The following is a 65,873-nucleotide window of genomic DNA, read 5'->3' on the forward strand; positions in this document are numbered from 1 at the left end:
ATACTACTCTTACTAAATAAGAAAAACGTCTTAAAATTAAATTTTATTAAAGTAATCATATAAACATAATATTTATCTAATAACCAGTGAATCATAAATTAACCATCTAAAATAGAAATTAACCATATAACAAATTATTAAAAACTTGATCACATAATTTGAATAAATGATAAATATAAACAAGTATCATTTTCGACACGAAGGATAAACATCATCTACTAACATAAACAACTTAATCACAATATATTTTAATGATTATAAGCATCTATCAATATTCAATTTGAGGGGTTTTAATATGGATCAAATAATAATATAATCAAATAAGTCTTATCTAAATTTCAAGAGATAACGTTAAATTTAATCTTAGAAAAAAATAATATTTTTTAATCACTAAGACCATTAAATAAATTAATTTAAATTTAACATCTTAGGTTTATTTTTTAAGTTATTTTCAATACAAATTTTCAATCAATGTAAATGTCTTTAGAATGATCGATTTCAATCACACATTTATGTATACACTTTTAGGTAAATTAACCTAAATGTCAATAAATTTTGAGATCTATATTGATTTTATTAATGAATTTTAAATTAAATTAATTTTAATATTGAATTTTAGTTTTAGATTCAATTAAAGTATTAATTTATTAAATCTTGTAGGATGACGTGGCAGTTTAATATTGACGCGGGTTTGATGTGAAAATTAAAAAATATTCTTTTATTTTATCTTACTCATCAAATTAAGATTTTTTTCATTTATTTTTAATAACAGTAAAAAATTGTCATCTATCAATGTTTTTTACAGTCACTTTGAACACCGACGAGATCATTTTATTTTCATCTATTACTTTTTTTTTGTTTAAATTTTTTTAATACAACTTTAAAAGTCATGAAATTAAATACAAGAAACCTATTTTTTTAGATTCGAGAGTTTTTTTTTTAATTTTAAGGATTTGAAGTGTTTATTTGAACATTTAAATGGTGAGAAACATTATTTTGATGAAAAATATACCTTAAAATTAGCATCACTAGATGACAATTGAAGGATTATTAGAACATCGAACTGTTTGATGGATTTTTCATCATTTTTTAGTGGATTTCGTAGAAAATCAATATGAGAAGAAGAAAGATGAGTGAAATATGAGGGTTTTGGTACTAATCTTGTCACGAATGGTAACTAGTGACATGTGGCAATTGACTCGCAACAATTATTGGAGGAGTTGACGATTTTTTACAAGGACTAAATTGATATGCAAATTACAGTTTAGGGTCTAAAATTAAAGTGTTTTAAATTCTCGTAATAAAATCAATACACAAACTAAAGTTCACAAAAACAAACACGTAATTACACCTTTAATGTTTTAATATCTAAATGTCCTAATTGAATTCGAAAATAAAATATTTTAAAGATTGATAACAAAATCGATACACAACGTAGAATTAATGATATTAGCTATAATTTATCCCTACTTTTATTATACGCATTGGCGTTTATATTTCATTTCAATCTTTTCCCTAAATATAAATATAGCTTAATACAAGAAGTTACCATCAAAATTAATTCGGCAAAGTAAATTTAATTGAGTAATTTTTTTCTTTTTAAAGATAGAAGCTATTAGATTTATTAAAAATATAAAATATTTAGAATTGCAATGAATGTTTACATTTATAATTGTAAACTAAACGTATAATAGGACATTTTATTATAATCATTAATATGAGAAACTAATTATTTAAGATCATACAAGACAGAGGTTAAAAAATCTAATCAAATAAATTAAAACGTAAAGTAGATACAAACATATCCAATCATACTAATAAACGAACCACAAAAGAGGATCAAACTATTAAAAGAATACCGATAAATCATTAATCAAAGTCTAGCGACGTAAGAAAATAATCCATGAACACAAATCATGTATCCAAATCTAATATGAGGGCCCAAAGAATGAAAAATCATCATAATAACAAATAAGTGTCATCTTGACCAGTCGTGACAATGTCAAATCTAATCATAATAAAAATGATAAAAAAATTGTCAAAAAATCCAAAACATACCAAAAGATATAGAAAAACGTGTCGTAAAAATAGAATTATTAAAAAATAAAAACAAATGATATAAAAATAAAGGAAAATAAGAAATACCAATAACGACAATCAACACTACGGTAAATATCACCGTCTATATTAATCAAAGATCAAAGAAAAATTAAAAGGTTATTAGTGTTTTAGAGAGAAAAGATTATTAGGATTTTTTTAAAGAACTAAGTGATTGGTGAACAATCTCTAGATGTTAAAGTTTCCTCTTTACTTGTGCTAAATCATGGCCTTATTTAACATTAAGATGATCCTTCAAGTGTACACGAGACATGCACTAAATTGCATGGGACATATCTATTTATTAAAATGTGGTGCTGAGAAAGAGATGCCCCAAAAGGTAGGTACATCATACCAAACTTATACGTGTCATAAGTTCCCGAATGACTATATTCATGTTTTTTTTTTATTGAGAAAGGGTTTTAAGTTTAACCAAATGATTATATGAAAGCTTCATGTTGACTGTTGCTGATATGTTCAACAGTAATTGATTTTTATGATATCAAGTTGTGATTCTTGCATTTCCTTTTCAAATTTAGACCCTCGTTCAGAGAATTAAATGATGGGTACTTAGGTTTGTTTGGTGGGGGAAACATGCACGCATGCATGCACTGATATATATAGTATTAACTATGTGTAAATGCAACATAAGAGGCTAAGGTGACCACGGTTCAATTTAGGAGAAAATGTACAGCTATCATACAATATTATGTTTTTTAATAGTTAAAATTAATTCTAATACTAAAGATAATTGAATTTAGTCAAATTTCATCATTTATGTTCATCAATTTTTAAATTTTTTGAAATTTAATATATAAAACACTTATCTTTTATATGATAAAAAAATTATAAATTACATAAAAGATAAATTCGTCGTGATAGGGCAATTGTATCATTTAACTTACAAAATAAAGCACAATAACGAATAAGGTTATGTTCGTATTTGTTTGTTTATTTTTTAAGATGTTCATGTTCGTTTAAATTTTTAATATTGTGTTTGTATTTGTTTATTTATTTTTTTAAGATGTTCGTTTATATGTTTACGAACATGTTCGTTTTTCGTTCGTTTATTGTTTGTTTATTTGTTCAATTTTTAGTTTTACTCTTTCATTTGCAAGCTAAAAATGGTAAAATTACGCCAGTATTGTTTAAACTTCTTAAAATTACATTTTAAACTTAACTTTTACCATGTGTTTAATTTACTCCACACCTTCACTAATATTTAAAATGTAAAAAAAAAGGAAAAGAAGAACCGGGTAAACGAGCTTGTTCATGAACATAAATGAACGAGTCGATAAACGAGCTTGTTCTTGAACATAAACGAATAGAACACACTTCTATTCATGTTCATTCGTTTAGTAAATGAACATAATATTTTTGTTCATACTCTATTTAACTTAACAAATGAACGTTATAAGAATAATTCACTAAACGCTTTGTTCATTTACACCCCTATATATTTTACATAATATTTGAATTAAAGCTTGAATTAATTATACTATATATCTTTAAATTATATCACCATTTTATTTCACTCAAACTCTCCGTCTATATCAATTAGGTCCGTTGATAACACCCTCAATAAGACTACTAAATGACACGTATGTGTTATTCAAATCGGTAAACTATTAAAATGATCATTTTCATTTATTTTTGTTCACTTTTGGTTACCAATAGCAGCCGGTAGTGATCGAAGACAATGGTGAGCGATCAACGATGAGGGGCAGCTAGCGACATGGAATTTTGATGATATTTAAGAATTAAATTAATATTTTATCTTAAATTTAAAGATTAAATTAATATTGTATCTAAAGTTGAAGGATCAAATTAAAAATTAACCACTTTTATTAACGTATCACACCATCAAATCAATAGTTTTAACGTCCCAATGACTAAAATATTATAAATTGATAACATAAATAATAAAAAAAATATTATTTTTTTAAATCAATAAGCAAAAATAAACAAAATTAGTCATTTTAGAAGTTCACCCAATTTAAATACTTAAAAAGTAAAAAAAAAAGTTAAAGTACACAAATGATCCCTCAACTACAGGGAGTTGTTTATTGAGTCTCATGACTATTAAAAGATATAAAATATTCCACTGATTATAGGACATTACTTTGTTAAGTCCTCTGACTATTAAAAGTTACAAAATTGTCACCCAACTATTCATATGTTCCAAACTCATCCATTTTCGTTAAAAAATTGACGATTGCATGAGCTGGACGTTAACATGCTTATTGAGATATGATAAAATCATATTTTAATGATGTCTACTGATACCGTCGTTACTTTCAAGCACTGGATTCGACAACATAATGTTTCAAGCAATGGCTCGACGACATAATATAAACAGAGACTTGGTCGACAAAATACAATTCAAACAGTTATAGGGTATCATATCCAAATGAGCAGGTTATCATCCAGCTTAGACGATCGTCAATTTCTTAACAGAAAATAATGAATTTAGAATATATGAATAATCAGATGACTATTTTGTAACTTTTAATAGTCAGAGGACTTAACAAAATAATGTCTTATAATTTGGGGACCATTTTGTAACTTTCAATAATCGGGAAATTCAACCAAACAATATTCTATAATCGAGAAATCATTTTTATACTTTGCCCCATAAACGAAAAAGTAAAAATAGATGATATTGCGAAGGAAATAGTCAAGATTGAAGAATAATGGTCACACTTCCTAGTAGAAACAAGTAGTTCTTTTTTTGCGGCAATCTAATTTAAGGTTATTTTAAGTTAATTTTTAACTTAAAATGTTATACATTAATCTAAAAGGTAATACAAATTTCTAACATTTTGTTTACAATCAAAAAGTAATATTGTGGGGTTTAAGGTTTACAACCAAACAAGTTATATAAAATTGTACCATTTTTCAACCTAAAATATTACTTTGTCCAATCTAAAAAAAATTAAGCTCTTTTGACAAAATTTTCTTATTGACATGTTTCTGTTAAAACAAATTTCTGTTATTTTTTAATCTTATATTGACATATTGTATTTTAGAATTTTTGAGTAGAAACAGTGAAGAGAGTGAAGTCGAAACTCGCCGTGTTTACATTCAATAATGGAAAACGAAGAAGTTTCCATCTCCCAAGCTGCTTCGTAGCCTGGTGTTGGTCCCATTTCTTTTTGCTCAACAAAGCACATAACCAACATGATGGTCACCTCTCCATCTCAATACAAACAATTATAAGTAGTGTTTATACGCAGTGACAGAGCAGGCATACGTCCATTAATGATTTGGGCTTAGAAACAATGAGCAGTAATGCATTAGTCGCTCTATCCGTACTCCATAGTACATCATGTTGATTTACTTTAGGGTTGTTATTGGACTTTGATCTGATTGAATCTAGGATTGGCTGATCTGGTTCAATTTAGACTATTATTAAAACAAAATTACAATTTAATTTAATTTTGAAATATAAGTGTCAATCTAAATATTTTGATCAATAAAACTAAATTTCAAGTTGGGTTCAACCGGATCTGAATAGTCAACTTTGGCCATGAAACCGGCTTCGTAGTAAATGGTAACGTATTAAATCACGGAGGAGACGTTAATTTGTTGGTATGTATTATAACTAATGAGTGAGTTTTATTGATTATACGTTTGAATTGTTGTTGCAGACGGAAGTGGAAAAGGCGATGGAATTATTTCTACTTCTTATCGCAAGATAGTAATAACTGTTCATTTATGTCTAAAACCAAAAATCGACATTCAAGATGTAAAGCTTAATTTTTCATTAACCAGCAATAAATTTTTATTTTCAATCCTTAGATATAAGGTGTTCTTTAGCGGAATAAAAAATTTGAAAGGGTGATGTTTTTATTTCTAAAGAGTAGTTATAGAAGTTTGATTTATTTTGTAGCAAGGGATTGACTGTCACACCCTTCAACTAAACCAATCCAATATACTTACAAAGTCTTCTGAATTAAAAGGTAGTACATCTGGGTTAGGTTTCTTTTCCTCTCATCCCTCATATTAACCATATTTAAAACATAAAGCCAAAGTTTATCACCACCTAATCCTACCCCTAAACATTTGATGCAACTCAAAGTTTCATATCTCACTGCAATTAATTGTATATAGATCGCATGTTAAATGGAAACTTTGTGAATGGTTTAACATAATATATTTCGGATTTAGACCATGTAAAATAGACGATCATAGGATACATGATGGTTATAACAATCCATCGATGGCTACTAGTGGCAACATCAAGAAAGGCGTGCTTTATTTTCTAGCAAATAATGCAATTATATGGCGTTTTATGATTAGTAGGCCAGTGGCAGGTGTGTCGACTGAAGACTAAGATGCTACTTTGATATTGTATAAGATTTTAATCAAGTGATTACATTTGCCCCCCTTCACTCCAGTGCTAAAACTAAAAGTCAAGATCATCTCTAATTACAACCTGGAATTTATCATTGATAGTTATAAAGGAATACGTACAAACTAAAGGCTTGTATGATTACAGGATGAAAAACAAAAACCCTGGTTTCATGATCGTCTGATTATTATCATAAAATTATATATGCATAAATATATTGGATGTATAAATATACATAGATTGTTGGGGGTAATTTATACATGAAGTAAAGCATGAGATGGATGCCATAGTTATCGACATTAACAGATGCAAACTCCAAGACTAGGAAATCTCATGCATGATATTGATAGAGTTGTCGAAATAGAGTTCAGGCCAGTAGGGAGAAGCGGCTCCATTGTTGCTAGAACTACTGCTTGCATTACAGAGTGATGTGTCGATAGCTGTTGGAGGAATGTTAGGGGATGGAAGAATCCAAGATGATGAGTTCTCGGTTTGGTTATCTCCTTGTCTGAGCATCGTAAAGCTGGAACAGTTTCCTATCTCACTGTTCACCGATGTTTGGAAACTGGAAGGGACTTGTGGGTCTAGTAAATGAGGTAAAGGAGTGGGATATTGGTGGAGTTGTTGAGAAGTAGCATCTCCAAGAGAAAATTGAGATGAATTTGGAACTGATGAACTTATTAAGTTGAGAGCTTCCATGTCTGCAATGCCATTTGGGGATTGGCCTAGTAATTGCAGGTATTGAAGCTTAGCCAACCGAGCAGCTTCAGCCTGTAATCTTAAAGCTTGGTCGTCTAATATTAGATGAGTAGTACTCTCCAAGAGGTCCTTTAGGCTAGCAAGGGCTATAAGCTGAGGCAAGCTTGCAAAGATATCAATTCGTGGCTGATGGGTCGTTGGATCAATACCCATTTGAATAAGCTTTTTCTTTAAATGTGTGTTCCAGAAGTTCTTGATTTCATTATCCGTGCGGCCTGGTAAATGTGTTGCAATGGCTGACCACCTGAATATATATAAGAATAAAAACATAGAAAAGAGAAGTGTTAACGTAAATTCACTAGTTTAGGAGCAGAGTTCAATTACTTGTTTCCAAGAATGGAATGCAAATGCAGAATTGTTGATTCTTCTTCTTGAGAGAATTTGCCCCTCTTGATATCAGGCCTTAAGTAGTTTGTCCACCTTAACCTACAGCTTTTTCCGCATCGGTTGAGATCTGAAACCATGGAAAAGTTTCTTTTTAACTTAGCAGTAATGAAGATGAAGAAAGGACAGGATCAAAATTAGAAGATAATTAACCTGCAAGCTTAGGGAGGGCTCTCCAACTACCATGGCCATGGCGTTCTATGTATTGAACCAGCTTTTGGTCTTCTTGGGGAGTCCAAGGTCCTTTCTTTAGGCCGTTCTCGTCACAACTAGCTGATCTCCCCATCATCCACCTTTATTTCTCTTTATTCGTTTCCCCTTCTTCACTACCAAAACTCTCCTCACCCATGCTTATATATACACGCACTTTCGTCTGTCAGATTGTTAATCACCAGTATTAAAAAAAGTTAGATTATTTACTACACAACATCTATATTTTAATTTTAAAATATTAATTTCTAAATCTTAAATCATAAAGGTTAAAATCCTAAATTTTACCCTTAAACCCTAAATATAAAACACAAAAATCTAAAATTATAAACTCCAAAACAACAGATAAAACATATGATATTAAAATATAGATATTATGTAAAATGAATTTTACACAATCTATGTATCAAAATATTTTCTTAAAAAGAATTATAATTTGATACACAACATTATATATATCATAATCTCAAATCTTAAAATCTAAAACTCTGAAACCTAAATTTAAAACCATAAACATTAACATTAAAAATCTAAAAAGTTAAATAGAATATACAACATCAAAAGAGACCAACCCATATAAATTAAAATGTATATAATATATATCAAATAATTTTACTATGATTCTACAAAATTGATGAGTTATTTTAATGCAGTGCAGGACTTTTTGCGGCGACGACAGTAACTCGTTGGAGCTAATTAGATAACAATTATTATTGAATTTATATGTTTATAGAAGGAGGGGGTTATTAAGGATAAAACCGAAGATCAATGTAAATCTTTTTTTTAATGACAAAATTTTCATTATATACATATTTAGTTTATATTTATTAGATTTATATTTGATACATAGGTGATGATTAAATCAATTAATAAAAGTAATAGTTTATCAATAAACTTTGGAAGTAAAAAGCAATAATTATTTTTATTTGATAAATTAAATTACATAATTTATAATTGTTAGTATGTAGAACAAATGTACAAGTCAATTAAAGTAGAATTGTGCTAGGTAATATCGAATATACAATTATGTAATACATTGGTGGTAGTTTTTCTTTCTCACCAAAAATGAATTTAATTTATTATCACATATATTTAATTAATATTTAAATAATAATAATAATAAAATATGAACCAAGCGATCTTAATGGTTAATGGATAGTTATTATCTTTGAAGGCCTTAGATTCAAACACGATACATGTAGGAATGTATGAGTGTTCATTGCCAAATAATTGAAAGATTTTTTTTAATAAACATCAATTTGTAATTATCTCTGACTAATAAAAAATAATAAATAACACATATTCTTAGTAGAAAAATACTCTATTGTTATTTATATTAAACTGAAAGTAGAGGTGGTATTCGGGTCGTTTGGATCATTTCAGGTCTAGATTACATTCGGTTTAGGTTCGGTTTGAATCAAATTGGATCTGGTTCGGATTTACTTCGGGTCTATGACAATTTAGTTTGGGCCGAGTATCGGATCAGGTCAAAATCAGATTGGTTGGTTTTCGGGTTGGATCAAAATCAAATCAGCTGGTTTTCAGGTCAGATTAATATAGGATCAATTAGCTTCAGGTCGGATCAATATTGGATTAGTTGGTTTCAGTTTGGATCAACCATTAGATTTTCAGGTCAATTCGAGTCGGTTTCAATTCATGTCAACATTTAGATTTTCAGGTCAACCGTTGTCACTCATTGTCATAATAATTTTCCATACTAGTCTTTATTACTTATACTTTAAGAATTTTATATGAATATATATTGTCACATCCAAAATTCAGAGCTAGAAGTTTTAGTTTAAATTAATCGAATCAATGGATCTTTAAAATCAAGAATTTTTGTAAATATTTATTGTCACAATCTAAATTCAGAGCTAGAAGTTATTGCATCAGATATAAATTTAATCTTTTAACTGATGAAAGATTATATTGTACCGTTAAACTATTACTAGAAGTGATGATTAAACTAGCAATATAATATAAAATGAGAATAAAAATACATCATTTTACTATTTAGCAATGCTAAAAATAGATAACAGTAATAATAAATAAATAAATTATTCATTCACTTAAACTCAATTATTGAGTTAAAGTCATGTCGAAGTTTGATTCGGATCGGATATAAATAAATTAAATTTGGGTTGCTTTCGGTTCGAGTTGCTTTTGGTTCGGGTTACTTTAATTCGAATTGCTTTTGGTTCGAGTTGATTTACCATCCGCTATGAACCACAAATATTCATTAAATATTAAACGTGTTTAACGGAGTTATTTAGTTTTGTTTTAGTTCTTAAGTTTTGTTTTCTAGGGATCGTTTTTCATAATTATAAAAAAATTTGGTTAAATGATTAAGAAAGTTTAATTTAAAAATATTTAATATTTTAATTTTATTAAAAATATTTCAAAGATATTTGTCGCAACCGTCTTTCAGTTGGGCCCGGAATTGGGCTTCGACTTGAAAAATGTGGATTAGAGTCGCCACCGACCATTTATTTTATTAAAAATGGGTTGATCGGATACCTTATTTCTTACCTGATCTGCGTTGTACCAGAAACATGTCGGGTTCGGGAGTCGGTTACGGTCAAGGAAGGATTAGCACCCTTGAACTACCCTTTCGGTACTACGTAATTTCCAGTTGTCTTTGGTTAAGAAAAATGTAACTTTAAATTAAAATGTAAAATAGCAATCTCAACTACTTACAATTGATTAATTTGAAAGCGTACCATTTAAAAGTCAAAATATGTGTTAGAAGAAATAAATGATAAAAAAAGTAAAACAAATGAAATAAGGAAAGTGATAGAAAATGAATAAAATACATAAAAAGTCGGTTACGGTCAAGGAAGGATTAGCACCCTTGAACTACCCTTTCGGTACTACGTAATTTCCAGTTGTCTTTGGTTAAGAAAAATGTAACTTTAAATTAAAATGTAAAATAGCAATCTCAACTACTTACAATTGATTAATTTGAAAGCGTACCATTTAAAAGTCAAAATATGTGTTAGAAGAAATAAATGATAAAAAAAGTAAAACAAATGAAATAAGGAAAGTGATAGAAAATGAATAAAATACATAAAATGAAGAAAAATAATAGCGCACATATATACATAGTAGACAACTAAATAAAAATAAAATGATAATGCAAATAAATGAATAAAACAAACAAAATGAAGATAAAAAGATAAAAATAAAGAATAAAAATAAAAAGAAGATAGATAAATAAAAAAGGTGCAAGTATATATATAAGTAATAATAAAAAAATAGAAAAAATATAATAGGAAATCATAAGTAAAATATATGTATATACATATAAGAATAAAATAGGAAATATATATATATATATATATATATATATATATATATATACAATATACTAATGATAATATATATATATATATAACTAATAAAACGTAATATGTATATATATATATAACAAAAATAATAAGAGAAAAAAAAGCAAATAATTAAAGAAAATTAAAATTGAATAGACAAATTGAGGTTAACAGGGGGCTAAATTGAAAAGAAAACAAATTAGGTGGCCAAAATTGAAGACATTTCGGGACAAAGGTCGATTCTTGGGGCAAATTGAGGCACACCAAAGGAAAGGGGACCGAAACTGAGATTATCCCCCACCCGTTTCAGAAACACGCGGACCCTGGGGATCCAAATGGGGTCCTCGGGTCGAGTATATAACCCATTTCCCACAAACACTTTCTATTATTTCCCCATTTGCCAACTTGAATCAAAAAGAAAGGTTTTAAAACCTCTGAAGTGTTCATGTGTGTTCATCAAGCAGATGAACACGCCGCCGTGCTTTCCAGAATCTGGCCGTAGCGCCGTCTCGTCGGCCGCCGTTGTACGGCGCCGGCCACCGTTCATCGGCGGTAAATTAAAAAAAAAATTCGCTTTTTCGAATGCTTTCTGAACTTCATTTCTAAAAACCAAAGTTATTTTTTAAAAAATCGATTTGAAAAAACGTAGATCTAAAAATATAATTTTGAAAAACAAAGGGCCTCCCTTTCGTTCCTCGGCCGAATGGGTTCCCGCTCGAACCAAGAGCAAACAAATGTGTCATGCAAGCCAAGAAAACCAAAAGCAAGGTAAAGATTTACCTATTATTTCACTCAGATTCTATACAAATTACTTCGAACGTTTGTTTGCTTTTTCGTGATTTTCTTGTGTGTAATCTCTGCTTGTATTTCGTATCAACCGTGTCCCCCATTACATTAGGGATTACATGCTATTGTCACGGGGCTAGACTGCTGCTAGCAAGCTCGTGCGGCCTTAGTCGTTTTTCGAGGTCGAAACTCGGCTAAGTAACCCAAACCTTCACTAAGCGAGAATGCTTAGAACGTTGCAAAAATAAAGGAAATGGGAAAAATAGAGAGATGGGCGCTCAAATGGAGAAGAGAGAGTTTAGAGTGAATGCTAACTTGTATTCCTCAATCTGAAGTGAGTAAATGAGGTGGGGGTGAGCCTCCTTTTATAGTTGGAGCCCCCTACAATCAACGGTTAAGATTAAATTACATCAACGGTCAGAAAAGAGCCCTACTCTATCTATAACTCTAAATTAAATAATAATTAGTGGGAATTATCTCTAAGATAATTTCAAATAATTATCATGCCTCTTCTCTCTCCAAGGTGGATGGGCCAGCTCTGCTGGGTCTTCTAGAAGGCCCAAAACGTGGCAAAGGTAGTCTCTGGCAGCCTTGAACGAACTGGGCTCGGTCTTGGGCTGGCGGTCTGTGACATTCTCCCCCACTAGTTCTAGCGACGCCCTCGTTGCGCGAACTAGAGTGAAACTGGTCAATCTTATCTCGGAATTGCCACAAGGCTTCGGAAGGTTCCCAACTTCCCTCACTCTCTGGAAGTCCCTTCCACTGAACAAGGTATTCATGCCTTGGTCGTTTTCCCACTCCATGAACGGCTCTCTCTGCGTGGATAGCTTCTACTTCTCTCTCGTATGAGACCTTTACCCCGACTGGCGCCCGGTGTGACTTGCCTCGATCTAGCTCCTCCATCCTGATGGTATGGCTTTAACAAACTCACATGGACACCGGATGAGCTTTGATGGTCGAAGGCAACTCCAATTTGTAGGCCATGGTGCCTACTCGCTTCAAAACTTTGAATGGCCCCTCGTATCTTCGCACAAGCCCTTTGTGATATGGGTTGCGCAAGATATCACTTAATTTGGCAAGGACTAGGTCACCAACCTCAAAGTTTACATCCCGACGCTTTCGATCTGCCCACTTCTTGGTTCGCTTCCCGGCCTTGTGCAAACAAGCTCGGCTAGTCATGTTGTTCTTGCCACTCCTTGGCAAATTGGTATGCTGTTGGATTTGGCCCTTGGTACCCAGTCACAACCGCATTTGGTGTAAGCGGCTGCTGCCGATAACAATCTCAAATGGACTCTGATTGGTCGCTTCACTCCTCTACAAATTGTAGGAAAACTGGGCTACATCCAACAATTTTGGCCAGTCACGTTGCGTGGCACTCACATAGTGCCTCAAGTAGGTCTCTACGAGTGCATTCACTCTCTCGGTTTTCCCATCCGTCTGGGGATGAACACTTGTCGAGAAGTTCAAGCTTGACCCCATCAACTTGAACAACTCCTTCCAGAACCTCCCAGTAAACCTTGTGTCCCGATCACTGATAATCGTCTTTGGAACACCCCAGTACTTCACCACGTACTTGAGGAAAAGACGAGTGGCCTCATCGGATGGACAAACTTTGGAAGCTGGAATAAAGGTCCCATACTTGGAAAATCTATCCACCACGACCATGATGCTAGAAAATCCATCGGAAACAGGCAAACCAACAATGAAATCCATGGAAAGACTTTCCCATGGTTTCTCGGGGATAGGCAGAGGCTGCAACAATCCAGCTGGTCTCATTTGCTCTATCTTGTCTTGCTGGCACACAAGACAGGTCTTCACATAGGCTTCGACATCATTGCCCATGTGCGGCCAATAATAGTGCTCCGCTATCAAGGCTAAAGTCCGGTGGATCCCCGGATGTCCCGCCCACTTAGAATCATGGCATTCCCTCATGAGCTCCTTTCGCAATCCTTCAAATTGTGGCACATAGAGGCGGTGTCCTCGAGCATACAACAAGCCTCCATCTAGCCAAAACTTTCTAGTCTTGCCCCCCTTGGCAAGCTCAATCAATGAAGGGGCTATCGGATCATACAACCCCTCTTTGATGCGCTCCCGCATCTGTCCGTCGGTAAACTCACAACTCCATGTCACACCTTCGGCTTAAGGTATCGGCCACGGAATTCACTTTCCCAGGTTTGCTCCAAGGACAGTCAAACTCGGCAAGGACTCTTGCCAACGAGCTTGCTTCGATGACAACTTCTTCTGGGTTAAGAAGTAACTGTTGGCAACATTGTCTGTAAACACCACGAACTTGGACCCAAGTAAGTAATGTCGCCATGTGCGTAAATAGTGCACAACTGCAGTCATCTCTTTCTCATGGACCGTGTATCTCCTCTCGGTCTCATTGAGCTTCGGCTTTCATAAGCAACCGGATGTCCCTCTTGCATCAGACCCCACCAATGGCAACGTCGGATGCATCGGTGAAAACTTCAAAGGGCTTGGTGTGATCTGGCAACACCAAAACTGGCTCACTTATCATAGCAAGCTTGATTTCATCAAAGGCACTTGACACTTTGGGCCCCATCCCACGCCTTGTCTTTCTTCAATAACTCGGTTAAGGGGGCTGCGATTTTGAGTAACCTTTGACAAACCTCCGGTAATAGTTGGCCAACCCCAGGAATGATCTCAGCTCCGTCACCTGGTTGGCACTTGCCATTCATCAATGGCTCGAACCTTGTCCCTATCCATCCAGATCTTGCCACCTCCAATAATGTGGCCAAGGAAAGGAACCTCCGTTTTGGCGAATGAGCACTTTTCCTCTTTGACAAAGCTCGTTCTCTCGCAACACCAGAAACACTTGCTTCAAGTGTTCAACATGCTCCTCCAACGTCTGCTGTAAAGACGATGTCGTCGAGGTAGACAACAACGAATCGATCCAGAAAAGGTTGCAACACCTTGTTCATCAGGGTGCAGAAAGTGGCTGGAGTATTCGTGAGGCCAAAGGGCATCACAAGGTATTCATACGAACCGTACCTAGTCATGCAGGCTGTCTTCGGTTCATCTCCCTCGGTTCATCTCCCTCGGCTCCTGACTTGGTAATAGCCCGATCGCAAATCCAACTTGGTGAACCACCTTGCACCACCAAGCTGATCGAACAAGTCAGCAATGAGAGGAATCGGGTACTTGTTCTTCACCGTGAGCTTATTCAAAGCCCGGTAATCGATGCACATCCGCAAAGAACCATCGTGCTTCTTTTGAAATAGCACTGGGGCACCATAGGGGGACTTGGATGGTCGGATGTACCCGACATCGAGTAGATCCTTCAACTGTCTGTGCATCTCCTCCAACTCGGGCGGAGCCATTCGGTAAGGAGCTCGAGCGGGTGGCTCCACATTCGGCACAAGCTCAATCTTGTGATCCACCTCCCTCTTTGGAGGCAACTTCTTAGGCAACTCGGCAGGCATCACATCTTGGAATTTTGCCAACACGTGGCTCACCACGTCATGAACTTTCTTGGTTGTGGCTGGCTCCTCACACACCAAGACAGCTAAGAAGGACGGTTCCTCCTTGCGCACCGCCTTCGAGAATTGAATTGCGGATAGAACTTTGGCCCTACTCCGGGCCCTCGGCTCACTGGAACAATGCACTGTTGCTTTAGATCCAGGATGCACAAACAATCGGCAAAAGGTACTGGGAAAGCATTGATTCGGTCCAAGAAACTTAACCCAAGCACGAAGTCGAAGTCATCAAGAGGAATCACCTTGATGGCTTCCGTTCCGGACCAACCTCCAACAGTTAACTCAATTCCCTTTGCGACCCCGCAATCGGAACCTCTTTGGCGTTGATGGTAATGTCAACGAACATCAACCCTTTTTCTTTCGACCCTTCTTGACCTCCATGGTGCTAAGGATGGATCCAAGCTTAGAGTCTCACTCTCCTCCCCATCTTTCTCCTTGATGGCCGAGAGTTTATTCTTCTGCGGACAGTCCCTCGCCAAATGCCCTTGGCCCTTGCAGTTGTAACACTGGATAATTTGCTTGTCTTTCTTATCCGAGTGCTTACCATTCGATGGCTTGCCATTGCCACTCGAATCTTTGTCGGATTTGGACGCCTTGTCCCTATCACCACTGCTACCTCGAAACTTTGGCTTTGGTTTGGAGTCCACCTTCTTGACGCCAAGCTCAATGATTGACTCGGCCATCGTCAAGGCAACCGAGAGCTCCTTAACTCCTCGTCGCCTTAGCTCGTTCTTCGCCCATGGTTTCAACCCATCCATGAAGGTGAAGAACCCGTCCTCTTCACTCAATTGGGACTTGGAGCATTAGTTCGACAAACTTTCGAACATGCTCCCTCAGTGACCCTTCTTGCTTGAGACGCCTCAACTTGGATCGCGCCTCATCCTCAGCATACTCTGGGTAGAACTGTTCCTTGAACTCAGCTTGGAATTCTACCCAGGTCTCGATGGCAGCGTTCCCACGCTTCACATCGTTGCATCTGCGTCGCCACCACATGAGGGGCAACCTCTGACAAGTAAACACTAGCGATGCTTACTTTCTTGGCATCCTCTGTGATGCCCGTGGCTGCAAAGTACTGGTCCAACCCCCAAAGGAAATTCTCAATCCTGGGCGGACCTGGTTCCTTTGAACTTCTCCCTTAGGGATGTCACCCAAGGCTTTGGGTGCAACCGTGGCTACGCTATTCCCGAACGCAGCTTTACACACCAATACCTCGGTCTTGAGCAACTCGACCTCCCTCTTTAGCTCGACCACCTCAGAATCGGAACCCTTACTCTTGAGTTCCTCAACTTCCTTCCTTAAAGCCACTACCATGGCTTCTAAGGAATCACCTCGATCAGTTGCCTTCGCATCCAAATCGTTGAGTGAATCCTGAACCTCCTCCCTGATACTCTCCAAGGACTCCAGCTTATCGAGATCCAACGACCCCAGCTTTTCAAGGTCTACGGACTCTAGCACATCCAACACTACCTTGGCTTCCGTCATGGAACCCTCGAGCCTGGTAACCTTCTCCTGGATGGACGTGAGAACATCTTTCGAGGGTGCTCTCTTCTTTCCAGCATTGCGGGTTTCATTCCATCAGAACCCGTCGCTTCACCATGTGGGCCATCTCGAACCAACGAAAATAAAAAAGAAATAGGCTCTGATACCACTTGTCACGGGGCTAGACTGCTGCTAGCAAGCTCGTGCGGCCTTATTCGTTTTCGAGGTCAAAACTCGGCTAAGTAACCCAAACCTTCACTAAGCGAGAATGCTTAGAACGTTGCAAAAATAAAGGAAATGGGAAAAATAGAGAGATGGGAGCTCAAATGGAGAAGAGAGAGTTTAGAGTGAATGCTAACTTGTATTCCACAATCTGAAGTGAGTAAATGAGGTGGGGGTGAGCCTCCTTTTATAGTTGGAGCCCCCTACAATCAACGGTTAAGATTAAATTACATCAACGGTCAGAAAAGAGCCCTACTCTATCTATAACTCTAAAATTAAATAATAATTAGTGGGAATTATCTCTAAGATAATTTCAAATAATTATCATGCCTCTTCGCTCTCCAAGGTGGATGGGCCAGCTCTGCTGGGTCTTCTAGAAGGCCCAAAACGTGGCAAATGTAGTCTCTGGCAGCCTTGAACGAACTGGGCTCGGTCTTGGGCTGGCGGTCTGTGACACTATTTATATTATTCAAGCCACCCTATTTTTGGGAGTTTGATTCCTAGTTAAAAACTAACATTTGCTATTGGTTTGCTGTTGAACCGAGATAATTGGTTGTGGGTTGTTATTGAAGGATCTTCATGCTTTCCTTGCGCCGAAAGAATCGGGATTGGTGGCGTGCAGCGTGGGGAACCTGGGTTACTTGGAGATGCGGCGCTGGTGAGAGAGAAACTACTAGGGTTTGGCTTGGAACGGGCCAACTTGTTTGGGCCGCTGTTGGGCCATTTTATTTGATTTTGGGGCCTGTCAAAAATGTAAATAATATAATTATACACTATGGTTTGTAATATTACATAATAATATAATAATATTAATAACAAAAGACGAAATTAAGTGTCTTCAGCTGCCCCTCTTTGCTCATTATCGTGTAACAAAAATAGAGCAAAGATTAAAAGACACGAATTTCGGTCATATCGAATGTCTTCCATCGTGGAGTTGAAATCCGATATTAGGACTGGTTTGTCAGTCTGGATTGAAATATAAAATGACTCCCTCGTTGTGAAGTCGAGTTAAACTAGAGGCTCCTGAGTACGAAATCCTTTCATCGTGAAGTTGAAATCGAACTCGAAGCTTCGGTATGGTTGTGCTACAGATGACCCCTTCGTCACGAAGTTGGATCAATCTGTTTGTGAAGTTGGTATTGTATATGGCTCATTCGTCGTGAATTTGAGCCTGAGGATTGGAAATTCTTCGTCGTGAAGTTGAAATCCAAGTATTGTTCCGAGTCCAATATCCTCCGCTGTGAAGTTGAAACTGGTTCTGGAACTGGGAAATTGTTTGTTGACAACCAGCAGTCCCTTCGTCGTGAAGTTGAACTTGTGTTGTCCGGAGTCCAATATCCTTCTTCCCGGACTCGTCATGTTGACCCAGGACACACCCCATGGAGCTCTCGAATATGGAGAGATACAAGAACAGAGGTTTTCCTGGGATAGGGGACATCAGGATAGGAGCGTGGGACAGGTACTCTTTTACCTTCTCAAATGCAATCTGACAGTTCTCATCCCATGTTCCAGGGCTGTTTTTTCGGAGAAGGCGAAAGATTGGATCACACTTGTCAGTTAACTGAGATATAAACCGGGCTATGTAATTCAATCTTCCTAAAAAACCTCGGACCTCCTTTTGTGTTCGTGGAGGAGGTAGACTCTGGATAACCTTAACCTTATCAAGATCAACCTCGATGCCTTTTCTGTTGAAATATAAAGCCTAATAGTTTCCCGGATATCACCCCGAAGGTACACTTGCTAGGGTTCAGTCGTAATTGGAATTTCCTCAATCTCTGGAAGAGCTTTCTCAGATTCTCGACATGTTCATTCTCTGTCTGTGCCTTGATAATCATGTCGTCGACATAAACCTCGATCTCTTTATGCATTATATCGTGGAACAAGGTCACCATAGCTCTCTGATATGTTGCCCCTGTATTCTTTAATCCGAAAGGCATCACTTTGTAACAGAAAGTTCCCCACATTGTGACGAAAGTGGTCTTTTCCATGTCTTCGGGATGCATCTTGATCTGATTGTACCCCGAAAATCCATCCATGAATGAAAAGTAGGCGTTCCCGGTCGTATTGTCCACCAGAGTGTCTATGTGTGGCAGAGGAAAGTTGTCCTTGGGACTTGCCTTGTTAAGGTCCCGGTAATCGACACACATGCGTACTTTCCCGTCCTTCTTCGGCACAGGCACTATGTTGGACACCCACTCCGGGTATTTGGCTACTTGGAGAAAACCGGCATCAAATTGCTTCTTGACTTCTTCCTTGATCTTAAGGAGCATTTCTGGTCGCATTTTTCTCAGTTTTTGCTGCACAGGTTTGAATTCTGGTTTGATTGGCAGTTTGTGAACTACCATATATGTGTCTAGTCCCGGCATGTCTTGATACGACCAAGCGAACACATCTCCGTACTCCTGAAGTAAGACTATCAGGTTTTTTCTTGCTTCAGTCGAAAGAGTTGTGCCGATTTTAACCTCCTTTCGATTTTCCTCAGTGCCCAAATTTAAGATTTCGATCGCCTCCTCATGTAGCAGTATTTGCTTTTCTTCTCTTTCTATCATTCTCAACAATTCGGTAGGCAAGTTGTACTCCTCTTCATTATCGCATTCATCAAATTCCCCAAGATAAATGGTTGATTCAAAATCCATCTCCGGATCAGGATTATCAGTGTCCATATTATCGTTATCTGGGAACCTGAAAGGAGGAAGATGTGCATGTGTGAGAGGATAATATCCCACACGGAACGGTCAAGAACTAACTTTGAGAATAACTGGAAATGAAATACTGGAATGAAGGAGATAGATAATGAATTCAAAAATTAAAGAAAAATTTGTTTGCCATGGAAAAGAAAATGCATCTTTTATTAAACTTAAACAAAATGTTTATTCACCCTTACAAAAGATCACCTATTGCCCCGGGTATAGGCAAATAGGGATAGTTCGAATATTACTCTGAAAGATTTTTGTAAACCACATGTAGTTCTTCCACCGACCAACTGCTAGGCACGGACCCATGTGGCAGAGGGCATATCATGGATCTATCTCCGTTGTCAACATCTTCTGTGGTCACGGCATTGATGTTCAGATCTTCCAGAGCCGTTTCTAACTCGGATATGGTGGTCTCAAACACATAACCACCTGACTTGAATATTCTAAAAAGCGGCGGGAATGTCATAAGCTTCCATTGGAGTTCGTTTCCAGTCAATCTGGCCAACCTTCTCTCCCGGTTCTTTTGGATCTCCTTTCTCTTTTCATGATAACTGGGCTGAAAACCTAGCCCAAATTGGTCTAATTTTGAGATAGGAAGGACAGGATTAATCATTCCTTGCAAATATTTCCCAAAACCTCTCCCAGTTCTGGCGCCTCGGCCCAGGGTTTGCTTGATCTCCATCCTTGTGCATTTGGAGAGTCGAGGTCTTGGGATTCTCTTTCATTCCGCCACGAATGTGGCATTCACAAACTCCAAGGAGCGGAACGAACATTCTACCGCTTCCTCGTTTACTTCGATGTATGGAGCCTCTGTGGTCACGCTTGCCACGATATCTTCCTCAGCGTTGATAATTACTAAGGCCCCGTCAATAACAAATTTAACTTTCTGGTGCAACGTGGAGGGTACTGCACCTGCTTGATGAATCCATGGCCTTCCCAAAAGACAGCTATAGGACGGCATGATATCCATCACAAGGAACTCAACATCATAGGTGGCTGGTCTGATGGTCAATGGTACCTCGATCTTTCCGATTACCTCTCTTTTGGTCCCATCAAATGCTCGGACCACATCCTGACAAGCTCTCATATGAGAGGTATCTATTGGTAGCCTCTTCAATGTAACCGAAGGTATCACGTTCAGAGCCGAACCATTATCGATTAAGACACTTGGTAAAGCGTGCCCCTTACTGTAGGTAGTAATGTGTAACGCCTTTGTTCGGCCTCTTCCTCCTGATGGAATCTCATCATCTGAAAACGAGATGAGATTATCAGCTTGAATATTGTTCACCAGTCGATCCATCTTGCTAACTGGTATGTCTTGTGGCACGAACGTTTGATTAAGGACATTCAACAGCGCTTCTCGGTGTGCTTCCGAGCTTAAAAATAGTGCTAGCATTGAAGTACGTGTAGGTAAGTTATGGAGCTGTTCTACAATGTTGTACTCGCTGTGCTTCAAGATCTTGAGGAACTCTTTAGCTTCTTCCTCCTTTATAGGTTCATTGACAACTAGCACATCTTCTTTGAATGGCTCAAGTGGTCTTTGCCCCACTTTACTATTACATCCTCCGGAAGTACTCACCTGACATTCGTACTTCCATGACACTTGCCGATTGTCCTTATATTGAAAAGGCCGAGGTGCTGAGATTACCACCTTGGCTGGTGTTGTTACTGTCATGCTTGCCTTAGGGGTAATTATCAGAGGACTACCCCTACCAAATCTTCTGTCTGATGATTCTCCAGTGGCACAAACATCTGCTTCCAAGGACTCTTTAATTTCTTCATAAAACTCCAGCTCTTTCTGGTCCATCATGAGCTGGACTAACGATCTGAACTCTGGGCAATCTTGCACTTTATGCCCTTCTTTGTTGTGGTAACAACAATGGTTACCATCTTCATTTTCTGTCGTATCTGGACATGGTGTAAGAAGCCCTGCATTCACCATTTGGCTCCATACCCAAGCCAAAGGAGGTTTGATCTCCGAAACACTCGATTTAATTTTCTTGCCCCCTTCGGTAGTAACGGCATTGATTCCTGTCTCCAGATGATTGGGCAAGGGATTCTGGGTGACATTTGGTGCTCCGGAGTTGAAAGTGATCCAATTCTTGTTACGCATTCGTTGCACAAGTCTCTTGAATGCGAGACAACTTTCAATCGAATGCCCCTGCACACCGCCATGGTATTCGCAGTGAGCGCTCTCGTCATACCATTTTGGGTAAGGGGGATTTATTGGATTCATAGGATAAGGCGACACTGCATGAGTGTCGAAGAGCTGTTGGTATAATTCTTTATATGTCATGGGAATGGGTTCGAACTGCTCCCTTTCCCTTTCCCTTCTTAGTTCTCTCTGGTTTTGTCTAGAAGTACCGGATGGCACAGCTGCTGTGGAATTTGAGCTTGAGATTGTAACCCCCTTGCTGACGTTGTAGGTGTTTACATTGTTGATATCTCGCTCTTTGTTTTTCACGGGAGGTTTTTTACTAGAGTCCCCTCCCTCAATCTTTCCTTGTTTAATGGCCAACTCGATCATTTCACCGGCCATGACTAAATCTGAGAAACTTCCCGACGTGATTGCTACCAAGTGCCCGAAGTAAGGTGCCTTCAAGGTCTGTACAAACAGCTTTCTAGTTTCCTTTTCATCTAAGGGTGGATGAACTTGCACAGATAAATCCCTCCATCTTTGTGCGTACTGTCGGAAACTCTCATTGTGTTTCTTCTCTAGGCTTTGTAACATGACCCGGTCTGGTCTCATATCGTTGATATACTTATACTGCTCCAAGAAAGACTTGGCTAAGTCTTTCCACGTCTTGATATGAGTTCGGCTAAGCTGGTTGTACCACCGAATAGCTGAACCGGACAAGCTCTCCTGAAAGCAATGGATCAGGAGTTGGTCATTCCCGCCATATCCTGTCATCTTTCGACAGAACATAGTGATATGGGCTGAAGGGCAACTGTTCCCGTCGAACTTCTCAAACTCAGGAACTTTAAACTTTGGTGGAAGCACTAAGTCTGGAACTAGGCTCAGCTCCATTGCGTCCACTCCATAATAATCATGGTCTCCCTGGACCATCTTTATTTGATCTTCTAATATTTTTATCTTTTCTTCCATCTTTTTGGCTTTATCTTCCTCATCAAAGTCTGGGACATGATAATCATCCGGATGATCATCAGGGATGATTGTAGAAGTTTGTATCTTCACAGCAGGTGCAACTTTCGCTTTGGTAACGAATGAGTCCCCGGGTAGTGCTGCTTTCCCTTTAGTAGCAGATGCGTCCCCGGGTAATATTCCGGGTGAGATAACCACTTGCGGAGTTGGTGGTATGGCCACCCCCTCGGAAGAAATGCCCCCTGATGCACTAGCTTGCTGTAGACCCGTCAACTTGGCTACAATTTGGTTGACCAAGGACTCCTGATTTCTCTTGATGGATTCCAGAGTACTTTCACTGTTCTGAGCCATCTTATCTTCTAGTTCCTTTTGAAGTCTTGCCATGTTCTCTTCGATCTTCTCCATTCTGGCTTCCATTTACCTCTTTTTTGCTCGAGTATTGTGCGGGTGATGTGTATCTATTGCTTGCGGTGGTAAGCTTGGTGTCTGAGACATGTTATGTTAGTTAATATGAATGTAAAAACATGGAAAATATAAAATAAACAGACATGAAATATAAAATGCAAGAAATGCAATGCACGATGTATGCAATTGGAGGCATTGATCCAGAAAAGTGTTCATTATTATAAATAACCCTTATTTAGACAAAAATGTTTTATCTTTTAAGAGACATAAAAACAAATTAAAGGTACATTCGAACTAAATCCTCTAGACCCCGAACAGCTTCCAGTAGGTTGACAAGTCTTCTGCCTTCATCTGTCACCGGTTGAATGCCTTGTCGAATCACTCCAGCTTCTCTTGCTAGGCCGTGCAGATGACGGGCTGCTTTTTGCACTTGATCCAGGAAATCTCGGATGGTTGCATCTCGGGCCCTCACCCTTCGCTGTGCTTGTTCCCAACGGAAACACCATTGTAATCCTCCGTCGAAGGGCACCATCTGAAGCTCGTTTGCTTGCCTCTTGAACCCATCTACAATAGCTTCCAACTCAGCTATTGTCTTGCCATCTTTCTCATGCTGTTTTTCTAAGTCAGCTACCCGAACTCTCAAGCGCTGGTTCTGATATTGACTATCTGCCAAGCATCTTTGGGCAGTCTTCATCTGTTCCTTCCAAGCTTTCTCATCAGGCCCCTCAAACTTCCTTTTCAGGCTATGAGCTTCGTCCTTCCAGTATTCAGAAGTTACCTTCAATTTGGCGTTATCCTTGACCTTATCTTGATATCCCTTTCTCAAGTCTTCGAACTCAAAACAAACTCTTTTCTGTTCTCTTTCCAGTTTATTTGCCCGATCTTTCTGAGAGTCAGCATCTAGCTTCCACTGATAGCGCTCGGCTTCAAGTTCCTTTATCCTTTGCTTCAGCTCACTATTCACGGCTTCAAACTCGGTATTGGCTATCTCGAGTTCAGAAGGGACATGCCTGAGATGTTCTTCCATGGTTCGGGTGTTATCACAGTCTGGCACAGGGATGTTGTCATTCTTTCTCAATCTTCGCCACTCCACATAATCCGGAGTGAGCATGCTTCTGGCAGCTACAACATCCATCCGGAATACTTTCCTCCACGAATCGGCTGCTTCTTTGATCATCTTCTTATAGCTGCCGCCGTGATACTCAAACTCTGACCTAGCCAACCCGCATGTTGCTGGGACAAACTGACGTGCTCCATACTGTCTAAGTGCTAATAACAGAGCATACCCGACTGCTCCCCAAAGTCCAAGTAAGGTCACAGTGTCAGAGTCACCACATCGGAAAAGAACGTCACTGAGAAATAGCCAGGGGGCTCTCCAGACAATATCCCGGTCCTGAAGATGCGTAAAGACCTTCATCCATTTTTCCTTCGAGGCGCCTTCATGCCATTTTAAGGTGATAAATTAACCTAGAGGTGAATAGGTGGTGCTGAAACGGCGGTAGGCAACCCCGTTAGTCTTTCAGAAGTGGCTGTGAATCCAGACCTGAAGGAGCTGAATGCACCCGGTGAGTCTTCCTCCGCCAGTTCTTCGGCAATGGTTGAGAGATCGAAAGGTCTCGGCCAAGATGGCTGGTGCTGGATTAACTCGTTTAGAAAGTTGCTCAAATAGTTCCACCACGGTAGCGTCAATGCACCCCAAAGCTTTCGGAAAGATGATCAAACCGTACAGACCCAGTGCAAAAAGGTCTATAGTCTTCCACTCATCAGGGTGGTTTTTCATTAGTTGCTTTATGTGGATCCATTCAATTCCTTCTCCACTGCCTCTACGCTGAGTCCGATCGATTATCCATTTCTCATCTACTCCTGCAACTTTGGCCAGTGCATTCTTGAAGGGCTGGCTTTTGATGTGTTTAATGTAGGCTCGCTCAAGCTTGATGCTTTCACAATGCAGCAGTGTAGTGTATTCTTCGATGGTAGGCACTATGTCCTATTGGTTAAAAGTGAAACAACTATATCCCGGGTTCCAGAATTGAACCATGGCTCTGATTAAGGGCTCATCAGTCTTAATATGAAGCAAGAGTGCAATGTCACCGTACCGTTGGCTGAACTTCTGTCTCCGATCATTCTTCCAACTGTCCCAGATGTCTCGAAGCTCTTGTACATTGTTCTGTTTTAGGCTGATAGGGGTGTAGCGAACCAACTCTGACACATAGCTTCCTTGAAGACTGTCTCCCTTTTCACTTTGAGCCTTCTCGGACCATAGTCGTGCCTCAGCGTTTTCAATCTCTTGTATTACAACACCTTTGTCCATGGATTTAGATTATTTGAGTTTTAATAAACACCTTTTTAGGGATCAATGGCCTCTTGTTATGATGCGAATGCTAAAAACAAACACAAAGGCAAAAAAAAGTTAGTAAAATGGAAATAAATAAAAAAAATAAATAAAAAAATGGTAAAGGAAAAACATAAGGACAAAAAGGTTAGGAAAGAAATGTCCTAGGTTTTGGAATGTGGTTTTGGGGTAGGCTCTATTTATTCAAAGTCTCCCGGTTTAGGTTCTAAAAACAGTACTCGAGTTCTCCTTGCTGGCGCCCCCTTGGGCCGACCAGACCCTCAGTCGGAAACCCATCACAGGTTTGTGTGGACTAAGTTAAACTCGAGAGGACACATTCCCTTATGCCCATACGGAGAATAAATTCACACGAAGGCATAAGGTATATGAATCCCGAAGGCTACTTGCTAGGCCCATACGGTGAATAAATTCACACGAAGGCGTCGCTTTCACCCCCACTTAAAACGGGTTCGGAGCTCGGGTTTAGAGCCTTAGATGAAAAATGTTTGGAAAGCTGAAATCATTAGAAAACGGTCAGTCCAACTATTTACTCGAAAAATATAATAAAAAATAAGTAATAAGGATCGAAATATTACCTTAAAATTTAAACTTACCCTTTTCGTTAAAAAGACAACTGGAAATTACCTTAGCCTGACTCACTTACCTGTGTCCCCAGTGGAGTCGCCAAGCTGTCGCAACCGTCTTTCAGTTGGGCCCAGAATTGGGCTTCGACTTGAAAAATGTGGATTGGAGTCGCCACCGACCATTTATTTTATTAAAAATGGGTTGATCGGATACATTATTTCTTACCTGATCTGCGTTGTACCAGAAACATGTCGGGTTCGGGAGTCGGTTACGGTCAAGGAAGGATTAGCACCCTTGAACCACCCTTTCGGTACTACGTAATTTCCAGTTGTCTTTGGTTAAGAAAAATGTAACTTTAAATTAAAATGTAAAAATAGCAATCTCAACTACTTACAATTGATTAATTTGAAAGCGTACCCTTTAAAAGTCAAAATATGTGTTAGAAAAAATAAATGATAAAGAAAGTAAAACAAATGAAATAAGGAAAGTGATAGAAAATGAATAAAATACATAAAATGAAGAAAAATAATAGCGCACATATATACATAGTAGACAACTAAATAAAAATAAAATGATAATGCAAATAAATGAATAAAACAAACAAAATGAAGATAAAAAGATAAAAATAAAGAATAAAAATAAAAAGAAGATAGATAAATAAAAAAGGTGCAAGTATATATATATAAGTAAAATAATAATAAAAAATAGAAAAAATATATAATAGGAAATCATAAGTAAAATATATGTATATATACATATAAGAAATAAAAATAGGAAATATATATATATATATATATATATATATATATACAATAATACTAATGATAAAATATATATATATATATAACTAATAAAACGTAATATGTATATATATAACAAAAATAATAAGAGAAAAAAAAACAAATAATTAAAGAAAATTAAAATTGAATAGACAAATTGAGGTTAACAGGGGGCTAAATTGAAAATAAAACAAATTAGGTGGCCAAAATTGAAGACATTTCGGGACAAAGGTCGATTCTTGGGGGCAAATTGAGGCACACCAAAGGAAAGGGGACCGAAACTGAGATTATCCCCCACCCGTTTCAGAAACACGCGGACCCTGGGGATCCAAATGGGGTCCTCGGGTCGAGTATATAACCCATTTCCCACAAACACTTTCTATTATTTCCCCATTTGCCAACTTGAATCAAAAAGAAAGGTTTTAAAACCTCTGAAGTGTTCATGTGTGTTCATCAAGCAGATGAACACGCCGCCGTGCTTTCCAGAATCTGGCCGTAGCGCCGTCTCGTCGGCCGCCGTTGTACGGCGCCGGCCACCGTTCATCGGCGGTAAATCAAAAAAAAATTTGCTTTTTCGAATGCTTTCTGAACTTCATTTCTAAAAACCAAAGTTATTTTTTAAAAAATTGATTTGAAAAAACGTAGATCTAAAAATATAATTTTGAAAAACAAAGGGCCTCCCTTTTGTTCCTCGGCCGAATGGGTTCCCGCTCGAACCAAGAGCAAACAAATGTGTCATGCAAGCCAAGAAAACCAAAAGCAAGGTAAAGATTTACCTATTATTTCACTCAGATTCTATACAAATTACTTCGAACGTTTGTTTGCTTTTTCGTGATTTTCTTGTGTGTAATCTCTACTTGTATTTCGTATCAACCGTGTCCCCCATTACATTAGGGATTACATGCTATTTATAATATTCAAGCCACCCTATTTTTGGGAGTTTGATTCCTAGTTAAAAACTAACATTTGCTATTGGTTTGCTGTTGAACCGAGATAATTGGTTGTGGGTTGTTATTGAAGGATCTTCGTGCTCTCCTTGCGCCGAAAGAATCGGGATTGGTGGCGTGCAGCGTGGGGAACCTGGGTTACTTGGAGATGCGGCGCTGGTGAGAGAGAAACTACTAGGGTTTGGCTTGGAACGGGCCAACTTGTTTGGGCCGCTGTTGGGCCATTTTATTTGATTTTGGGGCCTGTCAAAAATGTAAATAATATAATTATACACTATGGTTTGTAATATTACATAATAATATAATAATATTAATAACAAAAGACGAAATTGAGTGTCTTCAATATTATATAAATTATTTTCTGTTGTTTAATATCTTTTGGAAAATATTTATTATAAACATCAAGTAAAATAAATAACATTACTTATTATAAAAGTTAATAAGATTAGTTTTCAAAATATAATAATAAGTTAATTAATATTATTTATCATAAAAATAAAAAATATTATTTACTTATTTATATTGATATATAATAATTCTTTTAATATTTAATAAATATTATTATTTATAATAACAAGTATCTATAATATTTGATTTAGATTGATCATCAATAAAATTAATATAAATTAATAATTATTAAAAGAAATTGAATCAACTAATAGTTAAGTATTAATTATTGTTGTGATCATTTTAGACGGGCGGAACATAAGAGGGGCATGTGAGGGTCATAGCCCCAAAAAATTAAAAAATTATAGCTTAGTCTCTTAATTTTTTTTGAAAGTTTAATTTGGTCCCCATAATTTTTTTAAAAATTTAGATTAAGCTGTAAATTTTTAAATATTTTTAATTAAACCCTCCCATAATTTTTAAAAATTCTCATTAAGCCTCTCAAATTTCCAAAAAATTTAGTTATACCTTTTTTTTGTTGAAAAAAAGGTAAATTGAACCTTTAAAAAATGTTGAAAATTTTAATTTGAACCCCTAAATTTTTTAAAATTTTAACTTGACCCCCAAATTATATCATCAAGTTCCTCCACTGCTTTTAGATTAGAATAATCCATTGGTTTCTTACTTGTGCAAGGTTGAGAACATACCTTATTTCATAAGCTAAGCTCTTTCTAACCTAAACTCTTTCTTCATTACTTGTCAACGTGAATTGCCTACGGCCAAAAGTGAACACAGATTTGGCCATACCTTTTTCATTTCTTTCTACACAAACCTTACACTCGAAGTAAACACTAAATTCCATAAGTAAACCCTACATTTTCCATTATACGTTCATTCTTAAAAAAATGCATTTACTAGATCAATATTTTCTATTATTTTATTCCGAAACATAAATGATTATCTACTAAATATTATTTCAATGAACTTAAATGAATTAATATAAAAGATTATCTATTAAGTATTATTTCAATTAGGAATGAATTAACATAAATTTTCCCTTCTTTTAATTAAAAACATAAAGGATTATCTATTAAATTTATTTCAATTAACATTATTATTATTATTGTTGTAAGATCATGAATTCGAGTGTATATAAACACAACTATTTTCGGTTTAAAAGTTAAAAATATTATGAATAGTTAAAATATTAAGATTTGTGTTATTGTATTTTGTACTAATGGTGATGTTTTTTTATAAATAGGATTTTGATGCTGTCACATATTTTATTCAAGGACATTAAACACTAAATCCTACTCTCTCTTTTTTTAATTAATCACTGGTATCTGATCTATTGACCAACTAATTTAGATCAGGTACTGTAGAGGCGAGGACAACCTTCCCAACCCAGTTAACTCCATTTGCAAACGCCGGAATTCGAACCCCTGACATTGCTTAAGGGACCTAGTGCTCATCCCACTAGACCAATCAGTTGTTACTACTAAATCCTATTCTTTAATCTTTAAACTAAAATTATATATTTTAAATTCCGAATATAAATAATAAACCATAAATTTTAAAATTGTAACTCGTAAACTCTAAATAAGACATAATAACATTAAAACTTTAATTGTGAAAAAAAATCGTGTGAAATAAATTCTTATAAAAATTATGAAGAAAAACATAAACTACCCCAAATTCCTATTTTCTCTTCTCTCTCCATCAAAGTAGTTAGTAAACGTTGAGACTTTTTATAACCCAAAAATAAAGTAATACAAAAATTTGATCCTTAAACCAAGATTCCGTGTCGGGTGGCCCTGTGTATGAGTTGAATAAATAAAGTAATAGTATAATGTAGACCAGGTTTTCAAGTGTCGGCTAAACAAACTGATATGCTTGATTCACCACCCAATGCATCTAAAACCTCAATGGCTGACGCCCTTTGCCAATTGCCATCAACTTGTGGGTCCTAATTCTCGCGTTCACCGTCTTAATAACGGTCAAGTTGTATACAAAATTTTCCATATATTATGTGTTCTAATCAAATTCACTAGTGTTTCTAATTACAAATTTGATTATTTTCTATTTTTTAATCTTTCTTTTATGATCCACGTTTAAGATTTATAATTTACTTTTAAGTCATGGAATCAATTCCTTCTAAATGTGTATTTTAGCCATGAGATCAAATTCTTTCCATTATACAGTTAAAACTCTATAAATTAATAATGTCAGGACCAGAGAAATTTATTAATTTAGAGAGTTATTAATTTATCGATAAATTAATAATTATTAATTTAAAGAGTTTTTAAGTAATTATACTATACATATCAAACAAAAAGGCAAATTAGTCTATACCTCTTAGAATTACGTTGTAAGAGATAAGTTAAATTAATAATGAGCTCCAAATAGACTTAAACTTTAAAGGAAAACAGACAACTAATGAATCATATTTCAATAGAGTGTAATAAATTTTTTTCAGTTTCTATGAATTATTAATTTATGATTTTCTTGGGACCGAAAATTATAAAGGGATCTCACGAAAAATTATTATCTTATTATTTTATCGAGTTTTTCAATTTTTTACATTGGCCCAAGTCGGGACCAGATAAATTTATTATTTTAGAGAGTTTATTAATTTATCGAGTATTAATTTAAAGAGTTTCTACTGTAATTTGATTAAATAATTTGGTGTGATGTATTTTTAAAATATAGAATGATGAGACACCTGTTGATATTATTTTTACAATTAAATAAATTTGTTCATATTTTAAGAAAACCAAAATAAAGAGAAAATTATAATATTTGACCTGGTAAAAAATGTAACGTGTATATATTAATACAAAAAGGTACACAATCCAAAAGTTAAAGCCTTAAAAGGTCTAAAAATTAAAGCCTTGAAGGAATTAGAAAGGATCAAATTATAATAACAGGAATAAAGTTGTTTAAACTATATACGACAAGGACCTTCTCTAAATTTTACCTTTAAATAGCCGACATATCCTGCAAAAGATATGCAGATCCTACTTTACATATTCTACTATTATTTTGTTGTAAGGTCAAAATTTTCTCACAGTTGAATTAATTCAATTATTTTCTCAACTCCCCTGAATAGTGTCCGTTGTCCTTTCTTCTTCCTCGTATCTTTTTCCGAAATATTTAATGTCAAATTTGCCTCCATGTAGTCTGCAACATTAGTATCTTTTACCAGAAAAAAAAGCTTGACGATGGATGGCTTATGGATTAAGCTCGTCTCCTGAGAAAACATTGAAAACCTATTTTAGAAAACTAGTGTTTTGAGTCCCTAACGGGTAACCTAACTCAGGATGCTTGAGGAAATAGCAAAAAATGTAGTTGATTCTTAATTTAAGTTAGCTTTTTGATTGACTGATTCTATGAATAGCTGGCGGCGAGCTTTTATTTTATCCCTTGCAATCTGTTATTCTTTATAAGAGTACAGATTTCAATATGTTGTGTTTGTATGGTCACCACATCTCTGTGAGTCTGTCTCCATGACCCATACTGTAAAGGAAAAACGGATTTTGGTGACCAAAATTTCAAAGGTTTTCAGTGGGGATTCATGCTCGTAGCAAGTTACGTCTTTGCCAGTCATATGAGATGTTGAGAGATTATTGTATCTTAGATTGTTTAAAGTCTTTTTAGTCTCTAATTTTGTCTCTTGATCTTGTAAAGGATTTCGGAAATATCTCGATTGAGAAGAGCATAATTTATAGATTGTCATATTTACCGTAGTTTATCTCGAATATCGAGTCATAGAAGAGCAACTCGGACTGATGACTGGGAAACCACGGTTTTTGTTACTGATCCACCAAATTATACACTACTGCTTTTTATGTATAGTACTCTTCCTTTCCTTTTCTTTTTTCTTTTAGGGGGAATCACTAGCTCCAAAAATATGTCAACAATATAAAAGTGGGTAAATGTTGCCGGACCGAGTCAAACATGATGACATGATGCAATTATTTTTATTAAACATATTTAAAGCAAAAAAATATGATGCAAATCAAGATGATGAACTAGGAGCGAAGTTTGACAGAAACAAAGTTTAGTTGTTAGGGCAGGTTCCTCTTCTATTTTTATCAATATATATATATATATATATATATATATATATATATATCTAAACCAGCATATTATAAGTCCTATGGAGTTTATGGCAAATTTTAAAGTATTCCGTCAATGGAAATGGAAAATTTATTATCAATCAATAAACACGTCTCTTAAATTCTAAATGTTTGTTATGATAATGAATTCTATTTTCGATCAATAAATATCGATTGCAAATATTGAAAAAAAGATATTATAAAATTATCAAAACTATAGAATAACCATAATAATGTCCATTTAAATACCTATCTCAAACTGCTCCGACGTTTTTGCAACGAGGGGTTTGGCATGGCTGAGGAGGCACACCAAAGATCCAATCAAGAACGTTTAAGTACTTGGAGCGAAACACTTCCCTCTCTTGCGCATAACAATGCATTATGATAGCTGTTGATAAGCTAAAAATCACCACATCAGGTCTCTTCAGATTCTTTGACCCCGCCAAATACTCCTCATCAGCCATCCACGTAAAGAAGCTCTCTATGGCTCGTGCAAGGCAGTAGAGTGATATCTCCATCCGCCTGCTTTTCTTCTCAATTGCAACACTCAGACCCGTTGGAAACTACGCAATAAACTTGGATATAAATTTCAGATAATTCAAATATTTTTTTGTACTTTTTTATTAATGAATAATTTCATATTTTCTAACCTAAAATTTTATGTCTGTCCTTATATTTAATGTTTTCTTAAGTTTTTTATTTTATTTTATTTAAAATATTAACCAAGTCATATCCTCACGCATGTTTGGGAATATATATATACTCAAAAGAAGGGGGAGGAGGGGGGGGGGGGAACGGAACAACATAGAATAAGTTGAAAAGAGTCCTTTACCGTTCCGATTGCTATCAATGGTATGTTACATTTTCTGAAGGACCCAAACAGCATGCAAGTCCAGATCCTGTTTAAAAAGTTAGTGGTTAGCTCAATTACAAAGGCCAGCTTTTTATATGCGATTGGTTTTGTTAATTAATCTATATCCTTTTGCTAGAACTACAATCAGATGCAGAAATGCAAAAGTTTCTATACCTCTCTTCACCTGACCATTTCAGGAAGATCTTCTCCCGCTGTTTTTACAAGTCATTTGCAGGAAATTATGATGCGGTATTCACTGTGTTAATAGTTATTTTAATGGAAAAAAGAAAAAAAAAATCTCTAGGGAAATCTAAATTGAAGTTAAACATTAGGAAATACAGATCAATGGAGAACAAACACACAATTTTACTAATAGAATGCATGAAGCAGTAGAAATAATATAACACTAACCAAGCTGATGTGCAATAGGTAGATAAAAATAAGCTTGATCTGGCAATATCAACAATACTTTTTCCCAATAACCTGTAAGGCCTACATTAAGTTCAAAAGAATAAGTCAAGATGATAATGGCGAAATGGAATCCTAGTGGGGAGGGGATTGAGAGGACAGAGAGAAAGCAGAAGACTGGAATAAGTCTGCTAATGCTCTAGTGTTTTTCCCTGATGCCCAAATTATGAGCTCAACCAAAAACTATAACATCCGCTTTAACAAGCTAAAGCTCAATCCAATTGTAAAAGGCCGTTTACCTACTATAGTAAGTGCTAAAAATGGACTAAAGTAAAAAAGTTCCCTTTCATTTCCTAATAACGATAACAAGTAGCTGAAGTGAAAATCTCTCCAAATTTTTAGAAAATATATTCATCAAGAACAAGAAAAAAGTCTAACTGCATTACCTTTTGAAGAGGCCTTGACGATGAACTATCAAAGCAGGAATCAAATAAACTGGAAGATATACTGGTAATGCCCTTTTATATGCTTCAATAAGAAAAGTAACAGCATGTGCTCCGCATGATTTATTCCCGTGTATCATCTGCATACAGCTTGAGAATTTGAGCTTAATTCGGAAGTAACAAACAATATGCTTAATTCACAAACTCTACGATACCTACAATAAAACCTATTATGTTTCAGTTATCAACCATATTGATTAATGCAACTACTTCAAGGATCTTATCACAAAGGGAACATGTTTTTTTTGGAAGAAAATATTGAATCGTGAATTTATTGCAAATGAGCTCTGTTTGCAAGATTTGTAAAGACTTCAAACAACGATTAAGTGTATTAAACTACTTGACAGAACAAACAAAAGGAGAAAAAATGATCATACTGAGCAAGGGATTTTCATGTTTGGATCTAATTTAACTTCCACCCCTATTGCCTTGTGAAGTTTCTCTATTGCTTCCAAAGTAGTGAATGGGAGGTTGCTTGCAAGCTCTTTTACACCTTGCAGAATGACAATATCCTTCCCACCATGTTCATTGAGAAAGGACTTATATGATGGGGGCAAACTATCTTGCTTCAAGATGTAAGAAGTCCTGAAAGTACAAATGATACCAATTGAAAAATTATGCCCAAACAGGTAATAACAATACATTTATCATCCTTTTAGGAGAACAAGTTGAGAAAAATTTGACCACTCCCAATATTTGATCTTGATTCCACCCTCTCACAATAGGACTAAATGGCAGAAAACAACACAAATAACCAGGAGAATTTAATAGCAGTAACTTACAAAATTTCTGAAGCAGAGAGACACGTAAGGAATATGTCACCATGCTTCCAAGTAAGAGGTTTACAAAGCTTCCCAAATCGTTTTCTCTTTATTCCACAACGTGATGCCAATACAGCAGCTTGCATGAGTATGTATATGGCCAAACTTGTATGTTGCGTGTTAGACCCGGTAAGAAGCATGGAAGGCCCTGCAACCAGCCCGGCTACTAACGCCCGCCATTTCGCAGTCCTAATTCAAAATTTAACACTCCACTAAATGAAACTCAAGTTCATAACAATTTTGATTTCAACTTTATGATAGCAAAATTATGGTTAAGAGCATTGCCTGTGATGTCTTCCTCGAGTAGCAATGATTTCATCTATGGAAACAAATGTACCAGCAAAAGTTCCAAGAAAAATATCGTATCTAATTGTCTCCTTAATTGCCATATAAATTGCCTCTTTATCAGAAAACGAGTCAACTTTCCTAAATCAGAAAACTATTACTATTTTGTTATTCTTAAAGAGATTAAAAAAATGCTTAAATTCTACAAAACAGATACCTTGATTTCTTGCGCTGCAAGCGTGCGATAATCGAGAAGATAGCTAAGCCACCTTGCAGGCCAGCTCCAATTGAGAAGCCTTTAGCTGAAGCGACTAAAAGTCTTCGCAACTTTTCGGAATCCGTTAACTGACTCGAATCAAGACCAAGAGCAGAGGAAGAACATGATGACGCGCAATGCGTGCAAGTCTCGTCGTGCGATGCGGAGAAACCACAATTAGTGTCTCCATCGTGGAAACCATCTTCTTCGCCGGAAGGAATCAAGCAGCGGCATCCGCCATTGATGACTCCGTCGCCGAAAGGCGACATGATGGTTACCTACGGTTTTTGCGTGGCGGAAATGACAGCTTTTTTTTTTTGGGAAGAAAACAAAGATCAATAAATGATGAATTATGTTGGTGGGAAATTAAGAAGCGAATTTTGGAACTTTTCTGCATTTGAGATTATCGAATAGACCACTGATTGACACGACACGTGTATCATATAACATATTTTCTTGCGGTGCTTCCAAGTCCAAACATATTGATTATCAGTCGTCCAAAATTGAATTTACTTGAGGTTTGTAGAGTAGTGTTTATATGTTTACATGTATTTATTTTAAATTAAAGCTATTTAAAAAAATATTGATTTTAAAGTTATATTTACTTATAAATATATTTAGGAAATAAATTTCAAAATTACTCATGAATTTTGATAAAATGTGTATGATCTATGATGATACATGAACTTTGATTTTGTAAAATTATATACATTAAATTTTGATTCGATTGTTCATATAAAACTTTAATTTTAATTTAACTGTATATATAAAAAATAATACATATTGTAAAAATAGATATATCTATTCATTTAATATATAAACGTCAAATTCTGGTATGTTGATAATATCTTTAAATTTTACTTGGTTGAGTGGAAAAGTGGAAGGACGGATGAAAGGAGGGAGTGAGAAAATGGACAGAAACTTTTGAAAGATGGTGACAAATATTTTAATCCTTAACAAGAGTTCCGAATGATTTGGAAGCATCAAGTTTCATAGAACGCTTAAATGCATTTTAAGCACCCAAGGACCTTAGAAAATGCTTATATGCATTACCAAGGCCCTGATCTTAATCATGAGAATTTGCTACGAAAAATTTATAAATAAAATCAAGATTCTAAATTCAATCAGTAACCGGTTGCAGGGTCTATAATCAAGAAAATAATTTAACATGTCAATGAAGGTTTCAATTGGTCCCTTGTCAGGTACAAAAATATGCGGAGAACATCAATGATAATTTGACAACTGTTACCATTTTGAATCTTTGTGCTCTGATCATTTTATGGTCAATGTACAAAATCATACCAGTCCTTTTACTGAGAGGATCCATCTTCTCCCTTCAATCCACTTTGAGAACAATTTTCATAAACTCGTATACAAAATAACTGATCGAAGCAGAAGGTAGGACCTGAAGACAAAAAATAATATTTTATTATAGAGGAAAGCATATGAACCACAAATTGTGTGTGTGAGCTTTTTTTTTTTGGGGGGGGGGGGGGAGGAGTATCCCATTTAAACAATTTGTGGATCGAATGTTATAACTATATTATAATGTAGAAACTAATCAAATTCAAAGAACTTCAGGGCAGCACAGATAAAAATTTGTGAGATGAACTCTCATGTTATAGTGTTAATATCGATTGTTTGATTCATGTCCGCATTTATAGAGGGATAATGGGCATAAAGCTTTTGAGTAACGATTTGTGAGATTTTATTAAAAGCTTATCCACTTACTTGTAGCAAGCTGGGAATTAGCCCAGCATAGAGAGCAGAAATTCCTCCTTGCTCAACTATCCTCACACCAGTTGCCAGTGCACCCATTTTGCTTGCGTGGACTTGCAATTGCAACTGTCTTCTCACAACTTCAAACGGATAGGTAGCAACTTCGGCACAAGCACCAGCAATAGCCCCATATAGTAGCGTCCTCATTGGTCCCAACTCTAGCTGATCCAAAGCATTCAGTTCCTGCCCTGTTTGACTCATGTTCTGAATTCTTTTCCTACCCTCCGGGGAACGCAGATAAGCTGATTTCAGCATATCATACACACTATAGAATACTGCAGCTGAAGGTGCCATGCTTGCAATAGAGGGCACTAGACCTTTGTATAGAGAAAAGAATCCCTCAGTTTGGATCATGTGGTGAAAAGCACCAATTACACCGCCTAAGGCTTCTCCACCTGGAGCCACTATCTTGGTTCGAATCTGTACAATGATAAACAGGTAGTAAACAGTTACCATCCTAGAAAAAGAAGAACACATCTAGAAAAAGACATCAACAAAATGAAACTATTAATAGTCAACAAAACAAACCTCCCAGAGTACAGCCAGTTTCAGTGATCCTAAATTTGACAAAAGCAATGAAAGGTCTAAATTGCAATCCTCCATTGATGAAAAAAATCATATTTTAATATAGTTTAAGTACGTATCACACATTTTTTAATACATCTTTAAGCATTAAAACTCTCAAGCTAGAATTAAACTTTGTTATTCTGTAGAAATCTCAAAAACACTTTGCTATCATGTAGGATTATAGTAATTAAAAAAGTAAGATGTCCCTGGAGACACTATCCTTCACCTTGGTTGGTTAAAAAAGTATTATGTTAGACATGACATTGCAATGACAATAATGGGAAATTATCCTGATCATTTTGTCTAGAAACAATACTCCTAAGACATAAGAAATGATAAAGAAACAATACTCCTAAGACATAAGACTAGACAACAACTTTAAAATCGGTCTCTTATAACTTTGTTAATCCTCTAATAACACAAAGGATTAACAACTGCCCGTGTGCTATTTCTAATAGTTGCCCCAAATGTACAATATAGAAGTGCATACAGCCAAGAACCTAACATGCCTACACGACTAATAACAGATTGAAGATAGAACAATGAAAAGAAAAACAAAAGCTTAGGTTTCGACATACAGTATCAAGTGGTAAGCAGAGAACAGTAGCGGTAATGCCAGCTGCAGCACCGGCAATGAATCTCTCAGAATTTGTAGTCTCCTCATTTCCAGACAGTCTAAGCAAATGCTTCCTATACGTATCGTAAGCATAAAAATTCAAAGCTTTGAACGGAGCCGTGCGAAGAACATTAATTAAGTTCCCTTTCCAAAATCCAAGTAACCCTTGAGTCAAAGCAATCTTCTTAACAAGCTCAAATATATTCCTTTGTTCACCGCGAACTATATATTCCAGCTTTAATCTCTCTAATGGAGCAACAAATGTTCTATAGCATTTCAAACAATAATTAGAAATGCATAGGGATCTAGACAAATACGAAAACGCGCGTAGCTAAATCACGAACGGAGTTTGTTAATGTTACCTGGAAACCATGGCTGCGATGGCTCCAGCCCACAAATGATTTGTAGTATTGACTGCGCCACGTTGCGTTACCCTAAAATTCCGTTTGGTTTCAGCCACAACCCCGTCGTTGTTCTTCTTTAGTTCATTTTGTAGTTGAAATTCCTTGTGTTCCGAAACAAGCCCATCGTTACTCAAACTAACGGACAAAAAAAACACGTCCTTAACGTCAACCGCCCCAGGCTTTTGCCTACGAGAAACGCAAGCCATTTTTCTGGAAGAGGAAAAATCTTTAAAGGGGGAAACGAAATCGAGAAGGGAAGAGGGAAAACAGGGGTCGATGAATAGACCACCAGGGCTGGGTAAATTAGATTTAGAGGGAAAAGGGAGGTGAGCTTGGCAGTCGGGAAGGGAGTTCTTGAATTGGACATGGAATTTAGGCATTGTTAAAACCGGTGGTGGAAATGGCGGCACCCGGTGATTTGGGGAAAACTTAATCTGTTAGGGAATGAAGGGGAGATGAGTTAAATGGGACGGTGATGGAGAAGGGAGTACAGTACGTGGTGGGAGGAATTCGGCAGCGGCTTTGCATCCATCGACGAACCAGCTATAGTACAAGCTGTGAGTACACCGAGTCGCTTTTGTTGCCCTGTTTTCCCCCCTCTTTATGCACTTTTCCTTTGATTTATTATTTAGTAGGTTATAGGTATGATCCAAGTGGATAAAGGATCCTTTATAAGAAACCCACATTTATCCGATTCTCAAAACAGTAAAATTTTAAATAAATAAATAAAAGGATGAACTCTCTAGTGGGACATCCATATATTTCTACATTTTTATTTTGACCACTCTACTACTTTTTTAAAAATCATAACTAGTATTAAGTTTCGTTTCTTTTCTATTTTAGTTATCACCTGTTAGATTTGATCGTTGACTCAATGAAAATGATGACATAACATGATGTAATAACAATTTTAGTCTTCAAAACATATATATTTTTATCAAATCGATCCCAATTCGAAATAATTTAATAAATCTTCAATATTTAAAAATCATATCAATTTGATCCAATGTAAAATCTCAAAAACCCCTCCCAAATCGTGATCTTCCCCAAAACCCATTCCCCCAATGTCGTCTTCTCCTGTTTGGTCAGTCGTCATTGTCGCCTCTCCACGTTGACTGGCCGTGTGATGAAGATGTCTTTCTTAAAGCTTTACACGCACCGTTTTCTTATCTTCACTTTCTTTATGCCCCAATTAGGTGATTAAATTTTAGAGTTGAAGGGCTTGAATATTCTACGTCTTCATGGTCTTGTGAGAATTGATGTAAATCGTTTAACTTGACTCTGCCGTATATGACCGGTTTCCTCGACTTCATTGTAAAAAGAGAACTCACTTTGATGCTGTTGTCGATAGAAGATGGAGCTGCAAGAATAAGTGCATATTTCTACAAAGCTAAAAGAACTCACCAAATACCATGTGACAGTGAGGACCATACCTTAGAGTTTATGCTGAAATATTTATTTCTACAAAGGCAACATATACTAAAACACACAAAAACATGCATATTTGGTAGACAGATCTATTTCTTTGTTTTAAGTTAATTGCGGTCAGAAACGTTACTTTCTATGATTTGTCTTGGAGTAGGATTCAGATGTGGAATCTTTCGGTAAGCATTATTAAAATGTCAAGTGGCGTTATACAATTATCTAAAAGCCATCAATTTGATGGATCCTTGCAGGATTATTCCATTTCTTCAGTTAAGAAGAAGGGTTTTGAGAAAAGAACTCAACATGCTCTTGTTAGGCCAGAGGAAGAACAGAAGTTAACAGAAAGCAATAAATAATTTTGACTCTAACTAAATTTTTAATAATAATTATGTCACTGTGGTTGCTTTCTATATTTTCTATGAAATTACCATATTATATTAGGCACCTTAAATGTCTTTTTATATTGTTTACAGCAATCACCATTCGCAGGTGTAACACAAACACCAGTGTCAAAATTGTTTAAGTAGAAAATACCAACACAGGAAGTGTAATGAGCATTCCTAAGCATCATAAGAAGGTAAAATAATTCTGTTGGCCTTTATTTTTTCCATTTGCGGTTAGGTTGGGGAAAAAAGGATAAATATTTGGTTAGCGGGTCCTGACACATCCTCAAAATCTCCATCTTACCTTATGGCATGGCAGGTAACCCACCATGAATATGAAGTTGAGACTTCCAATGGAAGAACAATCACAAAACGAAGAAAAAAAAGTACAGTCTTATTTGAGGTATGTACCTAACACCATTTTGAGTCATGAAAAGTTTACGTCCTCGGTAGAGAAAAAAGAGTGCTATAAGTCAGTCAATAGTGTTGTAACATTGTATACACACACACAATCGATGCTGAACTTCCTTGTCTGATGTTTACATCAGGATCCAAGGAAAAAGAACGCTTGGACACCAAAAGCTAATAACGCTGGAAGTTTTGTTCAGGTATTCAAAATCTAACGACTTATATTTTAGCAGAAGATAAAGAAAAGGCAAAACTAGCTACATCATTCGGGGATTGACAGTTAAATTTTCATTCTTTAATACCTTTCCCCTTCACAGTTCTGACATCTAACAATGACATCGCTAAATTAACTGAACATATGAGTTGAGATTTTTGTTCTTGTTTGATTTAGACGTATGGTCATACTCATATGTCTCGCTTCTTAGTGGATGCCGTTAGAAACAGTAGAGGAAACAAATTCCAGTATGTTATTAAAAGTTATGGCCTTCAACTAATAATTCCGTCCTTTAGAAAATGCCGAAGCCCAAATATTTTAGCATTGTTTGGCTCTGGATAGAGTAGCTGGATGCAAGTGTGGACCGATTAACCTAAAACAAGGAATTAGGTACCGACTTTTGAGAAATGGAAACAACAATAGATTAAACTGTTTATGGAAATGACTCATTGTATCAGCATACGCTTGACTATTTAAATCAGTGTTATTTTCTTCCCAACATTAGAGAACCTCATTATTGATACATTCATCATGAAGGGAACTAAGGGAAGTCAACAAAATGCTACAAATATCGGTGATTTGTTTTCAGAAGGTTCTCTAAATTCTTATGCAGATGACCCATATACATTTGATTAAAGGTACTGTCATTTATCTATCCTAGGAATGAGCTTGGAAACAAGATGCTTCTGTTTGTTTTTTTCTTTCTTTCTATTTTCTTTGGAATGGCAGAAACTAGCTACCTTTGCTCTCCATTAGGCAATTGAATTGGGGGAATATTTGACTTAAAATTACTATGATCTCCACCCAACCATATTGTACCATCTAAAATGGTCCAACTGAATTGATTTTTGGTTCTTGAGCATTCTGCCTAATTAAGAATTTGAAGTTCGACATGGCAGGCTTGATTGTATGAGTGTCATGTCATTCTGATTTGGTTTTGCATCAAATTATTCAAAAGAGATGAATTCTAGCTGTCATAAGATATTCTAAAGCAGCGCATCTTTTGAGTTTCCTACCGAACTGTGGTTTCATATACATTTGACTGTAATTTTATCTTGACATTGATGCTTATTTGCAGGATGGATGTATCTGATGTTGACACCTGAAACCAGCCTTAATTTTCCCCCCTCGTTTCAAAGAGCCTTTTTTCGCTTGTTTCACTGATGGGCTGTAGGGATGAATTCAATCATTCTTTCTGTTTGCAAAAGGCATGTGATGGTATGATTTTGTGAAAATATAGTTGAGACCATTTATCTGCTACATTCTGGCATGTAAACAATGTTAGATAAAAGGCTTATTAGGGTGTTTAGGAAGAAACATGCTTGGAACTTGTGTGCAGCGTGTTCAGACTGAAATCGTGATGAAATTAGGTGATGGGCTGATAGCTACATGGTTTTTTGTTTATGCTCACTCTGAACTAACAATTACATCTTCCTCTTTTTCTTTTTCCTGGAATGCAAATTTGAGATATCATAGTTCACTTGATTTAAAATTTTGAGCATGCAATTTGCTTACCAGATTAAAAAGCCTAAGGCTAGAAGTATTAAACTGTAGGGGATTGTCACACCCCAATCTCAATTTTAAATTCATTAAATAAATTATTTGATTTTAAGGACTAAAGTGTAGGTTTTTGAAACTTTTTGGGCTAGTTTCAAAAAATTGGGAAGTTCAGGGACCTAACCATGAATTATTCCATTTTTTTGGTTAGTTGAAAAATAAAAAAAATGAGAAAACAGGTGGCTGAGAAGTGTTGAAGCCCTAACCCAAGAATAGTCGGCCATGCCCCTACCAACCGAGCTAAGCCCCTGTTTTTGATAAGAAATAATAATTTTTTAATTTATAATATATGTATTGGGTGTTAACCCATTTTGTTAAACCCCCACTTCGTGATCCAAATGCCCAAACCCCTCCATCACCGTGCATTGCCCTCTCTCTGTCGATCCACCCTCATCTGGCGACGGTGCACGTCATCGCCCATTCCTGTGAAGACGCTATTGTAGGCCGAGCAAAACCCTACTGTCTATTCGTCGATAGGAGCCGTGGAGAGCTGTTCGAAGATTGTCGGAGAAACCTAGGTCACACGTCGGTTTTGCTTCGAATCCAGTAGTCTCGCTCATCGGCACGCCTCACCGCCTCCACAGTCGAATTCCCCGTTGTTGTCTACTCAAAACCCAACCATTAGGTCACTTTGTCATTGACGTTTTCCTCGTCGTCGGCGTGGGTAAGCGTTTCAACCTTATTTGTTTGCTTCAGATGGATTTAGTTAGTTTTGAGTGTTGATGTTGCTTGGATTTGATGTTTGGTTGATCGTAGAGTAGTCGGCTGCCGTCCTGGACCCTGTCACCATCATCACGTGCTGCGACGCACTGTTGCATGCTCATGGGTCTCCTCTCCAGGCTTGGAATATCCTAGAATCGGTTCGAGACTCGAACTGGTCTGAGTCAACTTAGACCAAACTGAGTCAACCCGAACTGATCTGAATCGTTGATCTTGACCAGAACCGTTGACTTTGACTTGGCCGTTGACCTGATCGTTGACTTTGACTAAAAATCCAATTTTTTTTGAAAAGTCATATTTTATGTTTTTCGACGTCCTGAGTCAGAATCTGAAGTTTGTTTTGCAAAATTCAAACCCGAAAGCCTCCGAATTGACCGTCAAACTTGAATATGCATATGAAATTTATGTATTTATTTTAGTGCATCTAATTTAATTGAATGGTCAAGGACTAATTTATGATAATATCGTTAATTAAGGTACTCGATGATCTTCTAACCGTTCATATGCTTGACCCAGTTCCTCCAGATCTACTCGTTCGTAAGAGCCCATGAATACTCTTATAGTTCTGTAACTCTGTTAAATATTCAATTTATTATATTTACTCTGAGTATAACCCTGTTCTGATATAAACTAGGTTCTCGTTCAATAAAAGAACGTAGCGAAGCCGGTGCTTGTTAGATTTACCGGACTGATTCTTTTTGCGAGGTGTGTTCCTTGTGCATCATATTATTGTTTTAAATATATGTTTGAAATACCATGTGTACATGATTATTTTCTCTGATTTGAAATGAATTGTTTGCTCTAATTTGACCATCGTATGATTTATCTGATTTAAGTATGATTCCTGATTTACTGTATTTTAAATCACTCTTGCTTGACACTTTTTTTCTGATAAATAAATATGTTTGAACTTTGAATTCCTACTACTAGTTACTGTCTGAAAAATATTTTTCTTCGAGGTACTCTGGGATCTGGTATGAAGTCTCTGCAGGTTCAGCTCGGATCAAGCTGATAATTCCTTATATAGGTTCAACACCGATCAACTGATAATTACTTATGAACCTAAGGTGACCCTTGGGTGGGATCCTGGCCCAATGAGCCTAGTGGTAAGACCTTATGAACCCTAAGGTACTCTCTTAGGGTGGCACCTCTACTGTGTGCATTGATTAAGTCCTTATGGGTATGAGGGCACACCCCTCAGGTGGGCACCTACGCTTTGGCTAGGGTAAGACCTTATAGACCCAAGGTGCTCCCTTAGGTTGACACATACACCCTTCGGGCCTAGGGTATGTCCTTATGGATGCAGTTCTGGGGAACTGTATATGGTGTTCGGTTGGAGGGCGATTCTGTATTTGAAGCTAAAACATTACTGACGTTTTCCCAATTTAGAAATGATTTGATTTTGAAAACTCTACTAACGTTTCATGACTTTAATGTCGAACTGATTTTGAATTCTTAATTATATGCTTATTTCTGCACTGTTGGAACACACTGAGCTCCCTAGCTCACTCCCCCAAACTTTTCTCTTTCAGATACTTTTGTTAGGCGTCCCAAACCTGACACTTGGAGGATCGATACATTCACACAGTTCTATTTTGTTGTAATGTATTTATCTATCGAGATGCATTTATTTTTGGGTGACATGTGACTATATTTCGAACGTACTTGTTTTACGATTTATACTGCTTTTGCTATTGCTGTAAGATTTGGTTTGACATTGACTATGGAATATTTTATTTTACTCAGACCTTAACACTTTAACTATCTTGAATTGAATTTTAATATTATCAACTATATTTTTAAAGATGTTTATTCGAAATATGATTTTAGTTATTGAAAAATGTTTTGGAAAACTTTATAGTAATCCGCTAGATCTGGTCGTAATGCATCGGTCGGGTCTAGGGGGTTACATTTTGGTATCAAAGATTTTGATTTTTAAAAACTCAGACTGTGAATGGATTTGAACTAAAAATACGGTTTTAAAATGTTATACAAAATAAGTTACGAAGGCCATATCACCAAGTTTTTACGAGTTTAGCTGTGTGCAGGACTCTAAGTGCCAAAACTAATCCTAGGCTTTATCTTTCTGTAGTGAACCTCGAGATCCACCAAGATGAGTGCTAGATGGGGTTGTCGACCTGGTCGTGGACGAGGTCGAGTGACTAGATTTGTGGATCCCATAGATGAAATGTGTGTAGATCCCCTGGCTCCTATATATAATTCTACCCTGCCCCTTGTATAGGTTTGACTACTCTCGTTAGAGGAGCGACCGTTTCTGAGTCTGAGTCTGCGAGGGTAGTATTGGATGAGAATCTTGGTAAACAATTTCTCCAATTGATTTAGGGAGCAATTCGAGCTATCGACGTTACACCAAAAGTTCATATTTCTCAGACTCTGATCGCTAATGGAGTTTGGACCTTTAGAGGCCCTACTGGTGAAGCTCCAACTGAGGCCAAAGACTGACTTTGTGATACCGAGTGACGTATAGATCAGTTAGGATTAGACCCGCAACGACGTTATTTGGGTGTTGTCTCTATGTTGGACGAGAATGCTCACACGTGGTGGGAGTTTGTGGTCAATAGTATTCCAGTCGATCGTTTGACGTGAGATTTTTTCAGAGAGCGATTTAAGAGTCATTTTCTGGGAGAGTTATCTCGCACAGAGACGACGATAGTTTCAGGACCTAGTTTAGGGAGATACGACAATATCTGAGTATGAGATCGAGTTCTTGAAGTTTCTGAAGTATGTCTCTAGTCTGATACCTATCAAGAAAGATAAGTGCCGAACGTGTGCTCAGGGACTTAGATACGAGATACATCGTCAAGTGGTTACTCATCAGGATGAGGTGTTCTATGTTGTAGTAGGGAGATCAAAAGATGCTGATGAAGTCGAGGCTTTTGCTCCTAAAAGAGATTGGGAAAATCAATAGCGGTCTTTGAGACCTTTTGGTTAATGTGAGTTTTATGCACACCCTGATAAGAGGACTCATACTGCTGCCCATCAGAGGAGCCATACTGATTCGAGGCCTGAGTCACCTCCACCTCTGTCAGTTAGTCGAGGTAATTCTTCAGGTTTCTCTCTGATACCGAGTTACGAGTACTGTGGGAATCGACATAGGGAGAGTGTTATAAGAAGATGGGTGCCTGTTATCGTTGTGGCTTTAGCGAGCACTTTATGAGGAATTATCTGCATCCAACTTCTGTCAATCGAACCCCTGCTTAGACTCCTGCACAATCACATGCTTCTGTTTAAAGTCACAGTCAGGGTAGGACTTCCAGATCTATTTCTAGGGTTGACAATAGAGCACAATCGCAGAGTAGAGGACCAACTGCTTCTAAGGCTCGACAACCTGCCCTTGTTTACACTACTCGACGTTCTGGTGATTGAGATGAATCAGGGACTTCTGCAGGTATATTTATTACTATTTCTGTTTCTTGCCATGCATATCTTATAACACATTTTATATAATCAAGTTTAGTATATTAAGATAATTGGATTATCGATTTAAGGCACCGAGACCTTTATTTCCGCTCCGAGTCTAGCAAGATTCTCCGTTATCGTCTATAGAGCAATTAGCCTTTGTCCTTGAAGGAACCTTTGAGACCTAGTTTTCATTTTCCGTTCGACTCAAATGAATTTCGAGGACAAAGTTCTTTCAAGGGAAGGAGAGTTGTCATACCCCCAATCTTAATTTTAAATTTGTTAAATAAAGTATTTGATTTTAAGGATTAAAGTGTAAGTTTCTGAAACTTTTGGGCTAGTTTCAAAAACTTGGGAAGTTCAGGGCCTAATCCTGATTTATCCCTTTTTCTGGTCAGCCGAAAAATAAAAAAAATAAAAAAATAAGTGGCTGAGGGGTGTTGAACCCCTGACCCAAGAATAATCGGCCATGCCCCTACCAATCGGGCAAGGACACTGTTTCTGATAAGAAATAATAAATTTTAATTTATAGTATATGTATTGGGTGTTAACCTATTTTGTTAAAAAAACACCCATGGTTCGTGAACCAAGTACCCAAACCCCCTCCCTCATCATGCATCACCCTCCATCCGTCAATCCACTCTACTATGGCTGATGGTGCACGTCATCTCTTGTTCCTGTGAAGACACCATCACAGGCCGAGAAACCCCTCTGTCTATTTGTCGATAGGAGCTGTTGTTAGCCGTAGAGAGCCGTTCAAAGATCGCCAGAGAAGTCTAAGCCACAAATCAATTTTGCTTCGAATCCGGTCGCCTCACTCATCGGCTCACTTTACCGACTCCACAGACGAACTCCCCGTTGTTGTCTGCTTAAAACCCAGCCATTGGGTCACTCCGTTGCTTCAATTTTTCCCGTCGTCAGTGTGGGTAAGCGTTTCGACCTTATTTGTTTGTTTTCTATAGATTTAGATGGTTTTGAGTGTTGCTTGGATTTGATGTTTGGTTGATTGTGGAGTAGTTGGTTGCCGTCTCGGACCTTGTCACTGTCGTCAGACGTCTCCATGCACTGCCGCGTGTGCATGAGGCTCCTCCCCAAGCTTGGAATCTCCTAGAATCAGTTTTAGTCAACTCGAACCGGTCTAAGTTAACTCAGACCAAACCAAATCAACCTGAACCAGTCTGACCCGTTAACCTTGACCTGAACCGTTGACTTTGACATGACCATTAACATGTCTGTTGACTTTGACTTTGACCGTTAAATTTGACCAAAAAGTCAAATTTTTTGAAAAGTCATATTTTATGTTTTTCGACGTCCTGAGTCAGAATCCGAAGTCTGTTTTACAAAATTCAAACCGGAAAGCCTCTTAATTGACTTTCAAACTTGAATATGCATATGAAATTTAAGTATTTATTTCAGTGCATCTAATTTAATTGAAGGGACAATGACTAATTTATGATTATATCGTTAATTAAAGTACTCGAGGAGCTCTTGACCGTTCATTTGCTCAACCCAGTTCCTCCCGATCTGCTCATCCGCGAAAGCCAGTGAATAGTTGTATAATTATGTAACCCTGTTAAATATTCAATTTAGTATATTTATTCTGAGTATAACCTTGTTTTGATATAACCTAGGTTCTCGTTCAGCAGAAGAGCATAGCGAAGCTAATGCTCGTTAGATCTACCTGACTGATTCTTTTTGCGAGGTGTATTCCTTGTGTGCCATATAATTATTTTAAATATCTATTTAAAATACCATGTGCACATGATTATTTTCTCTAATTTGAAATGAATTATTTGCTCTGATTGGATTATCGTATGATTTATCTAATTTAAGTATGATTCTTGATTTATTGTATTTTAAATCACACTTGCTTGACACCTATTCTCTGGTTACTATTTTTACTGATAACTAATTATGTATGAACTCTGAATTCCTGCTACTACTGGTTACTATTTGAAAAATGTTTTTCTTTGGGGTACTCTGGGATATAATATGAAGTCTCTGTAGGTTCAGCTCGGATCAAGCTGGTAATTCCTTTTATAGGTTCAGCACCGATCAACTGGTTATTCCTTATGGACCTAAGGTGGCCCTTGGGTGGGCTCCTGGGCCGAATGGGCCTAGTGGTAAGACCTTATGGACCCTAAGGTACTCTCTTAGGGTGACACCTCTACTATTTGCATTGGGTAAGTCCTTATGGGCTTGAGGGCACACCCCTCGGGTAGACACCTACGCTTCAGTTAGGGTAAGACCTTATGGACCCAAGGTACTCCCTTAGGTTGACACATACACCCTTTGTTCCTAGGGTAACTCCTTATGGATTCAATTCTGGGGAACTGCATATAGTGTTCGGTTGGAGGGCAATTCTGTATTTTAAGTTAAAACACTACTGACGTTTTCACAATTTAAAACTGAAATGATTTTGGAAACTCTACAGACGTTTCATGACTTTAATGTTGAACTGATTTTGAAATCTTAATTATATGTTTATTTTTATACTGTTGGAACACACTTAGCTCCCTAGCTCACTCCCCCAAACTTTTCTCTTTTAGATACTTTTGATAGGTGTCCCGAACTTGTCACTTGGAGTATCGACACATTCACACAGTTTCATTTTGTTGTAATGTATTTATCTTCCAAACTGCATTTATTTTGGGTAACATGTGCCTAAATCTCTAAAGTACTTGTTTTATGATTTATACTGCTTTTGCTACTGCTGTCAGATTTGCTTTGACACCGATTATGAAATGTTTTATTTTACTCAGTCCTTAATGCTTTAACTATCTTGAATTGAATTTTAATATTATCAATTATATTTTTAAAAAAGTTTATTTAAAATATGATTTTAAGTTATTGAAAAATGTTTTGGAAAACTTTATAGTAATCCGCTAGATCTGGTCGTACCGCATCAGTTGAGTCTAGGGGTTACAGGGATAGGTGGCTCATGATTACTTTGTTTACTTGTTTAATATACCTTTGTGGTACCTATTGTTAATATTCATTCTAACCAAAAGAAAAGAAAGGGACAAACTTTTTCAAATTCCTCTTCTATAGCCCGTCCCATTTTATGTATCGACTTGTTCTGTATGGGATCTATAACTCCCCTTCTGCATTCATTCCGTTTATCTGACTTATTTTGCCTCTTAATCTACTAACCTCTTTAGGGAAGCAAAACCTATGTTATATGGATTTTGTGTCTTTCTTTAAAGTAATCATGTACGATTCATATTTGGAGAGAAGGAGGAGGATATAACCTTTGGAGTATATGAAGAAACTTTAAAATATTAAGTATATTTTTGTCGAACATATCGTTTCATTTCTGGTTCTTTGGTGCAATATTTTTTAGATCAATTAGCAAAGCAAGTCAGAGACTTAGAATACAATAGGGTATCGGGTCAGGTGTTTCTTTTAATCCTTAGTAGCATGTTTGAAGAAATTTAACTTTTTCAGGAATTCCATGGAATAGGATTTAGTATTATGCAATCACTACAAAGCAACATAATATCAGTTAGCCTTTCATGGTGAACAGAAGTTTATAAATAACGCTATTTGTTTTTGTTTGCCTTAGCAAGATAGTATCAGCTAAACTTAAATATTACATTAAACCTAAGTAAATATAAACAGAGAACGATAGAGAGGTTGAGGAAGAAAGAAACAATTCTTTAGTTCTCCTATGAATATTCAGATTACAAGTATTGGGATATATACAAGTTACCTAACCAATAAAATGATAACAACTGTAACTTACTGTTGAAAAATCGGGTAAAGAAAATGGAAAGAACACAAGAATTTTATTGAGGTTCAGTAATGTGCTTACGTCCTCGGTGCCCTAGGCGACGCTAGAATTTTTATTCAATGTCTCATAGGTTTAGATTACATTTCATTTTATAATAAATAAACCCTAGTACATATTTACAAAAATAACCCTGTACCATATCGCAGGGCCACAGCCCCCGTACCCCCAACCCACATAATCGTAACCCCCACTACGATACTTTCTCGGTATATTTATGAGCCATTCCTAACAAATCTCCACCTTGGCGAATATCATGCGAATATCATGCCCCTTAGGAAACATTCAATGTGGGTTGGGTTACCTTATTTCTTTAATAACTTGAAACACTTAACAAGTCCAAGCAATTCATGAACTTGTATGTCGTAACTGGCTTAGTGAATATATCAATGGCATTCTCATCAGTATATACCTTCTAAAACAAAATCTCTCCAGATGTAACCAACTCTTTGATCTTGTGAAACCTTACATCAATATGCTTAGTTCTAGCACGATAGTATTTTGATTGTCACAAAGCAACTGAACTCCACCTTGCTGAACACATAACTCTTTCACTAAACCAATAAGCCATAAAGATTCTTTTGTTGCTTCAGCCGCTGCCATGTATTCAGATTTAGTTGTAGATAATGCCACAACAAATTGAACAGCAGACTTCCAATAAATAGGCCTGATAACTCCGTAAAAGGTCATATTTTGGGACCTTTTCACTTAAGTTATTGAATGTTTAAGAGCTTATTTAGGGCCATATAGATGCATTTAGAAGCATTTAGTTGCATATGGTATGATTCGATTTGTCACGATATTTTATTTTTTTAAAGCGGTGTTGCCTTATGGGAAAGGTGCGTGTCTGATGATGTGCAGGAATTGAAAGCAAGGAAAAGAGGAAAGGAAATGTCGTGACATAAAGAGATTGCTGAGCAGAACAAAAATACCAAGTTCGACTGGCATTTCGAAAGAGAGAAAAGTGCGAGAAGATATTTTCGAGCCAACTGTCTCCTACTCTCCAAGAGCTCTGCCCGAGAAATATGCCTCGAAGATCCGCCTGGAGGGATCGACGCTGCAACCGTCGATTCTGCTGATGACGCCGCCTGTCCCTGCAGATCCTGTCTATCATTGAACGCTTGCAACAGGATTATGCCAGTTATTCAGCCAGCTACCCAGGCTGTATCATAGTTTGTTCTGCCCGACTCTTGAGCAATTTAACCATGGTTTTGGGGTTTCCTAGGAAAGTCAACACCAAGTCCTAGGATTAATTTTTCCCTATAAATAGAGGATGAATCCACATTGAAGAAGACTTTAGTTTCACTCAGATTTGAGCTTAAAAAGTTAGAGAGAGGAGGTCTCACTTTTCTCAGTCAATCCTACTTGTCGTGGCATTTCTCCTTAAAAAGCCTAAGGGAGTGGCGTTCTAGGCGTCCGAGAGGAGCTAGAGCGTTGGGGCAGTTCTTGGTGGCCGAGGAAAGCATTTGGCAGTGTACGTCAAAGGTTTTCTCTCCTCCCCTTAGTTCTTTTCTTTCATATTTTGTTATTGGGTTGTAAGGAATGAATGATACTTACTTTATGCTTGTTTATTTCGAACCCCACCATGAATTAATCCTATTTGGTGGGAGTTCGCTTGGATGTTTAAGTTTTTATTTCAATGAATGGTTGCTTTGCTATGCTTTAATCTATTTTGTTTATGAAACTTAATGCCTTAAGGTTGTAGGAGCTACGAGAGTAGCCTTTCTTTAGGAGGTTTTAGGGTTTGAGAGAATACCTTGGAAAAATATCCTTACTATTTGAGAGAATCTAAGGAGGAACTACATAAACAAGGGGTTCTAGGTAGTAACTAGGCCTAATCCATCTTAGAGATAAGGTTAGGATTTCATTCGACTAAAAGGAGTTGTGCAAGAGTGATAGGTTAGATGTTAATGCCGCCACAAAAAGGTATTGCCGAGACATATCTTGTTATTTGAACAAATAGGATCACTACAAGGGTTTACGCCAATCAATTTTGCCAGGGCATCTTTAATCTGTTGAGTCCCTTACTAGAGATAGCATAGAGCACCTTAGTAGACTTTGTCGGGCAGGCTAGGCATAGAAGAAATACCATTTGGAGAAGTAGACTTAGATTATCCTAGTGACTCCCATCACTCATTCCCATAGTAGCTTGCCGTGTGAGAAAGCTAAAGTCCTATACATTAAATCCAGTAGTTACATTTTAATTTGCCTTGACATTTTCATTTGTTTGCACTTATCACAATTGAATTTTCCACGACATTTTCGTCCAACTTGCCACGACATATTCAATTGCGACCACACTACCACCATTCCATTTCCACGTCAGTCATTCCATTTTGCCACAATATTCTCATTTGTACATACCATCACTAACTTTACTTAGGTGACAAAGTAATGTTCCTTGACAAACCTATTTGATTTCCCAAATTCCCTGTGGAGACGATACTCACTTATCAATGTATTACTTGTTCGATTGTGTATACTTGCACATATATCCGCACTCATTTATAGTACTCATACTGAGCGGACAAGTTTTTGGCGCCGTTGTCGGGGAATTGGTAACTGAAAGTTAAGTTGTTTTGTCATAGCATTGTTATTTTAATTTTTTATATTTCTTTTATATTATTTTACCTTTTATTTTTCTTATCTTTTTCTAGTTTTCGTGGTGTATGACTAGAAGTAACCCTGACGAGCCATTAGAACCAGTTGAACCTGAGATCGAGAGGCTCTTTAGGAGAAGACGACGTGCTCAACGTGTAAATATGTACCAAATCAGAAATCGAGGAAATGGTCATGAGGATGATTAGAATGCTGAGGCAAATCCATTTACTGGGAATGCACCTAGGCCTCGTGCCATTCGTGATCACCTAAACCCGATTTTAGACGACTTAAATCCTGGAATTGTTGCACCAGAGATTCAAGTAGCCCACTTCGAGCTCAAACATGTCATGTTCAATATTTTGAACTCCATAGGGCAATTTGGTGGCATGCCAAATGAAGATGCTAGGCATCATATTCGTAACTTCTTGTAGGTGTGTGATTCATTTCACCAAGGAGTGCACAAAGATGTTTTGAAGTTAAAGTTATTTCCATACTCCCTGCGTGACCGAGCAAGGGCATGGTTGAGTGGTGTTCCAGTGGGTTGAATGGAGTCATGGATGGATCTGTGCAAAAAATTTTTACTGCGGTATAATCCTCCGAACATGAACACCCAACTGAGGAACGACATTGCTTCCTTTCGTCAAGCTGATGACAAGTCGATGTATGAGTGCTGGGATCGATATAAGGGATTGCTCTGCAAATGTTCAAATTATGGTTTTAAGATTGGACGCAAGTGGTGATGTTCTATAATGGAGTTAATGCACCCACGAGGATGATGCTAGATGCCTCGCTAAATGGGACGTTACTTGAAAAATCACTAGCAGAGGCATTTGACATTCTGGATAGGATTGCCACCAACGATTATACTTTTTCATCCACAAGGCTTGGACTTGGGCGCAAGTCACATGGAGCTTTCGAGTTAGATTCTAAAGACTCGGTGTTCGCCCAACTTGCTGCTATCACCAATATGTTGAAGAATTTGTAAAGGCCAAGTGAGGTGAGAGAAGTGAAGGCAACCAATTCAGCATGTTTATTATGCCACGACAATCACAATGAGAGTGACTGCCCAACCAATCAAGAATCCATCAACTTTGTAGGTAACTTCAATCGAGGTAACAACAACCCCTATTCCAACACATATAATCCTGGATGACGTCAACATCCAAACTTTTCTTGGGGAAATCAAGGAACCAGAAATGCACATCAACCAGCTCGACAGCAGAATTTTAATGACTCCCAAGGATTTTATTCGAATGTGCCATGGCATAATTCTAATAAGGGAGGACCATCTTCATCAAACACCATTTCTTTGGAGGCCAAAATGCAAGAGTTCATAGCAACAACAAAGACAATGCTGTAAGACCATGCGACCTCCATAAAAAATAAAGGGGCCTTGCTTCAGAGCCATAGTTCGTCACTGAGGGCATTGGAGAGTCAGGTTGGTCAAATTACCGCGACATTACAAGAACGCAAACCATGACATTTGTCGAGTTACACTGAAGTCACAAAACCTCATGGAAAAGAGCAATGCAGTGTGCTAACTCTTCGAAGTGGTACACAAATTAATGTTGAAGACAAGTCTGGGGGAAGACCAAAGGATAATTCACCCTCTGTGAACGTACAAACTGAGTAAGAAGTGCAGGAAGAAGCACCAATAGAAGAGGATAAGGATGAGGGTTCATCAAGTAAAGAAACTGAGGGGGCAAACAAAAATGCCAAGTCAACTTCTATTCGCACCCCGTCAGTATAGGAAGCCAGACCCCTACCTCCTTTTCCGCAAAGACTGAAAAAGCATAACGAAGATATTAAATTCAGAAAGTTTGTTGGCATTCTGAGTCAACTTCAAATCAATGTTCTTTTTCTGGAGGCTATGGAACAAATGCCTACATATGCTAAATTCCTGAAGAAAATTGTTACCAAGAAGAGAAAAGTGGAGCTGTACGAGACAATTGCCACGATAAAAGAATTTTGCTCCTCCTTAAGCAAGCTTCCACTAAAGAGACATGATCTAGACAGTTTTATCATCTCATGCTCGATAGGAGACAAGTTTATTGGGAAGACACTATGTGACCTTGGCTCAAGTGTAAACTTGATGCCTAAGTCAATTTTTGTGAAGCTTGGGATAGGAAATGCGAGAGCCACATCTGTTATCTTGCAATTAGCCGATCATTCATATGTACGTCTTAGAGGGAAAATTGAATATGTCATGGTGTGGGTTGACAAATTCGTTTTTCCTGTTGATTTTCTGATTCTGAACTATGAGGTCGATGCCACAACACCCATCATCTTGGGGAGACCCTTCCTAGCTACCGGTCGTATTCTCATCGACTGTGAGAGGGGCGAGCTGACCATGTGAGTGGCCGATCAATATGTCACTGTGAATGTCTTCCGATCTCTCAAGTACATGGATGATTCTGAAGAATGCCAGAGCATTTTAGAAGTGGATACAACAATTGCAAATGAAGCAGATCAATTTTGCCAAGACAATTTTATTCAGCTGGGACCTGATGAGGGGCTACTCGAAGACTTAAAGGCTAGAGAGCCTAAAAATTTTTCTACTAAGGAATAGAAGGCTAGCTTCCTCAAAGCTAGCCCAGGTACGCGCTTTGAACCTTTGAATTTTGAAGAGTTTGTTCCTCCCAAGCCCTCATTACAACATGCTCCTACCTTAAAACTTAAAAATTTGCCACAACATCTTAAATTTACTTATCTGAGTAGTAATGAGACTTTGCCTGTAACAATTTCCTCTGCCCTTACCCCTAACCAAGAATCTAGTTTGTTAAGTGTTTTGTCACAACATAAGAAAATGTTTGGATGGACGATGACATACCTGAAGGGAATAAGTCCAACAATCTGCATGCATAAAATCCTGCTGGAAGAATGCAATGGAAAATCCATAAAACCACAGAGAAGATTAAACCCAATCATTAAGAAAGTTGTGATGAAAGAGATTCTCAAATGGCTTGATGCTGGGGTGATTTACCCCATTTCGGATAGTTCTTGGGTAAGTCCCGTCCAATGTGTGCCGAAGAAGAGAGGCACGACAGTGGTGGCGAGTGAAGACAATAAGTTGTTACCTACACGCACAGTCATCGGGTGGCGAATCTGTATGGACTACCACAAGCTTAACAAGGCCACCAAGAAGGATCATTTCCCCTTGCCGTTCATCGATCAAATGCTGGATCGACTTGCTGGAAATGCATTTTATTGTTTATTGGACGGATACTCGGGGTATAATCAAATTGCCATCGCACCAGAGGACCAAGAGAAGACGATATTCATGTGCCCCTATGATACTTATGCTTTTCGAAGAATACCTTTTGGACTCTGTAATGCTCCTACAACTTTTCAACGCTGCATGCAAGCCATATTTTCTGACATGGTTGAGGATTTTTTGGAAATTTTCATGGATGATTTTTCTATTTCTGGAGATGACTTTTAAAAATGCCTCGGCAATTTGGCAAAGGTACTAAAGCGATGCGAAGAGGCCGATCTCGTGCTGAATTGGGAAAAATACCACTTCATGGTGACTGAAGGCATTGTTCTAGGCTATAAAATTTATGCAAAGGGCATTGTGGTAGATAAGGCCAAGATCGAGGTGATCGAGAAGCTACCCCCATCAAATTATGTCAAGGGCATTCAGAGTTTCCTGGGCAATGCTGGATTTTATAGACGATTCATCAAGGACTTCTCCATAATATCCAAGCCCTTATGCACCTTACTACAACAGAACCAACCATTCGTGTTCGATCAGAAATGCCATGGCGTATTCAACGCGCTGAAGCAAAGACTTATCTCTGCACCGATCGTGGTTCCACCAGATTGGACGGCACCGTTCGAACTAATGTGTGATGCAAGTGATTTTACCATGGGGGTTGTGCTTGGACAACGTAGATGTAAAATCTTTCATGTTATATATTATGCTAGCCATACCTTAAATGATGCACAATTAAATTATACCACTACTGAGACATAATTACTTGTCGTGGTATTTGCATTTGACAAGTTTAGGCCATACATGATAGGCACCAAAGTCATAGTTAACACCGATCACTCAGTTATAAAATACTTAGTGAACAAGAAAGATGCCAAGCCTAGACTTATTAGGTGGATATTACTACTGCAATAGTTCAACTTAGAGGTCATTGATAGGAAAGGTAATAAGAACCAAGTTGCAGATCATTTATCTAGGCTAGAAAACATTTCAGAATGCCATGACATTTTGGATATTAAAGAAGAATTCCCTGAGGAAATTTTTTTATATGCCATGGCTATTCCGTGGTACGCTGACCTTGTTAATTTTCTTGTTAGTGGTGTTTTTCCTTATGAACTGAATAGCCAGGGAAAAAAGAGGTTTATTCATAATGCCAAGTTCTATTTTTGGGACGAGTCGTACTTGTTCAAGCAATGTGCTGATCAAATGATTTGACGGTGTGTCTCCAAAGAAGAACAACACGATATCTTACACCATTGCCACACAACACCTTGTGGAGGGGATTTTGGAGGTGCGATGACTGCTGAAAAGGTCCTCCAATCAGGCTTCTATTGGCCATCACTGTTTAAGAATGCCCACGAATTTTGCAAAGTGTGCGACATATGCCAACGCACTGGAAACATTTCCAGACGACACAAAATGCCACTGCAAAATATTTTGGAGATAGAGCTTTTTGTTATTTAGGGCATTGATTTCATGGGATCGTTCCCATCTTCCTTTGGAGATTTATACATATTGTTTGCGGTGGACTACGTGTCTAAGTGGGTTGAAGCGATTGCCACACCGAATAATGACTCGAAGACGGTGCTCAAGTTTCTTCAAAAGAACATCTTCACTCGATTTGGAGTACCACAGGCCATTATCAGTGATGAAGGCACCCACTTGGATAACAAGCTCATTGCCAAGGCATTACAGAAATATGGAGTGCGACATAAAATTACCACGACATTTTCGTCCAACTTGCCACGACATATTCAATTGTGACCACACTACCACCATTCTATTTCCACATCAGTCATTCCATTTTGCCATAATATTCTCAATTGTACATACCATCACTAACTTTACTTAGGTGACAAAGTAAAGTGCCTTGACAAACCTATTTGATTTCCCAAATTCCCTGTGGAGATGATACTCACTTATCACTGTATTACTTGTTTGATTGTGTATACTTGCACATATATCCTCACTCATTTATAGTACTCATACCGAGCGTAAAATCTCAGAAGTTTTTACCGTGGTAATTCCAGCAATACCCGGTAAAATCTCATCAAACTGTTCATAAGGAACCTTCTTTTTTCGGTATAAGGCAGTGATGAGATTCGAAAATACCAGGGCACTTGCAGATCGCTTCAGGCATAAATGGGCTTGCTCTACAATGATTTTTCCTACGTCAATGGGGCTCCCGAATATGATTGAGTGCAGTAAAAGCATCCGCTGGCAAGACACGGTGCTTTGTGGGAAGTGGGCAGAAGCTTGTGCTTGATAAAATAGTTCCACAACTTCACTTATGGGAGTAGCTTCTCCCGGTTCACAGTCTTGTGACTCAGTTGCTGGCCATTCCATTGGGTTTCGGGAAGACAGAGGTCTTCTAGAATGCCTTGGTATGTTTCGTTGTTTGCATCTTGCGCGAAGGTGGTATGGCGCTCTTCCAGAACCTGTAATTTAAAGTAACGATTAATAGCAGTAGGAGTAAGTCGAATAGAAATGCTGTGAACTACGACGACATGTTTGTTTGGCTCAGCGATGTTTGAGTAAAACTACTTCACTATTGATTCGTTGACAGTGGCGGGATCCTTGAAAAATATTTGCCACTTATGCTTGTTAACTACATCGAGCACCTCACTTCCGAAGGCATCATCCTCCTCCTCGGAGAAGAAAAACCCCAACTCAAAAAAGACCTATCAGTTTTTGATGGTTTGAAATCGGTCTCGGGCGACATCATCCACAAACCTTGGTGGTGTTGAAGAAGATGGTCGGGATCATACCATGATGAAAACACAAAGTAAGGAAAGTAGTGGAAAGCGTGGAGCTTGGTTGGCTATGGCGGTTCGATCAAAACGGATGGAAGAAGATGATGAAAGAAAGTAAAAGTAAAAAGGTAAAGTAAAAGTAAAAAGGTAAAGTAAAAGTGAAAAGAAGATAAGAACAAAAGAAAGATTTTGGGGGGGAATATTAAATAGAAAGGTGGGGTCTAGGCGGGAAGAAAATAAAAAGAAAGAGAAAATATTTAATCCTAAGTAAGAATGAAAAGTGAAAAAGTTTCCCTCATTTTACTATTCAAGTTTGCCGCCCAAATTTTCATAAGCTTCCACCATACACCTCACGTGCTAGCCATGTGGAATATCCCTTGCAACAAAAATTAAATAAAAGTAATTAATTAAAAGAAAGAAAGACTAAAATAATCGCAAAGTCAAAATTATTTATGAACAAGAGTAAATTGAAAATGTCCCAGCATCCTTAAAATGCTGGGCCAGTATCGACGTCATGCAAGAGAAGCGCCGACTTGTCACACAATGGTGGGACTCCCTGGTAAGCGTTCAGGCGCTGGCCATTGACTTTAAAGATGGAACCATTGTCCATGTTCTTGATATCAACAGCGTCGTACGGGTAAACATGGTGGACTTCGAATGGTCTTGACCATCGTGACTTCAGTTTGCCCGGGAAGAGTTTGAGCCTAGAGTTAAACAACAATACTTTCAGGCCCACATGAAAATACCGTGGCAACCACATTTTGTCATGCCACTTCTTGGTCTTTTCTTTGTAGAGCTTGGAATTTTCATATGCTTGCGCTCGAAACTCTTCCATTTCGTTCAGATCGAGAAATCGTTTCTCCCTAGTGAGTTGCGCGTCGAATTTAGCTTCTTTATCGCCCAATATGCCTTGTGTTCTAGCTCAACTGGTAGGTGGCATGCTTTTCTATATACCATCTTGAAGGACGACATTCCTAGAGGTGTTTTGAATGTTGTCCTGTAGGCCTAGAGTGATTCATCGAGTTTTGGGGACCAGTCTTTCCATCGAGGGTTCACCACGTTCTCTAAAATTTGCTTGATCTCATTGTTGGACACTTTAGCTTGCCTATTTGAAGAAATTTAACTTTTTTCAGGAATTTCATGTAATAGGATTTAGTATTATGCAATCACTACAAAACAACATAATATTAGTTAGCCTTTCATTGTGAATAGAAGTTTATAAATTACGTTCTTTGTTTTTGTTTGCCTTAGCAAGATAGTATCAGCTAAACTTAAATATTACAGTAAACCTAAGTAAATATAAACAGAGAACGATAGAGAGGTTGATGAAGAAAGAAGCAATTCATTAGTTCTCCCATGAATATTTAGATTACAAGTATTGGGATATATAGAAGTTACCTAACCAATAAAATGATAACAACAGTAACTTACTGTTGAAAAATCGGGTAAAGAAAACATAAAGAACACAAGAATTTTAATGAGGTTCAGCAATGTTCTTACGTCCTCGGTGCCATATGTGGCGCTAGAATTTTTATTCAATGTCTCATAGGTTTAGATTATATATCTTTTTATAATAAATAAACCCTGGTATATATTTATAAAAATAACCGTAGGGCCACAGCCCCCGTACCCCCAACCCACATAATCGTAACCCCCACTACGATACTTTCTCGGTATATTTATGAGCCATACCTAACAAATCTCCACCTTGGCGAATATCATGCCCCTTAGGAAACATTCAATGTGGGTTGGGTTACCTTACTTCTTTAACAACTTGAAACACTTAACAAGTCCTAGCAATGCATGAAATTGTATGTCGTAACTGGCTTGGTGAATATATCAGCAGTATTCTCATCAGTATGTACCTTCTGAAACAAAATCTCTCCAGATGCAACCAACTCTCTGATCTTGTGAAACCTTACATCAATATGCTTAGTTCTAGCACGATATATCTGATTCTTAGCCAAGTGAATAGTATTTTGATTGTCACAAAGCAACTAAACTCCACATTGTTGAACACCTAACTCCTTCACTAAACCAGTAAGCCATAAAGATTATTTTGCAGCTTCGCTGTCATGTATTCAGCTTTAGTTGTAGATAATGCCATAATAGATTGAACAGTGACTTCCAATAAATAGGCCCTCCACCAAGAGTAAAGACATGCCCTGTCGCAGATCTCCTATTATCAAAGTCACTCGCATAGTCTGAATCCACATATCCTACAACCAAAGGATTATCCCGTTGACTAACAAAAATAATTCCATGTCCCACAGTACCCTTTAAGTACCTAAAGATCCACTTGACTGCTTCCCAATGTTGCTTACCAGGTTTAGACATGTACTTACAAACTTGACTAACAACATGAGCTAAATCAGGACGAGTACATACCATTGCATACATCAAGCAGCCAACAACATTAGAATATGGAACCTTTGTCATATCTTCAGCTTCCGTATCTGTTTTAGGGCACTGTTCTGATGAGAGCTTAAAGTGATTCGCCAATGGAGTGCTCACTGGTTTTGCGCTGCGCATCGCAAACCTTTCTAGCATTTTCTCAACATAACCCCGTTAAGATAGCCACAGTTTCTTTGAGTCTCTGTCCCTGCAAATTTTCATTCCAAGAATTTTCTTTGTAGCACCTAAATCTTTTATATCAAATTCCTGACTCAATAAAGTTTTCAAACCGATAACATCATACATGTTCTTCACAATAATTAACATATTATCAACATATAATAACATAAAAATAAAATAACCATTATCAAGGCTCTTAACATAGACACAACAATCATACTCGCATCGCTTGTAGCTAATCTGGATCATATAGGAGTCAAACCGTTTGTACAATTGTCTCGGAGACTGTTTCAACCCGTACAAAGATTTCTTCAATCTGTAAACTAAATGCTTGTTTACAGGTTGAGTGAAACCTTCAGGCTGCTGCATTTATATCTACTCCTCTAAATCACCATGCAAAAAAATAGTTTTCACATCCATCTGCTCTAAATACAAATCCCAACTAGCCACCAGTGCAAGTACTGCTCGGATTGAAGTGTGCATGACCACAGGAGAAACAATTTCATCATAATTAACTCCTTTCTGCAGTGAAAAACCCTTTGCTACCAAAAGAGCTTTGAACTTCTCCCCCTCTTTTTCTGTTACAGCTGGTTTCTTCTTATACACCCATTTGCAACTAATAGACTTCTTACCCTTAGGAAGATGAACTAACTCCCATATGCGATTATGATTCAAAGACTCCATCTCCTCAACCATGGCAGCCATCCACTTGTCGTTTTCCTGACTACTAACAACATCATGAAAAGTAACTGGATCATCATTGCGAACAGTAAGTGCAAAAGAGACCAAATCTTTAAAACCTAATCTGTTCGAAGGTTTTATATTCGTCCGTCTCACCCTGTCTCTGGCGAGACTGTAATCCTGTAAATCAATCGTAGTGGAACCACCAGAAGTCGGTTGAGAAGTTTCTGTTTTCTCAACTGGAAACTGCTCGAAATCTACCACTGTCGTGTCTTTCTTCTGCTGCAACATAGGTTGTTCGTAAAAAACAACATCTCTATTTATCACAATTTTCTTTACAACTGGATCTCAGAACTTGAATCCTTTGACACCTTTCTTGTAACCCAGAAAATGCACTCCTTCGATTTTGCATCAAGTTTGGATCTCTCATCAGTAGGTACATGCACATAAGAAGGACAACCAAAACTCCGTAAGTGATCAAAAGTAACATCATGACCAGTCCATACCTCTTCTGCAACTTTCCCAGCCAATGATGCCCTTGGCGATCTATTGATAAGATAACACGCCATGTTAACAGCCTTAACCTAGAAGTGTTTGGGAAGCCTTACATTCAACCGCAAACATCTGACTCTTTCATTCAACAACCTATTCATCCGTTCCACAACACCATTCTGTTGTGGTGTCTTACGCACTGTAAAATGCCTCTTAATCTCATGCTCCTTACAGAAGTTTAGAAACTGTGAATCTTTGTACTCCGTACCATTGTCAGACCTCAAACACTTAATTTTTCATCCTGTTTGGTTTTCTACCTCAGCTTTCCACATCTTGAACTTCTCAAAAACATCATACTTCTGTTTCAAAAAATACTCTCAAACTTTCTGTGAAAAATCATCAATAAAAGTAACATAATACCTAGATCCACCCAAAGACAATGTTGTGGAAGGTCTTCATACATCAGAATGCAAATAATCAAGAATCCCTTCAGTTGTGTGTTTTCCAGTCTTGAAACGAACTTTAGTCTATTTACCAAGAACACAATACTTGCAAAAATCGAGCTTACATCTTTTAACACCATGCAACAACTTTCTTTTATGTAATTCATCCATACCACGTTCACTAAGATGAGCAAGACGCATATGCCACAGTTTGGTAATATCATCACATGACTCAACAGAATGAACTCCACTCACAACGGTACTCCCCAACATTCTGTAAATATTCCCTTCAGTCATCTTTCCTTTTATCACAGTCAAAGCTCCTTTAACAATCCGAATGGTTTCCCTATCCTCATCAATATTAGGGATAAAACCATTCTTGTGCAAAGTGCCCAAAGAAATCAAATTCTTCTTCAAATCTGGGATATGCCGAACACCACACAACGTCCGAATAGAACCATCATACATCTTAATTTTGACATCACCAATACCAACAATATTGCAACATCGATCATCACCCAAATAAACAGAACCAGAATTAACCGACATGTATGTCGAAAACAATTCCCTATTTGGCGTGATGTGATAAGAACATCCAGAATAAATAATCCAAGCATCCATCAATTGAGTCGTTGAAATAGAAAGCATATCACCCTCACTGCAATAAGAATTGTCATCCTCGACCACATTCACAGACTTGGATGAGTCATCACGCTTCTCATCAGTCTGCTTTTTCAACTTCGGACAGTCTCGCTTCATATGTCCCGCCTCCTTGCACTTGTAACAGTGAATTATCTTATTATCCTTATATTTGGATCTGAGAGTCCGCTTCCTAGACTCTGTCTTCTTTGGTTTCCGTCCACGGTCTCGATTACCCTTGACATATAAGCAATCAGCTTGAGAGCTTTCCTATGCATTCTGCTTTCGCTGGTTGTGAGCCAACAAGGCTGCAGTAATCTCCTCAACTTTGATAGTATCTTTCCCATATGTAAGAGTAGTCACCATGTGTTCGTAAGAGGGAGGCAACGAACACAACATAATCATCGTTTTGTCTTCATCCTCAATTTTCACATCAAACCGAGCCAAATCAGAAATGATTTGATTGAAGACATTCACGTGTTGCGCCAAATCATGATCATCCTGCATCTTCAGCCCATACAACCACTGCTTTAGATACAGTTTAGTCAATAAGGATTTGGACATAATCTGACTTTCCAACTTCTTCCGAATTTCATCTGTAGACGACAGATGCATGACGTGATACATGACCTCGTCCGCCAAACATAATCGTATGGTTCATGCTTCTCGCTGCTGCAATTCTTCCCAATCTTCCTCCTCTATCGATGTCGGGTTTGTAGGTCGCAAAGCCTTCAGGATCCCTTGCTGCGCCAACAGATCCTTCACCCTTGTTTGCCATTATCTGAAGTTACCCTGACCATCGAATTTCGCAACTTCGAATTTGGCTCCTGACATCTGATATCAATTGTTAAAAAATCGAGTAAAGAAAACGGAAAGAACACAAGAATTTTAACGAGATTCAACAATGTGCTTACGTCATCGGTGCCCTAAACGGCGCTAGAATTTTTATTCAATGTCTCATAGGTTTAGGTTACATCTCATTTTATAATAAATAAACCCTGATACATATTTACAAAAATAACCCTGTACCATATCGCAGGGCCGCAGCCCCCACACCCCCAACCCACATAATCGTAACCTCTACTATGAGACTTTCTCGGTATATTTATGAGTCATACCTAACACTTACATTTATCTAATAGATAGGGGTTTTATGTTCATCTAGCTGGTCATTTCCCCCTTTCTTGTGGCAATAACCAAGCAGAGCCCAATACTACCATATTATATATTAATAAACTTAAAGAAACTGGAGATTTTATTGAAGCATAAAATTGAACAGACGTAATGAGTAAATTTTTTTGGCATACTGATATCACATAAACAAGTAAATTATCTCATCACGGTTCATAATTTTGATCTCCTAAATGAGTGAAAAATATTTGAAAACCATTTGTTCCTTGAAGTCTGAACAGAATCATGTCTTTTCCACGTGTTATCAAAAGCGCTTGCAGTTAAGTTTATCATCTTGGAAAGTGACCCTGTCTCCCTTGAGAATGATCATAACTATTTTGTGACATTGTCCGATCGCTCTACGTGACATTGGCACACTCCACCTCTCACAGGAAAATCTTCTCAAACTTTAACTTGTAAAGCTATTTCTT

General features: G+C 37.3%; 4 protein-coding genes across 6 annotated transcripts; all 4 read right to left on the reverse strand.

Annotated features, from left to right (window-relative positions):
- Positions 1 to 6,597: 6,597 nt before the first annotated feature.
- Positions 6,598 to 7,907, reverse strand: LOC120190896 (transcription factor MYB93-like). The gene is made up of 3 exons (XM_039193931.1): positions 7,748 to 7,907; positions 7,535 to 7,664; positions 6,598 to 7,454 (listed from the first exon to the last, which is right to left on the reverse strand). Exons 1-3 carry the CDS (start codon positions 7,881 to 7,883, stop codon positions 6,773 to 6,775), a joined length of 948 nt encoding a protein of 315 aa, XP_039049862.1. The 5' UTR covers positions 7,884 to 7,907; the 3' UTR covers positions 6,598 to 6,772.
- A 4,510-nt stretch (positions 7,908 to 12,417) lies between these two features.
- LOC120190956 (heterochromatin protein 1-like) lies at positions 12,418 to 12,819 on the reverse strand. Its single transcript, XM_039193963.1, has one exon. It carries the CDS (start codon positions 12,817 to 12,819, stop codon positions 12,418 to 12,420), a length of 402 nt encoding a protein of 133 aa, XP_039049894.1.
- Positions 12,820 to 18,351: 5,532 nt separating this feature from the next.
- Positions 18,352 to 39,504, reverse strand: LOC120191071 (probable mitochondrial adenine nucleotide transporter BTL3). 3 transcript variants are annotated; one of them, XR_005522662.1, is made up of 6 exons: positions 38,917 to 39,504; positions 38,517 to 38,820; positions 37,324 to 37,791; positions 36,833 to 36,997; positions 29,663 to 29,667; positions 18,352 to 18,366 (listed from the first exon to the last, which is right to left on the reverse strand). XR_005522662.1 is itself a non-coding variant. In XM_039194076.1 (4 exons), exons 1-4 carry the CDS (start codon positions 39,336 to 39,338, stop codon positions 36,929 to 36,931), a joined length of 1,263 nt encoding a protein of 420 aa, XP_039050007.1. In that variant the 5' UTR covers positions 39,339 to 39,504; the 3' UTR covers positions 36,765 to 36,928. The 3 variants fall into 3 exon arrangements, 1 of the variants encoding a protein (XP_039050007.1); XR_005522661.1 differs by lacking the exon at positions 29,663 to 29,667 and adding an exon at positions 31,731 to 31,735 and having other exon boundaries at positions 18,353 to 18,366; XM_039194076.1 differs by lacking the exons at positions 18,352 to 18,366; positions 29,663 to 29,667 and having other exon boundaries at positions 36,765 to 36,997.
- On the reverse strand, positions 32,721 to 35,890 carry LOC120191070. Its single transcript, XM_039194075.1, has 8 exons — positions 35,554 to 35,890; positions 35,337 to 35,477; positions 35,013 to 35,240; positions 34,608 to 34,815; positions 34,174 to 34,310; positions 33,731 to 33,811; positions 33,299 to 33,365; positions 32,721 to 33,029 (listed from the first exon to the last, which is right to left on the reverse strand). The coding sequence occupies exons 1-8, from the start codon at positions 35,859 to 35,861 to the stop codon at positions 32,721 to 32,723; spliced, it is 1,479 nt and encodes a 492-aa protein (XP_039050006.1). The 5' UTR covers positions 35,862 to 35,890.
- Positions 39,505 to 65,873: the final 26,369 nt, after the last annotated feature.

This window comes from Hibiscus syriacus, unplaced genomic scaffold (assembly GCF_006381635.1).
Source record: "Hibiscus syriacus cultivar Baekdansim isolate YM2019G1 unplaced genomic scaffold, ASM638163v2 tig00116964_pilon, whole genome shotgun sequence".
Taxonomy (NCBI): Eukaryota; Viridiplantae; Streptophyta; class Magnoliopsida; order Malvales; family Malvaceae; genus Hibiscus; species Hibiscus syriacus.

Coding starts and splice junctions, on each gene's coding strand:
- LOC120190896 (XM_039193931.1), bottom strand. CDS start 7,883: ATGATGGGGAGATCAGCTAGTTGTGACGAGAACGGCCTAAAGAAAGGA. Junction 7,665..7,747: donor AGCCCTCCCTAAGCTTGCAG/GTTAATTATCTT, acceptor CCATGGTTTCAG/ATCTCAACCGATGCGGAAAA. Junction 7,455..7,534: donor CATTCCATTCTTGGAAACAA/GTAATTGAACTC, acceptor ATATATATTCAG/GTGGTCAGCCATTGCAACAC.
- LOC120190956 (XM_039193963.1), bottom strand. CDS start 12,819: ATGGAGGAGCTAGATCGAGGCAAGTCACACCGGGCGCCAGTCGGGGTA.
- LOC120191071 (XM_039194076.1), bottom strand. CDS start 39,338: ATGCCTAAATTCCATGTCCAATTCAAGAACTCCCTTCCCGACTGCCAA. Junction 38,821..38,916: donor ATCGCAGCCATGGTTTCCAG/GTAACATTAACA, acceptor GAAATGCTATAG/AACATTTGTTGCTCCATTAG. Junction 37,792..38,516: donor TCTGCTTACCACTTGATACT/GTATGTCGAAAC, acceptor ATCATTGTACAG/ATTCGAACCAAGATAGTGGC.
- LOC120191070 (XM_039194075.1), bottom strand. CDS start 35,861: ATGTCGCCTTTCGGCGACGGAGTCATCAATGGCGGATGCCGCTGCTTG. Junction 35,478..35,553: donor TTGCAGCGCAAGAAATCAAG/GTATCTGTTTTG, acceptor TTTCTGATTTAG/GAAAGTTGACTCGTTTTCTG. Junction 33,030..33,298: donor CATTGATAGCAATCGGAACG/GTAAAGGACTCT, acceptor TTTATTGCGTAG/TTTCCAACGGGTCTGAGTGT.